Here is a 60,948-nt window from a genome sequence, read left to right as displayed (position 1 = left end):
GTGTGAGTGTGGGTCTCTGTGTGAGTCTGTGGGTCTCTGTGTGTGAGTGTGGGTCTCTCTGTGTGAGTGTGGGTCTCTGTGTGGGTTTCTGTGTGAGTCTCTGTGTGAGTCTGTGTGTCTCTGTGTGAGTCTGTGTGTCTCTGTGTGAGTGTGTGGGTCTCTCTGTGTGAGTGTGGGTCTCTCTGTGTGGGTCTCTGTGTGAGTCTGTGGATCTCTGTGTGGATCTCTGTGTGGGTCTCTGTGTGAGTCTGTGGATCTCTGTGTGTGTCTCTGTGTGTGTGTCTCTGTGTGAGTGTGTGGGTCTCTCTGTGTGGGTATCTGTGTGAGTGTGTGTGTCTCTGATGTAGAGACGCATTATTACCCGACAGGAGGCTGCTGACCCTTTTGTTTTTTTCCCCCTGCACGGTACCCGTGCCGCAGCCTGCGCCGCTGGAGTGAATGGTTTTCCATGCGAGTGGTGTTTCTGTACGCACCCCGGGGATTCACCGTATTCACCACAATAGAGCGAACAATGGAGCGGTGAGACGCACGGCGTCACACTCGTGGCAGCTGTCAATGAAGCAACACGAATCAGGTTAGGCACACAACTATTGTATGAGATAAGGCGCCCAACAAGGTTATACAAGTTTGGCCGTTCACGCGCGAATATTTGTTTAAAAAATCTAAATGCGTCTCATAGTCCAGAGATTACGGTGGAGGGCGCGTGAATGGAGTTTCCGAACGCGCACCCGGGCTCCGTCACGTGGTCGAGGCGCCGCTTCCCTCTCCTCTCGAGCGACCCAAAGAGAGAGACGGGGAGAGAGAGAGAGAGAAACAGGGTGAGTGTGGGTGAGTGGGTGAGTGAGTGAGGGTGAGTGTGGGTGAGAGAGAGAGACAGGGTGAGTGTGGGTGGGTGAGTGAGGGTGAGAGACAGGGTGAGTGTGGGTGAGTGGGTGAGTGAGTGAGGGTGAGTTTGGGTGAGAGAGAGACATGGTGAGTGTGGGTGAGGGTGAGTGGTGAGTGTGGGTGAGTGAGAGGGTGAGTGGGTGAGCGGGTTAGTGAGAGGGTGAGTGAGAGGGTGAGAGGGTGAGTGAGAGGGTGAGTGAGTGGGTGAGTGAGAGGGTGAGTGGGTGAGTGAGAGGGTGAGTGGGTGAGTGAGGGTGAGTGAGAAGGTGAGTGAGAGGGTGGGTGAGAGGGTGAGTGTGAGTGAGAGGGTGAGTGAGTGGGTGAGTGTGAGTCAGGGTGAGTGACAGGGTGAGTGGGAAGGTGAGTGACAGGGTGAGTGAGTGAGAGGGTGAGTGGGTGAGTGAGAGGGTGAGTGTGAGTCAGGGTGAGTGTGAGTCAGGGTGAGTGACAGGGTGAGTGAGTGAGGGTGAGTGTGGGTGAGAGAGAGAGACAGGGTGAGTGTGGGTGAGTGGGTGAGTGAGTGAGGGTGAGTGTGGGTGAGAGAGAGAGACAGGGTGAGTGTGGGTGGGTGAGTGAGGGTGAGAGACAGGGTGAGTGTGGGTGAGTGGGTGAGTGAGTGAGGGTGAGTTTGGGTGAGAGAGAGACATGGTGAGTGTGGGTGAGGGTGAGGGTGAGTGGTGAGTGTGGGTGAGTGAGAGGGTGAGTGGGTGAGCGGGTTAGTGAGAGGGTGAGTGAGAGGGTGAGTGAGAGGGTGAGAGGGTGAGTGAGAGGGTGAGTGAGTGGGTGAGTGAGAGGGTGAGTGGGTGAGTGAGAGGGTGAGTGGGTGAGTGAGGGTGAGTGAGAAGGTGAGTGAGAGGGTGGGTGAGAGGGTGAGTGTGAGTGAGAGGGTGAGTGAGTGGGTGAGTGTGAGTCAGGGTGAGTGACAGGGTGAGTGGGAAGGTGAGTGACAGGGTGAGTGAGTGAGAGGGTGAGTGGGTGAGTGAGAGGGTGAGTGTGAGTCAGGGTGAGTGTGAGTCAGGGTGAGTGACAGGGTGAGTGAGTGAGGGTGAGTGTGAGTGGGTGAGTGAGGGTGAGTGAGAGGGTGAGTGTGAGTCAGGGTGAGTGACAGGGTGAGTGAGTGAGGGTGAGTGTGAGTGAGTGAGAGGGTGAGAGAGGGTGAGTGAGAGGGTGAGGGTGAGTGAGAGTGTGAGTGACAGGGTGAGTGTGAGTGAGTTGGTGAGTGACAGGGTGAGTGAGTGAGAGGGTGAGTGGGTGAGGGTGAGTGTGAGTGAGTGAGAGGGCGAGTGGGTGTGATGAGTGAGGGTGATGAGTGAGGGTGTTTGAGGGTGGGTGAGTGAGGGGGTGAGGGTGAGTGAGGATGAGTGAGAGGGTGAGTGAGTGAGAGAGAGGGTAAGTGACAGGGTGAGTGAGAGTGAGGGTGAGAGTGAGAGGGTGTGTGATAGGGTGAGTGAGAAGGTGAGTGGGTGAGGGTGAGTGACAGGGTGAGTGGGTGAGTGAGAGGGGGTGAGGGTGAGGGTGAGTGAGTGAGAGGGTGAGGGTGAGTGGGAGGGTTAGAGGGTAAGTGAGGGTGAGGGGGGTGAGTGAGGTTGAGAGAGGGGGGTGAGTGAGAGGGGGTGAGGGTGAGTGAGGTTGAGTGAGAAAGGGGGTGAGAGAGGGTGATTGAGGGTGAGAGAGGGTGAGTGAGAGGGTGAGTGAGGGTGAGGGGGTGAGGATGTGAGGCTGAGGGCAGGGGTGTGAAAGGCGGAGAGCGTGAGAGGGACTGTGCTTGAATGACAGCGAAAGGGTGACGGCGTGAGTTAGAGAGGGTGAGGTGGGGTGAGTGAGCGTGGGTGAGGGACTGAGGGTGGGTGAGTGAGGGTGAGGTGGGGTGAGTGCTGCTGTGAGTGAGGGTGAGTGACCGGGTGAGTGACCGGGTGAGTGACCGGGTGAGTGACAGGGTGAGGGTGAGTGAGAGGGTGAGTGAGAGAGGGTGAGTGACAGGGTGAGTGAGAGGGTGAGGGACTGAGGGTGGGTGAGTGAGGGGGTGAGGTGGGTGAGTGCTGCTGTGAGTGAGTGTGAGGGTGAGTGACCGGGTGAGTGACAGGGTGAGGGTGAGTGAGAGAGGGTGAGTGACAGGGTGAGTGAGAGGGTGAGGGACTGAGGGTGGGTGGGTGAGGGGGTGAGGTGGGTGAGTGAGAGGGTGAGTGACCGGGTGAGTGACCGGGTGAGTGACCGGGTGAGTGACCGGGTGAGAGAGGGTGAGTGACAGGGTGAATGAGAGGGTGAGGTGGGTGAGTGAGGGGGTGAGGTGCTGTGAGTGCTGCTGTGAGTGAGGGTGAGGAGGGGACACGTCTTCTGTTCGTCCAGGAGAGATGCGCTGGCTCGCAGAGACTCCTGCGTTGGGTTTTTATGTTGAGATATTTTCAGGCAATTGCCGTATTGACGAGTTATGTTTATCATACACGCGCGTGAGGGGGGCAACGCTTTGAGAAGGCGATTAGTCCACTTGCCGTACCGCCATCTCATGGCGAGCCAGGGTATGGAACCTCGACGCCTATTGGAAGGGATATTCACAGAATTTGTGCCATCCACCAACCCTCGCCTCCACAGTGCTCGATTACAGGCGTGTGCCACCACCGCCCGTGTCACCCATTAACCCACCCACCCAGCCACCAACCCACCCAGCCACCAATTTCCTCAAGGATTGAGGCATTGGTGCCCATCTTGTTAAAAGTGATGATCCAGTGGTCGAAATTCCACATTCCACAAGCCTATGCATTTTATAGCCACTGCTGACTTCACCCCACATAAAGTGATATTTTTTATCGACCCCGGAGAGATGATGGTCGTAGCTTTGAAATGAGGTGGAATTAGGTTTTCCCTGAAGTACATCCCTCCCTAAATGTCAAGGCACTATGTTTCTTGTGGAATTGATTTCCATCAGACAGGTTTACAGTGTATTTGTGGATTGCCCATGTGTTTCTCAGAGCTGTGGAGCTGAGTGTGGGCGATGGCGGTGGCCGTGGACATCAAACTGAAGCGTGCAAACAAGGTCTACTACGATGGGGTGAGGCGCTCTCACTTCTTCACCTCTTCACATCGTCATCTCATTTCATCGTAAACATCATCATGGTTGCCATCTGATCATCTTTTTATAATCGGCAATGATATATTCACTGCTGGATGAAGACCTCTGAAAGCTGTCCTTCACGATCCCGTGGTGTAGTAATCCACGCAGCACCTGCACGCGAACTCATTCCATCGCTCCATCTCCACGGTAGACGTCCTCTAAGAGCCGCGTCACAGCAGTGTGATAGCTAGTCAAACGGAGAGTGTGCGCGTGCACGCGGAGCAGGAGATGGTGTCGGGGCTCGTGGTAATCCAGGGCAGAGACACCGTCCAGCACCAGGGCATCTCCCTCGCGCTCGAGGGCACGGTCACGCTGCAGCTCAGCTCCAAGAGCGTGGGCGTCTTCGAGGCGTTCTACAACTCCGCCAAGGTGCACGTTGCCACCACCGCTGTCACCGGTGCCACCACTACCGTCACCACTATCACCACGACCACTACCGCCACCTCTGCTGCCAACTTCGACGCCGCCACCACCACCACTGCCACCACCACCAGCGCCAACGACAACGCCACCACCAACATCGCCACCACCAGGGCCACCACCGCTGTCGCTGCCTCCGCCACCACTACCACCGCCGCGCTCCCAACCCACGGCTCTGCCTTCAAATCCATTATTCATCATCATCATCATCGTCCTCACTGTCGTCACCATCATCGTCATCATTGTCAAGTCATCATCATCATCATCATCGGCCATGGTCAATCCACTATGAGGTGAAGGCCTCCCAAGCTGCCACCATCTCTCACGATCCCGCAGTGTCACAAAAGACAACGCCTTCACAGACTGTAGGGGCAAGTGCTGTTAGCGAGCACCTATGAAGGCCGGCACGGTACACGAGGAGGTGGGTGGCTGAGTTGACCTAGGGGAGGCCCAGGACTGGTTCAGATAATTGTCACTGGTTATGGCCGTGAGCAGGAATTAAACTCGGGTCGCTGGGTTCATAGCGCAGCACGCTCACCACTACACCACCGCTCCCTCTCAAGATTCCGCGATGCAATAATCCATCCGGCACCCGCACACCGACTAATTCCATCTCTCGCTCCACCTCCACGGTCAGCCTCGTTCCCTCGCTTGGCTGCCACGGGTTCCAGCAGCGGCCCATCTAACACGCTGCTGCCTTCCTAGGGGCACTGTGGTGGCGAGATGTTATCTCCCTCGCCTGGTATGCAGGAGGTCCTGGGTTCGATCCCGACCCTACACCTGCATATTTGGAGCTTGCATGTGCTCCCCATGGTTGCGTCGATTTTTGTCCGGGTCCTTTGGTTATTCCCTCCACATTTAGAATCAACATCACGTGTTTAGAGTATTTGGCTGCTATAAATTTGCGCGTGATAAGCCACTTCATTGAGCTTTCATTTGTGGCCAGGTCACTTCTGAATAAGAATCATATAGCTCAGTGGGCCTTGCCTGGTAAAGTTTAAAGTTTAGTTTAGAGTTGATAGCGTCACATCACAGCGCTCCGCTCAAACCGGTCAGGCTGCGCCGTCGCACGTCCGACACCGCCCCCGCGTCTGTTCACGGGATTCGTTGCCGTCGATGTTTCTTCACAGCCCGTGCAGCTCGTCAGCAGTTCCATGGAGGTAGTGAAGCCAGGGAAACTGCCATCGGGGCGCACGGAGATCCCCTTCCAGTTCCCTCTGAAAGCCAGCGGCAGCAGCAAGGTCCTGTTCGAGACCTACCACGGAGTCTACGTCAACATCCAGGTACGCAGCGCTCGTACGTGTGTAATGGGTTCCGGAGACACTTGTAGAGGTAACTTCTTTATTACAATCCAACACTCCAACAGTCCTGATACTCTGTTACAGCCTAGGTACACAGCCTAGGTACACAGCCTAGATACACTACTCTGGCTACGCTCTGGAACTCGCCCTCACAAGGACGTAGAGCCGGGAGTTCCAGAGTCCCACCACTGGCCCTCACATCGTCCCAGGGTCCTGAGATGGCTGGTCTTGGGTCTTGGGTCTTGAGCTACAACTGGCCTCGATCGTCCAGGGAGCTGCCCTTTTATGCCTCGTCCCCAACGAGGGGTGGGGTTGTGTGTGCCCCCAGATATCCCATAGAGCACACACAGCCCCCCCCGTTGGTGGCGCCAAGGGGCTTAAGCGTCTGGGTTGCCTGGGAACCTAGCGCCTGGCGCCAAGGGGCTTAAGCGTCTGGGTTGCCTGGGAACCTAGCGCCTGGCGCCAAGGGGCTTAAGCGTCTGGGTTGCCTAGGGTCCCAGAGCCCCCAGCAGCCCCTCCCCTCTTATGTCACTACACGTGCACGCACACCCGCTGTAGGGGTTTGCTGCTTGCGTGCGTCCGTACGTCCGTGATGCCGGGCCCACACCTGAGCGATCGCTCACACAGCTCGGTTGCATTGCAACAGAACATGCTTGTTTGGTGACGTGTCTGCAACTGGTTGCTTTGGAGATGAGATGGACTTCGACTTCCAAGCGTCGATCCAGCCGGCGATTTGTCGTTGACATATTTAATCACAGGACACGTTCGCGAGTTACGATCGGTCGTTACGATCCCGATGACGTGGGTGGAGGGTGGAGCTAACCCAGGGGTCAGCAACCAAAATAACAAGAAGAGCCATTTTTTGTGAATTCGGTAAAAAAAACCTCAACATTTCAAGGGCCGCAATGCATGTGAATACAAGATGGTCCTTAATAAATATTGTCACGAAACAATCCTAAATGAGCTTCAGGTTGCCTACCATTGCCCATGGTAAACTGATCTCCGAAGGTCAACCAAAATAACAAGCAGAGCCTTTATTTCTAATTTGGTAATAAAACAAGTATAACCCGTAAAAACAAAGTTTTTCACTATAAATCCTTTATATGCGTGGCGGCTAGAGTCCTCTCGTCCTCTGGCTTGAGATGGCTGCCACCTATGGGTCAGATGATTGCATGGCAGCATTAAGCAATTGGTAATTAAATATAATATTTTTTCCTAAAAAGTGTAAAATTTTGGAAACATTTTTTCACGAAAATAAATTGTCACGCACAATGAGTCTGTGCAAAATGTCAGCTCGATTGGATCACGGGAAGTGGGTTAAAAAACGACCGAAAGATTTGCACGGTCGTAAGCGCGCAAGCAAGCAAGCAAGTGAACTTAATATAAAGGATTTAAAAACGACCGAAAGATTTGCATGGTCGTAAGCGCGCAAGCAAGTGAACTTAATATAAAGGATTAAAAAAAAAAATCGCGACGAAGGTGGGATTCGAACCCACGCGTGCAGAGCACAATGGATTAGCAGTCCATCGCCTTAACCACTCGGCCACCTCGTCTCACACACTCACACACGCAAGCACATACAACCAGAACCAGGATGAAGACTTGCACGCACATACATACAAACAGACCCCCCCCCCACACACAGTCATACCATTATTTTTTCCTAAAAAGTGTAAAATTTTGGAATAAAATTTTCACGAACATTCATTGTCACGCACAACGAGTGTGTGTGGAAAATGTCAGCTCGATTGGATCACGGGAAGTGGGTTAAAAAACGACCGAAAGGTTTGCACGGTCCTAAGCAAGCAAGTGAACTTAATATAAAGGATTTAAAAACCTCAATATTTCAAGAGCAGCACTGCAGTCCTTAAAGAACCGCATGCAGCTCCGGAGCCACAGGTTGCCAACCCCCCCTGGACTAACCGGACAAGGGACGTGGGCCAGGCACATCTTTGTTGTGCAACTGCTCGGCTCGGACACGGACAAAGCCGTCGCGGGCAATGGTTACGTAATGCCACTGACCGCTCGGGAACACGGCACACCCGTTTCCGGCGGTGTGCGTGTCTCTGTGCCTTTCTCTGCGTGTGTCTATGCGTATCTATGGGGAGCGGTAGTGCAGCGGTTAGCGCATTACGCGACAAACCTGGCCACCCGAGTTCTATTTCCGCTCACAGCCAACATCAGTGACAATTATCTGAACCGGTCATGGGCCTTCCCTGAGTCGACTCAGCCTAAAATGATTACCTGGTGTGGTGTGTAAACCTTTCCATTAGGGAGACATTGGCGGTACAGCTTTGTGTTGGCTACCCACCCCGGGTGTATTGTTCCAGTATTCATAGGTGCTCGCTAACAGCAATTTCCCCAGCAGTCTGTTAATGCGATATGGGGGATCTTTGTCTCTGTGCTTGTCTTTGTGCATCTCTCTGCAGTACACTTTGCGCTGTGAGATGAAGCGATCGCTGCTCAACAAGGACGTTCACAAAACCTGCGAGTTCATCGTTCACACTCCGGTCAGAAGCGATTGGATATTTATTTATGCTTATCTTACTCTGGAAAGCCTCACTGAGTCTTAAGACTCTTTTTTAGGACCGTCCTACCAATTTTTCGCAGGAGCGCCTGATGCTGCTGCGTCTTATCCCAAACGAGTCATTTGCAGGTATATTTTCAGCATTGGGATGTTTGGCCAATACCAGGTACATTGCAGGATTTTTTTAGCTGGATGTATGTTGAACTTCTTTCGCCCTGTACATCGCCAGCAGTGCTAATCGGCGGCAGCTATGGGATGAATCTGTGGAACGTGGAGGAAACCCATGCAGAGCAGGGGGAGAGAACATGCTCCACATAGAACCGTGCCCGAGTTGGGAATTTAACCCAGGCACTTGTTGCTTTGAGGCACAGGCGTTCCTACTGCTGTATGCTTCCGGCCCTTGTATTTCTGTTGTGCATCGTAGGCTCAGCCGGAGCCCACGCTGGACACGATCGTCAAGTTCGCCATCACCCCCGCATCCCTGCAGAAGCTCAAAGTGGTGAGAGCGACGCTCTAATGGCGGCGATGAAGTTCCTCCTCCATCTTGATTTGAAGCTTTCGTGACTGCGGGAATTCATATTCTCTGGCTCTTTCGGTAAAGTCACGTAGGTAGAAAAAATAATAAAAGAAAGCACGATGTTTCGGTCGCAACACACGCGTCCGTCTTCAGGTGAGAAGAAATGATCTGCTGTTGTGGCTTTATAAAGCTTGATATAAAGCCACAACAGCAGATATTTTTTTTTCACCTGAAGACGGACGCTTGTGTTGCGATCGAAACGTCGCGTTTTCTTTCATTATTTTTTCTATCTACGTGACTTTACCGAAAGAACCAGATAGTGTGGATTCCTCCTCCATCTTGCAGCTCCATTTAACCACCCACCCACCCTCCTCACACTCCATCGAGAGCAACCTGCGGCTCCGGAGCCACCTGTGGCTTATTAAGGACCACCGTCTCGTATTGACATGCATTGGCGGCTCTTGAAATATTGGATTTTTTTACCGAATTCGAAAAAAATGGTTCCTATTGTTATTTTGGTTGCCGACCCCTGATCTAGAGTCACCCTCATGACTGCAGTTGATTGCATGACGGACGCTTTCCAGCGCTCCTCGTGAAGAGTCCAGTCCCACTGCTCACGCTGTCCCACCACCTCCATTTAGACTGCTGGGTGGGTGGACAGAGGCGTGCGAATTTCAGAAACTCACCTGGAGACAAAATCGAACCGTTGGAGTGCAGCGCGCTGCTAACCGTTTCACCGCATCAGCGGCATCTGTACCGCAGCGTAAAGTTGTTATCGTCCCCAATGAGGTGCAACATATCGCCTCGCAGAAGAGTTCCCTGCCCAACTTCCTGATCAAGGGCTGCCTGAACACCACCAACTGCGAGGTGACGCGGCCGCTGTGTGGGGAACTGCTGGTGGAGCACTGCGACCTCCCCCTCAAGAGCATCGATGTGCAGCTGGTGCGCGTGGAGACCTGCGGTGAGGCTGCCCGTTCTGACGGCCGCGCGTCTCCCGCGATCACACCTCACCCTGTCTTGTGTTTTTTGCGTCGCGTGCCGCGCGACGTGCGAGCGCGTGAGGGAGTTGAGAGAGGGGCGTGCTGTTGCGTCGTGCTGTCGCGGCGCCCCCGCTCCCCCCACAGGCTGTGCCGAGGGCTACGCGCGCGACGCCACCGAGATCCAGAACCTGCAGATCGCCGAGGGAGACGTGTGCCGGGGAGTCGCCATCCCCATCCACATGGTCTTCCCACGCCTCTTCACCTGCCCCACGCTGCAGACCACCAACTTTAAAATCGGTGAGAGCTACTACGACTACTACTATTATCACTACTACACCACTTCTTTACCCAGGAAAGCCTCAACGAGTCTCAAGACTCTCAGGAGGTTCCTGACAAGTTTTTCTCAGTAGGGGCCGTTGTTGCTGTAATTCTGATGTAATTTTTCAGCTTTGGGATGTTTGACCAATACCAGTTACATCGTAGGCTTTTTATTTTAGTTGTATATACGTTGAATTTTTTTCGCACCGTAAATAGCCAACCATGTTAATCAGAGGTAGCTACGGTGGAATTAATCTGTGGAAGCCGGAGGAAACCCGTGCAGAACAGGGGGAGAGAATATACAAACTCCACGCAGAGAGACAACCCACCCCAATCAAACCCAGGAACTTGTTACTGCGAAGCAAGCATGTCACCACCAGGCCGCCTCCTGCGCTGGTCAGCGACCCAACTCCCATGTGCCTTGTCCACTGTGGTGGAATGTCATGAGTGGTTGGTTATTTCAGCCACGGTGACACAATGCCTCAAATCTGGCGCATGCAGTCCTCCTCTCCGTTGGACGTCCTCCTGTATGCAGTGTGGCCACCTAGTGGTGGACGCCGTGACTGCTACGGCAGAAAGACGGTTAATTTGAGTCCACACTATCACATACAGTCATACCTCGGTATACGACCGCTTTGGAATACGTCGAATTTGGTATACGTCGTGTTTTGAGGAGAGAAAAAATGTCTTGGGATACGACGTCTTGCTTGGGATACGACGCGCTTGCTAGAACTTGTATGGGTCGGGATGAGTCACCGCATACCCGCGTATACCCCGTTCACGACTGAAACAAAGCGCCGCTCCTCAGTCTGCCTGTAGATCTCGTTCAGTGCACAACCCTTGCTATAACTCTCTGTGAATTTTCACGTGTTTTTTGTTATTTGAACGTACATTTTTTGCGAATTCATTCAACTCCTCTCGGCAAGGTAAAGTGATGTTAAATTTTATTTTTATTTCAATTTATTTTTATTTATGGATTTATTGTAATTAATGTATGCATTTTAGTAATAAGTAGTGTCTAAATTATTTTATACAACCCCATTAATGTATAATATGCCATATAAAATATCATTTCTTATACTCTGGAACGGATTATTTCCTTTCCCTTTATTTCTTATGGGAAAAAATTAGTTTGGTATACGTCATTTTCGGTATAAGTCCTACCTTCTGGAACGAATTAACGACGTATACCAAGGTACCACTGTACCGACTATAATCACCCAGGAATGTCTGTCCTTAATCCTCGTGACGTCATTCCACATCGACCAGCCCCCCTCATTAATATTCATGAGTAGGTGACATCCTCCAAATGGACACCCCCACCATTATTATCTACTATAATGAGCCAAGAATGTCTGTGTGCAGTGATGTCACTCCACGTCGACCAGCCCCCCTCATTAATAATCATGAACAGTTTCGATTTAAAGCTTTCGTGACTGCAGGGATTCATCTTCTTGGTTCTTTCGGTAAAGTCACGTAGAATTGAAATAATAAAATAAAATATTATTTCAATTCCACGTGACTTTACCGAAAGAATCAAGAAGATGAATCATGAACAGGTTACGTCCTACACATGGACCTCCCCCTCATTAATAATCATGAGTAGGTGACGTTACTCCACATGGAGCACCCTCCCCCCTCATTAATATTCATGAATATCACGTCGCGGTCTGCTTTTCGCTTGCAAGTTTCAGATTTACTGCAATACACCCGTCCTTGGACGGGCAAAAGGCGAGTAAACTAAATAGTTTTTATTTTACCAGGTAAGGACCACTGAGCTATATACAGCTCTTTTTCAGAAACGACCTGGCCACAAATGATAGCTCAACGAAATGGCCTATAATGTACTCTTTGGTTCTTTTAGTAAAGTCACGTAGGTAGAAAAACAAAATTAAAAATAATGTATCACGTCGTTTCGATCACAACACAAGCGGTTGCCCTCAGGCGGGATAAATAATTAAATAATCCTGCAGTGGAACTGCTGAACCAGGAAGAACACAGCGAGAGAGCTGTTACAACAAGACATTATATATGTTGGCCAAGGGCAAGCAGGCGGGGTCCGAGCTGGAAAGGAATTCCATCCCCGCACACAAGCATGTCAGTTGTGTTAATGGGGGAGATTAGGGAGAGAGATTAGCGAGAGAGATTAACATGAAATTAGCTTCCGTCGCCGCATAAGAGTATCGTCCCCGCATATGCGCACAGCAGCAGTGTTAATGGGAGATTAGCACTATGTTGATGGGAGAGATTAGGCAGGGAGATTAGCAAGTTAATGTCATGTCTATGTGTAACACAAGCTGCGGCGCTGCCAACTGCGCTGTGAGAGACAAGCGCGAGAGAACCACCGCAACGGTGGTCACGCCAGTGAGACACAAACCACATCACACAGCCAGAACCATCGATACATCGAGGCTAAGGGAACAGAGGTGACCATGTTGGTGAGACCCCAGCCCGTTAATGCAGAGGCACCTAACAGGGCAATGCAACTCAGAGGGTTGGAGATAACAGCAAAACGGCAGGAAGGATGGAAGCACCACAGCAAGTTACGACTTGGCTTGTTTAATAACGTCCTTCCAATGATTGCTCAGCTTATACCATCTTCTCGGTTAAAGGTTTGCAGAGTACATTGGTCTCGGAAAAAACAATATCGTGCGAGCCTATTGCGTTATAACAATGATCAGCCACGGCAGAGGTATTGGTTCTGCCGTGTTTCAAATCTGCCTTGTGTTCGTGAACACGGTCCGAGACATGTCGTTTCGTTTCCCCAATGTTTGTAGACACCAGGGTATTGTATGTCAGGAATGACATCCTTCACAGATGGGATCAAATCACGGATTTTGTGTACTGTATTGAATCGGACCTGGATCTTATGTTTGTTTAAGATTTTAGAAATCCCTTTGGTAACACCTGCTATGTATGGCAAGGTGATGGTTTTGATTGGGTCCTCAGATGGTTGTTGGGGTTGCAGCTTTGCGGATTGTGCAGTCTGAGTATCCATTCATCTTGAAGGCTTGCTGTACATGTTCCAGTTCACTGGCTAGGTGGCGCGGGAATTCTTCTGGGCCGGATGGTGGTGGGAATCGGGCTTTAGATAAGAATCCGTGTGGGTGGCTTTTCTGTAGACGGAATGTCCCAACGAGCCATCAGGCCTCTTCTCGAGCAAAACATCCAGGAATGGTAGCTTGCCATCATGTTCCACTTTCATGGTGAATTTGATGGATGGGTGTATGGAATTGATGTGGTTGAAAAATTGGTTCAGTGCTGGCTGGCCATGTGGCCAGATGACGAAAGTGTCATCTACATATCTCTTCCACAGGGAAGGACGTAGGGTGGATGTCAGGATGGCATCTGTTTCAAATTTCTCCATGAAAACATTCGCTACCACTGGTGATTAGGGAGAACCCATACGGGTACCTTCATTTTGTTTGTGGAATGTAACATTCCAGATTAAGCAAGTATAGGTATGGCCAAAGTTGGTACATCAGGATTCAGTCCCTGTTGAACCAAGTCTTCTATGATTGCTATGATGTCAGGTACAGGTACCTTGGTGAACAGAGAGACTACATCGAAACTGACAAGCAAATCATCTGTCGACAGTGAAATGTGTTACACATAGACATGACATTAACTTGCTAATCTCCCTAATCTCTCTGCCTAATCTCTCCCATCAACATAGTGCTAATCTCCCATTAACACTGCTGCTATGCGCATATGCGGGGACGATACTCTTATGCGGCGACGGAAGCTAATTTCATGTTAATCTCTCGCTAATCTCTCTCTACCTAATCTCCCCCATTAACACAACTTACGTGCTTGCGGGCGGGGATGGAATTCCTTTTCAGATCGCACCCGGCTGCTTGCCCTTGGTCAACATATATAACCTCTTGTTGTAACAGCTCTCTCGCTGTGTTCTTCCTGGTTCAGCAGTTCCACTGCTGGATTATTATAAAAAAAATTCCGCCCGAGGACGACCGCTTGTGTTGCGATCGAAATGTCGTGATATATATATATATATTTTCATTTTTCTACCAAAGAGTATAGATTCCTGCAGACACAAAAGCTTCAAATCAAGATTGGCCTATAATGTGTAAATTTATAGCAGCCAAATACGTAATGTTGATTCTAAATGTGGAGGGAAAAACCGGAGGACCTGGAGAAAAATCAACACGACCAAGGGGAGAACATGCAAACTCCAAATATACAGGCGTCAAGGTGAGGATCTAACCCATGACCTCCTGTATACCAGGCGAGGTAGTTAACATCTCGCCACCGTGGCACACCATGTTCCACCACCGCCACACTGCAGGTCACCATGCTTCTCTTACTGCTTATTCCCTCGCACTGCTCCATGTTGGAATTCCCTATCGTCTCTCTTTCCCAAGGTCTTATAATAACCTTGCTCAATTTAATATACACATCAACTGTTATATCTTGATTTAAAGCTTTTATGACTGCAGGAATTCATATTCTTTGGGTCTTTCGGTAAAGCCACGTACAGTAAAACCATGGATTGCGAGCATAATTCGTTACGGAAACGTGTTCATAATCCAAAGCACTCGTATATCAAAGCGAATTTCCCCATAAGAAATAATGGAAACCCAGATGATTCGTTCCACAACCCAAAAATACTGTATTCATATAAAATGATTAATACAAAATACCTTTTTTTATTTTTATTATTTAAATTTAATATAAAGTAATCAAATGTATTAATTACATTTAATCGTGGCTGGTGTGAGGGAGATGAGAGAGGAGAGGATGGTTATTGTGTAGGAGGACTTTCACTTGCAGTACAGTTACTAAAGAACAGTCACTACACTTGGACACAAAATAAAAAAATGCTTTACGCACACACACGTGGTCACAACACTATAGTAAACAGTATACGCTCGCACGAATGTTGACTATACGAGTGAGGCACGCCGACTGAGACCAAGCATGGGAGACGATTACCCACAATCCCGCAGCGAGGGAAAGAGAAGAACCATCAGCTCAGTGGTGATCACGTGACACTCGGCAGACAAAGCATATACTGTACGTACTACAGTACTCGTATTGCAAGACCTCGCTCGTTTATCGAATTAATATGTAAGTACAAATTTTGCTCGTCTTGCAAAACACTCACAGACCAAGTTACTTGCAATCCAATGTTTTACTGTACGTAGAAAAAATAATCAAAATAATAACAATATCACGACATTTTGATCGCAACACATGCAATCATCTTGAGGTGAAAAGAGAAGGGGAACATTTCTGTCTGAGACCTTGCAACCATTCACTGGTAAGACCACCTCAGCTTTACTCAGCTCACTTGATATCTTCCATTAAGGACATTTCACTATCTACAGGTGATTTGCTTGCCAGTTTCGATGTGGTATCTTTGTTTACCAAAGTTCCTATGCCTGACACCATTGCAATCATTAAAGATTTGGTCCAACAAGGATTGAATGCTGATGTACCAGCCCTGGTTAGACACTGCCTCGCCAACACTTACTTCACCTGGAATGGAACATTCTACAAACAAGTTGAAGGTACCCCAATGGGTTCGCCCTTATCTCCAGTTGTAGCCAATGTTTTCATGGAGAAATTTGAGACAGATGCTATCCAGGCATCCACCCTATGTCCTTCCTTGTGGAAGAGATACGTAGATGACACGTTCGTCATCTGGCCATGTGGCCTACCAGCTCTGGACCAATTCTTCAACCGCATCAATTCCATGCACCCAGCTATCAAATTCACCATGGAGGTGTAAAAGGATGGCAAGTTACCATTCTTGGATGTTTTAATCGAAAAGAGACCTGATGGCTCAATGGGACGCTGTCTACAGGAAAGCCACCCATACGGATGCCTACCTAAAACCTGACTCCCACCACCATCCATCCAAGAATAATTCCCTCATCAAAACTCTACACCACAGAGCTCATTGTATTTCTGACCATCATCACCTAGCCAGTGAACTGGAGCACGTACACCAAGCCCTCAAGAATAATGTATATTCGGACTACACAATCCGTAAAGCTATCAACCCAACCGTGGGGAGAGAACCATCTGAGGACCCAATCAAAACCATCACCTTGCCATACATAACAGGGGTCACCAAAAATATTTCCAAAATCATGAGCAAACAAGATCCAGGTATGATTCAACACAGTGCATGAAATTCGTGATTTGAACCCTTTTGTGAAGGATGCGATCCCCAACATGCAATACCCCGGTGTCTACAAACAAAGCTGTTTCTGCGGCAGCAGTTACATTGGGGACCGGGTCCGTGAACATAAGGTAGATCTGAAACACGGTAGGACCAATACCTCAGCTGATCATTATTTTAAGATGAAGGTACTCTGCAAACCCACTGGCTATCAAAGATTCGTTCATGAAGCCATCCAGATATATAAACACAGACACAATTTCAACCGAGAAGATGGGTACAAACTGAGCAATCGTTGGAAGGACGTGATTAACCAGTTTAGGTCATAACTGGCTGTGATGTTCCTATCCTACCTAGCAGTTATTTTCGACTCTCTGAGTTACATTTGAAGAGGGGTCAGAGACTGGTTTACGCACTGGTTTATTCTTCAACCCACAGCCACACTCGTTCCAAAACCAACCCCGAACACGCGTCTCACAGCCCCTTTTAAACCCTCCATTTCCACCCTCGTTCCCAATACACATCCTCGCCTCGCACGCCTGGTCCGGGTGACGTCAGTGCCCTCTAACCCTTGACCCCCGTCTAGTGTATTTCTCTGCGTGTGATTGGTGCGTGTTATACTGAGTGCGGAGATTTCATGTCTGCGTGGTACGTGTGCGTGAGGGGTGCTCGCAGATCCCTTACACATTCACTAACACAGCCACCGTTAGCTGTGTTAGTAAATGGCGGCTTGCCATTCTTTTCCACCTCCATGTGGCCACTGCGCTGTCCAAGCTCTCGCCGAACTTCAAATTTCTTACATTGACATGCTAATCTCTCAATACAATGGCCACCCCCCACAGCTCTGTAGTACCTCCCCCACATTGGCATTAGCTGCCCCGCCCATCTCTAAACCATTTGTAAACATTCTTTGGTTCTTTTCGGTTAAGTCACGTCTAAAAATAAAATAATAAATCAAAATAAAACAACACATTACGACGTTTCGATTGCAACACAAGCAATCATCATCAGGCATAAAAGAAATAGCAACAAAAATCTAACTAGAAAACTATAGACCGACATACAAGCAGACAGACATCACAACGGCACACATAGAGAGGAGTATACAGGCACACGAAAATTAAATAACCTAGTAAAATATTGAAATGTGATGTAATACAACACAGAGAGTCGGTTAACACACAATTAACGCATGGCCTGGTTGACTACGTGTTTCAAAAATTTGCTAAGTTAGAATTTTAAGTGTGAGCAACAAATATCTAACTAGAAAACTATAGACAGACATACAAGCAGACAGACATCACAACGGCACACAGAGAGAGGACACAAATCGGCTGTGTGAGCAACAAAAATCTAACTAGAAAACTATAGACAGACATACAAGCAGACAGACATAACAACGGCACACAGAGAGAGGACACAAATCGGCACAAAGAGATGGTCGTTTCTGTGACGGTCCCTTAAATATAGAGAGGAGGGGGAGGGGACGGGGGGAGGGAGAGGGCGGGGAGATCAATGGGTGCACGCCATCGTACTCCTATTGTAAGTGAGATGATAGACGCGGCACGGGAGGCAAACCTGAAAATTAGGACAAACGCGGCACGGGAGGCAAGCCTGAAAATTAGGAGACAAGCACACGAAAATTAAATAACCTAGTAAATTATCGAAATGTGATGTAATACAACACAGAAAGTCGGTTAACACACAATTAACGCATAGCCTGGTTTATTACGTGTTTCAAAATTTGCTAAGTTAGAATTTTAAGTGTGAAATTTCAAGGAGAGGACACAGGCAGAGAGAACAAATAGCCATTTGTAAACAGCTCTTTGATTGGTGTAGACCTACTGCAGGTTACGGAGACCTCTCTCCTACATCAACATTAGCTACCCCGCCATCTCTAAACCTTTATTAACAGCCTGCCTCGGCAGATTTCCCCCTTTTTTCACCTGAAGACGATTGCTTGTGTTGCGATCAAAACGTCGTGGTATTGTTATTATTTTGATAATTTTTTCTATCTACGTGGCTTTACCGAAAGACCCAAAGAATATTAACTGTTATCTATTACAACTCTGAAAGTGCTCTTTATTGCTGGCTGCTTAACGCTTTGAACCTGTGCTCAGCTGGTGGAAGCCCATTTGGCCACTGTGATCAAAATCTTCTGAATAAATTGCATGAACAAAATGTAAAAATTTGCGGGGGGGGGGGGAGTACTTTTGACTAAAATCGCATGAAACAAAAAAACGTTGGTTTTACTTTCTATACTTTATGCATCATCACTAGCCATGGTTAATCCACTGCTGGATGAAGGCCTCAAGCCCTCGCCGTCTCTCATGGTCCTGCGATGCAATAACCCACTCGTGGGTAATTTGATGCTTCAGATAGCTACGTGTGTGTGCGTCTGTACGCCTATGGGGAGCGCTAGTGTAGCGAACCCGGCGACCCGAGTTCGATTCCTGCTCACGGCCAACACCAGTGACGATTATCTGAACCAGTCCTAGGCCTCCCCTAGGTCGACTCAGCCTCAAATAAGTACCTTCTGCGGTGTGTAAACATCGCTACTTGGAAGACAAAGGCGGCCAGGCGTGGTGTTGGCCACTCCCCCTCGTGTGGCTTGCTGGCTTTCATAGGCGCTCGCTAACAGCACTTGCTCCTACAGTCTTCTAAGGCTATGTGGGGCATCTTTGTCTTTGTCTGTACGTCTGTTCACAGAGTTTGAAGTGAACATCGTCATCATCCTGCAAGATGACCACCTCATCACAGAGAACTTCCCGCTCAAGCTGTCTCGGCACTTGGTGTGATGAGCCCCACTCCTCCGCCTCCTGCTCCTCAACAGATTGCTCACTCTCACCCCTCCACGCTGGACATCAGCCGCCACTCCCTTGCAATCACTCATATTAGCGCCGCTTCATTCTCACGCGGAGTCATCGGCGCAGCGTAGCCCTCAAACTCTGCCGCCACGATCGTAGCCCAAGCTTGCCAAGAGAACGGCGCTCCCAGTAAAGCAGGCGTCCTGTTAGGCCAGGGCTTCGCTCAACACCGAGGGAGCCGCCACTCATCGACAAGTCAGGATGCTTGTGAGACCGAATCACATTCCACTCGTGTGCATTCGCAACGTGATGACGAATGCGACTGCCCTTGCTACGTACACCGGCCTTAACACATGCGTGCGGGCGCTTTCTAGTGAACTCGTGGACACTCGGCCATCTCTCCCGCTCTCTTCTTCCGCTTCTCCATTCTCTCCATCTCCATTCGTTTCTCTCATCACTCGTCAGTTGTCTCATGATGTGTCCTGCCCAATTCCACTGTTATTCCCTTTGCTCTCACAGCAGTATCGGCGACCCTTGCTCTTTTCCATATTTCTTAAATTCCTTAACCTGTCACCTTCAACTTTGTGCAGAGACGAGTCTTTAACAGCCTCATGTGGCTCGGCTTAGGCTTGAGCCACTCAGTTGCTTCCAAATTTGCAATGAGCGGCTCGGCCCATGGAAATCCTGATCTATGATCTTGCTCAGAGCCGGCTGAGCTGAGACAGAGAATATGGGCCTCAAGTCTTTTTGTGTGAACATTCACATTATGATGGTGTTCTGTCGACAGCCACATTCTAATTCACTTGTCACACAACTACAAATGTTTCAACTACAGATGTTTCAACAGAACACGCTCAGTGCAGACGGCTCCCGTCTGTATGAGGAAGGTTCTCACAAAGGTCTCAATCTGATGTCGCCTGCACATTTCACAACGCGATCCCAGGCGCTCAGGGACCTAAGTGCGAGCAGCAGAGCTCAGGTCATGAACATGCTCAAGTCGACCCCGAGTTTCTTGTCCTGTTAACATTGCGGGCAGACCAAGAGAGTATTCTTTCGTATGGCTGATGTAGATGCAGAGCAACAACTACAATTACACATTCAGGTGGTCAAGCCAAGTAACCGCATCAGGAGTAGCGGAGTGTATCGCTGTGATGTCATGGAGAGTCATCCCTTCTCACTCCCTCGACGTGTTCAGTTTGATGAGTCATCGTCGGTGTAACCCGAATGCTTGTTCATCCCACAATCATTGAAATCTGTCCAAACCAATGCTGAGCCATCGCATCATTTATTGGATAAAACCAAACTTACCGGTATTGCTGTGGGAAATGCCATCACGGATATATACTGAAATTCACACAAAATCCTGTGACCTGCAAGTACTGACCTCGCAGATCTAGTGATGATTCCTGTGACCACTTATACGTCACTGAGAATGAAATGAGAAATTATTATAAATTGTGTTCTATTGCATTCACATAAACCCACAGTTGAGTCAATGCGAACGCCTTCTCGTGGTGATTTTAGACCCTTGGACATCGGTCATCAGGCCTGGACGTCTTGCAGCGACGGCTCTCAGCATCAACCCTGCAATGTTTCCAAGCCTCCGCAAACCCCACGCGTTCTACAATAATGGGGAAATGGATTTCATATTTACACTGGCAGTGCCACTCTCCACCCTCGTGATGTCTGAAGGTCTTGCCTTGACTCGGCAGTTTTGTGTTCACCCCCCATGCGTGCCCACCCTCATGCGGCTATTGATTTGTTGCGGTACCATGGCACCACGGCACCATCTGTACCATCAACAGCGGTGGCTGCGGTCGGTATACAGCGGGACGATGAGCCACCTGGACGTTTTAAAAGCACAGTATTTAGTAACTTGATTATAAATTAAAATTTAGGAAACTGTTCAAAAGTTAAAAAACCTGAAGTGGATAATTTAAGTCACTCGTGCCCTAAGCCTAATAGACTCAGAATGGAACAAAGGAGACTGGGGTGGGGGAAGGGGTGTTGGGAGGGGTGAGGGACCGGTACTGCTTTGATCAACGCATCGCCCCTCTCCGGCTCAACCTCACAGCTGTGGCCCTTGGGTCGTGCAATCCTCATGCCTTTTCACTCCCACGTACCCCACATCCCTACGTGTAAGAATATAACACGTTTAAAAATGTGTAATCATGTTAAAATACCCACTTGAGGAAGTGTGTAATGCAAGTAAGTTACTTTTAGATTATCTAAGAGTAGACCTGGGTTGAACATTTTGAACATTCAGGCGTGGAAGTGTAGGCGACCAAAAGTAAACTGAAAAGGGCGCAAAGAAGCGTGGAGAGATGCACGCTTGAAATTATATAGAGACAAGAACACACGGATTCGAGAACATACATAGGTTAGTGGCACCATCGAAACTGCTAAGAAAAGTAAGAGGGCTTAGGCTGGAAATATTGCTTGAAGGGACGATGGACATTAGTAAAGAACACCAGAGTAGCAGTCAAGGAATGGAATGCGTCCGAGATGGATTTGTAGATTTCAGGATTGTAAGAAGTGGTGGTGGCTTTTGTTGAATTTGCTTGCTTATCCACTAGAGCCTTGCTGAGTCTTGGACTCTTTCAGAAGGGTCTGACCAACATTTTTGCAGCAGAGGGCAATATAACTGCTGTGTAATCCCAACTGAGTAATTTATAGGCATTTATTTGCATTGGGATATTGTTTTAGCTCTGGGAAGTAACCCATGCACAACGTTCAAAACAATAAAACTCCACGCAGACAGGCGCCAGAGTCAGAAATTGAATTCAAGCCCATTTTTGCTGAGGCACGAGTGTCACGGTGCCACCACCCTGCCGCCCCGAGATGACGGATGTATAGCAATAAATGGAGAACACCACACACATTGATCTCGGTCGGCTTTGTCGTTTGGCAGCTCCCAGGCCAGGGGTCGGCAACCTGTGGCTCTGGAGCCACGTGCGACTCTTTAAGGACTGCTTTGTCACGCTATTTATTAAGGACCGTCTCGTATTCACATGCATTGCGGCTCTTGAAATATTCGAACCCTTGTTGCTGTGAGGCACGAGTGTCGCCACCACCACGAATTACGACGATTTAGACCACATGGCAGTGCGTGAGTTGGGGCGCCCATCCAGGCATCAGGGCGTCGTCAGGGCGCGTGCAGTCTGAAGGCCGCAACGGCTTGCTTGTCCTGCTCGTGGCGTTGTCTCAGGTCATCCAACAGCGCCTGCATGGGGTCGAGTGCCGTCGAACTGGTGGGGGAGTCGCGCCGCTCCCCGTGGGGAGCAGACGCTTCCCCGCGTGCCTCTCTGTAGCGGGGCCGGGGCACGTTGCGCGCGTACTCCAGCGCCTGCGACACAACGCACGGGGAATCGGGTGTCACCACGTGCATCGCACTGTGCAGCGTGGCTCATTAAAACATGCCTTTTTTATCTGCCCAGGTAAGGCCCACTGAGCTACGTAGCTCTTTTTCAGAAGTGACCTGGCGATCACAAATGATAGCTCAACGAAGTGGCTTATCACGTGGACATTTATAGCAGCAAAGACTCTAAACGCATGTTGATTCTAAATGTGGAAGGAAAACCGGAGGACCCAGAGAAAAATCCACTCGACCGCAGAGAGAACATACAAACTCAAAATATTCAGGTGTGAGGGTTGGAATCGAACCCACGACCTGCATACCAGGTGAGGTAGTTAACATCTCGCCACCGCGGCGCCCCTAGGGGCGTGTGCCGCGAGAGTGGAGGACGTGGTGTCACCTGCTCTCTGCGGGACTTGCTGTCGCCCTCCGGCGCCGAGGTGGGGTGCACTGGGGCCCTTGTTCCTCGCCTCCCGAGCAGCGAGCGGTTCTGCTCCTGTACAAGTTTTGCATAATTCTGTTGTTTCCTGATTTTCTCCAACTGCAACAAAATACACAATAAATGCATTGGTTGTGTGTGTAGTGCACGCGAGGCTTGTTGATGGATTTGTACGCACATACCTAAAGTCGCTGCTTTTTCAAATCTCGCGACCAAATTGAGCGATTGTAGAGTAGCACGTAGAGGTGGTTTCACAGCCGATATTCCGATTCCAAAAAAATGTCAGGGTTAGGCCGTGCAATGATCCAGTCAAATTTCTGTCGCAAAACCCTCCATCTGACACAGCCAAATAAATAGTGACGCGCACGAGCGTCTAACCACACGCCGATTCATCTTCTTGGTTCTTTCGGTAAAGTCACGTAGAAGGAAAATAATTAAATAATAAAAATAAAACAATCAAATACAATTCTCACGACGTTTCGGTCACAACGCAAGCAGCCGTCAGGTGAAGAACAGGTCTATCGGAAAGACAGCGTCTAAATGAACACCACCAAGCTTGGCAGCGTATATTTAAGCTGGGTTAGGGGAGGAAGAGCGCCTTGACAAAGGAATTTGCATATCAACAGAGGAATTTAGCATATTTATGGAAAATGCAGATATGGGATTAGTCACTACTTGTGGAATGCGTAGGAGGTGGGGGGGGGTCTCAAAGTCATTATGCCCCTGCATTATGTAGGATTAGCAGCAAAAAAGGGAGGAGGTAGGGTTAGCAGTAATAAAGGGAAGGAATTTTAATAGTAAGGGGCTGCAGCAGCAAACCACCACATAAAAAACTAAAATATAAACTACATCCATATCAATATACTAAATATACTCTCCAATAAGGTGAGCTACTAACAGTAAGTCATACATTACAATTCTATGTCCCAAAAATATATGCCTCCAGCTAAACTTTTTCCTTGCATCACACGGATCTACCCCGTACTATATACTGCCATAGACAAACCCAACATTAAATTATATACTGCATTACTATATACCACCCTATACCTTAGACTATACATTGTAATATTACACTATGTATTATTCTACCCACCCTACTGTATACCACACTGCTGTATATTCACTATACAATTACGATGTATAATTACCTTATACATTATATTAAACATTACACTTTTATACTATTTATTATTATACAATCTGCTAAACACTATACCATTGACCGTCGCGTGAAAGGTACTAAGAGGAAGCAACGAAATATGTCAATGGGAGAGTGGTGGTAGGGGACTTGCAGCGGAGCAAAGACTCTATTCCCTGCGGAGAATACAAAAGATATATAGTCAATGCCAGTGAGTGGACTGCAGTCTGAAAGTCACCGTAAACGTGAACACAATCAGTTAAGATCCGAAATGGTTTATTACGTCCTTCCAATGATTGCTGAGCCAGAATCCATCTTCTCGGTTGAAATTGTCTCTGTGTTTGTATATTTGGATCGCCTCATGAACGAATCTCTCATGGTAGCCAGATGGCTTGCAGAGAACCTCTGTCTTGGAGAAGTCAATGGCATGTGAGCCCACTGAATTGTAACAGTGATCTGCCACGGCTGAGGTGTTTGTCCTAGCGTGTTTCACGTCTGCTTTATGTTCACGGATGCGGTCTGAGACATGTCGTTTGGTTTCTCCAATGTAACTGCTACCACAGAGGGAACTTAGTTTGTAGATGCCAGGGTACTGTATGTCTGGAACCACATCTTTTACAGATGGGACCAGATCACGGATTTTATGTACTGTGTTGAATCGGACCTGGATCTTGTGTTTATTCAGGATTTTGGAGATCTTTTTTGTGACCCCCGCAATGTAGGGTAAGGTGATGGTTTTGAATGGCTCCTCAACCGGATCCTTCTTGATGGTTGGAGTGATGGCTTTGTGGATTGTGTAGTTGGAGTAACCATTAGCCTTAAGAGCTTGGCGTACGTGCTTGAGTTCACTGGCAATGTGTTCCTGGTCGGAGATGCATTGGGCTTCATGGTGTAGAGTCTTGATGAGGGAATTCTTCTGGGATGGATGGTGGTGGGAATCCGGTTTTAGGTAAGCATCCGTATGGGTAGCTTTCCTGTAGACAGAGTGGCTCATTGAGCCATCAGGTCTCCTTTTAATTAGGACATCCAAAAAAGGTAGCTTGCCACCTTTTTCGACTTCCATGGTGAATCTGATGGCTGGGTGTATGGAATTGATGTGGTCGAGGAATTGGTCTAGAGCAGGCCGGCCATGTGGCCAGATGTGAGGACGGCTGCTTGCGTTGTGGCCGAAATGTCGTGAGAATTGTATTTTATTATGTTTTATTTTTATTATTTTATTATTTCCCTTCTACGTGACTTTACCGAAAGAACCAAGAAGATGAATCCCTGCAGTCACGAAAGCTTTAAATGGAAATTCACACGCCGATTATTACCGAGCTGAGTTCACAGCCAAGCCAGAGCCGAGACGTGGCTGGGCATGTGGCCCCTGAAGGCTTTCCTGGATAAAAATGTACATTGTGATATATTTTTTAACTATCAAGCCTTGTATTTGTAATAATGCCGGCCCTAGAGAGGCATGGCGTGCGGTGTATTCACATCGCGGACACCACTAGGATGTGGGTGCAGTACTGGCCCTAGAGGGGCTCGGTGAGCGCTGATCGATAGCGCTGGATGTCACCACACTTGGCTTGCAGTGCCGGCCCCTACAGGATAGGGTGTGGGAGTGCCGGCCATGGAAATGGGATTACTAAAGGCCGTGACACTCTAGTTGACCCCAGAGGACACGTGACCGGTTAAGTCTACAAAGGGGCCCCAAGTGGGGCTCGGGGTAGGTCACGTGTTGGGGTCCAGATCCTGCTCGAGGATTCTGGAAGATGGTCGTGGCCAAGGGCGGAGCCGGCCACGCTGCAGAGAATATAAGCCGGGTCCCCCAGAGGGACAGGCTCTGTTGTTCATCCTGAAGAAACCTTCGTCTATGTCCTACGTTCTACAAGTCTCACACACATGGACCTGGAGCCGAGCTGTTGGACCTGGTCTGTTGTAGCAGTTACGTTGTAATTAGTGTAGTTATCCTGTTAAGGGGCAGTTACCCCGTGTGTTGGTGGTAAATAAATGTGTTGCCTCCAAGAGTAAGTCTGCGTCTCAGTTTAACTCACTACATATTTATCGGAGCATATATTAACTTTTTTTCTTATTTTACCAGGTAAGGCCCACTAAGCTGTATAGCTATTTTTTAGAAGCGACCTACCCACAAATGATAGCTCAACGGAGTGGATTATCACGTGCAAATTGATAGCCAATTACTCTAAACGCATGTTGATTCTAAATGTGGAGGAAAAAAACCAGAGGACCCGGAGAAAAATCAACGTGACCACGGGGAGAACACGCAAACTCCAAATTTACAGCAGGCATCATGGTTGGGATCGAACCCACAATCTCCTGTATACCAGGCGAGGTAGTTAACATCGTGCCACCATGGCAACTGTGTCGGACCCCCCGACAGCCCCCAGACAGCCCACCTTAATCTGATAAAATATAATTGTAAGGACATTAAACCGTTGGATTGAACATAAAAGCATAACAATCAGCGGAGAAAATATCAATCATCTCAGTGATTAGAACAGTCAGTGGAAATTATCAGAACTTAATACAAATCCCTTTTACATCTCCAAAATAGTGTGTACACAGTGATATTCATTTCGCATTCACTGTAAAGTTACATGCAATTAATATGTTTAATTATATATAGTGGCGTCAATCATGGACATTGTAATGCGCACAGAACCGGAGCTATCAACTATTGCCCAAGCTCTGTGGTTCTACATTAGGCTGTTTGGCCGCTTGGTCAGCTTGCTGGATGTGGGTCTAGAGACTCTATACTAATGTTAGATGGACGGTGATGATATGGAAGTGCAAAATAAATTATTTGATAAACAAACCTTTTTTTTAACAGAGGTGCAATCTGGCCCAAGGCCTCCCAGTTTAATGTCTTGCTTGAGGTTTTTATAATCCTGAAGTGTATATTCCTGAAAGCAAACATCAGATGTGTGAGTCATGGACATAGCATTTTATTCCATTCCTGTCACGAACATTTTGATATAATACAAGCTGATAGTCTTTATACCCCATTACATTGCTATATTAGGCACTGTTGGACGACCTGAGACAGTCTCAATAAACAGCTCATTTATCTCCCAGTGACGTTGAGAATCTATTGCAGTGGGAACTCCACATTAGAGATTGCGTCTGGTGGCTTGACCGGCACGTTGGAAGTGTATGATGGCTGGACCGCAGAGACAATTAGCTCCTAGCCCGATGCCCTCCTCACGCAGCTTATCCCCTAGCCATACTCAACCACCCCCACCCCCCATACTCAACACCCCCCCATACCTAACCACCCCCCATACCTAACTGCCGCGGTGGTGATATGTTAACTACCTCGCTTGGTATGCAGGAGGTCTGGGTTCGATCCCGCCCCTGACACCTGTAAATTTGGAGTTTGCATGTCTCTCCCTCCACATTTAGAAACATGCGTTTAAGAGTATTTAGCTGCTATTCATTTTCACATGATAAACCACTTAGTTGAGCTATCATTTGTGGCCAGGTCGTTTCTGAAAAAGAGCATTACAGCTCAGTACGTATTACCTGGTAACAAAGTTTATACTTTAACCACCCCCCCTACCTAACCACCCCCACCCCTTTTTAACCTTCCTGCCTCAGTACTGGTTATAAAAATACACGAATTGAGCAGCAACCTATGGAATATATTGAACACTGACTATAGATGGATTTAGTGAGACGTATATTTCATGGGACCTCCTTTGCCAGTACCAAAATATGATAATAGGGTTTTCCCCTTTTTTTGGCAACAAAACAGGTGTTAAGATGTTAAAACACGTCCTCTGGTCTAACACCGTTTGAGATGAGGCTCAAAAGAAAGCTGTCTCTGGTGTGGATCAATCAGTTTCAAGGACAATGCATATATTAACAGAGCATGTTTTTTGTTTGCATTCTGACCACAAGCATTGTGGTTAATGCAGATATGATTCCTTGTAAAAGGTTTCAGTTTGGTGTTTTAACATCTTAACACCTGTTTTGTTGCCGAGATGTATATTGTTTTTGATAATGCAAGTGTTGTAGAAAAACAAAACTTTTATGAAAAACACAAGTCCAGTCAGGTCACACGGTTATTCTGCTTGACACAGTTTTGAGCAAGACATCGTATCTATTTGCAAAATTTGGTTGTGAGCTGAAACAATAATAGGGGCACTAAACGCTTGTGTACGTGACAATTTTATATATTTGGCAGCGGAGGGTCTCACGACAAAATTTTGCCGGATACATTACGTGGCCTAAGCCAAAAATCAACCAAATTGTAACTTCCATACAATCGTAACACGGCGCACTTACCTTATAGTTTTTCAGCTGCGTCTGCAGTCTGTCCAAACATCCGTCCGAGTTGCAGCGCGTTACGAGCGGCGACGACCGCGCGTGGAGAGCCAGATCCTCATGCTGCTGCTGCTCAGCTAGGCAGGGCACGTCCCAGTCGGGGAGGGCATCGTACAGCACAGGATGCAAGATCCTTGCTCTACCTGGCCACGCGCCCCCTGTGGGGCCGTGCGTCCACAGTTCCCCTCCGGCGTCTAATGCTGTTCCCCGAGGCTGAACGTCCCTCGACGGGTTCGACGGCCACGTCTCGTCGTGCGCTCCGAACGGGAACATGGGTTGCCCAGGTACGTAGCCAGGAACTTGCGAGTAGGTATAAGCATGACCGGCATTGTCCAGAAACACCCCTTGCATGAGCCCGTAGAGAGCACGGTGCTGCAAACCGATGGGGATTTGCCCAAGTTCGGCGCTCGCGTCGCCCCACTGGTGATACTGCAGCGTGGGGTTCATACCGGCATGGATTTTGTCGGCCGGCGAGGAACGCGTGGCCACTGCGCGGTGGCTCTGAGCAGGAAGCTGTCCTGGAAACTGGTGTCTTCCATCGGCGTTGCTCGGGTGGCCGTGCGAGAAGATACTCGCTTGGGAGAAGTTGTAATGTTGGTTCGTACTCTCCGGCTTCCTGTTTGTAAGAACAACATCGCAAGGCAAAGTTATCTCCCACATACAACAACCACAGGTGCTCCTAGAAGAGATGATAATTTGAGTCAAATGCCAACCGGGATTTGAACTCATAACCTTCCATTGGACGACAAGTACAGCTGAGATCCTCTCTCCTGCAGCCATCCTAGCCACATCCCATATTATCTCCATTCCTCAAGCAATTCATCAACAGTACTGTTATTCACAGCCAAATTCATCCGATGTTTCACCGATAACAAGAGGTGATCGGCAAATTCATCCTCTCATTGGTGTTTTTAGCGAAAATAACACGCGGATAAGAGGAAATGGAATTTGCAGATAATATGATAAAAATGCACTTAATACAAAATTTACTGATCTGGATTTGAGGAATTCCCCACAACGTTTATAACAGAACACGATATGTACAATATTATTGTATTCAAATAACAGCATTTCAAATACAGATATGTGGTGCTTTGATAATTTAAAAGTAACGCAACACTTGTTAAGCGGGGGTTAACTTTTAAAATACCCGCAGTAGGACGCGGACGTTGCTTGAATGTCACCCAAGAAATCTCGATTGAAAACTAATTTCTTTAGAACTGCTTCTTGTGTTTAGTTTGTTGTCCTTTCCCTGCACCTCTGATTAGCACGGTTGGCTACGTACGGTGTGAAATAAGTTCAACAAACTGTATAGACAAGGCACGACTTTAGCCACCTTGAGAATAATTTTCCCCTTTTTCCTGGCAACAAAACAGGTGTTAAGACGTTAAAACACCAAAATGAAACCTTTTACAAGGAATCATGTCTGCATTAACCAAAATACTTGTGGTCAGAATGCAAACAAAAAACATACTCTGATAATTTATGCATTGTCTTTGAAAGTCATTGGTCCACGCCTTGTTTTTCATTTCTCCTGCCTTGTCACTCAGGGCGGGGGGCATCAGTGGTGGCGATGCTGCTGCACATGGCTGCTGTAATCCAGCGCTGTGCGGAAGCAGCAGTGAGGGTTGGTGGATCACCACACACATAGACGTTGTGAAACTCCCTTCCCGTGCGCGTCGAGGAGGTGCCATGCCATGGCTCGCCAGGAGAAGGCGGTACAGCATCCGGATTAATCGTCATCTGTTTACATCTGTGCTAGGATAGAGTGTTGCCCCCTCGCACAAGGCGTGCGTTTTTTCCGGGTGCTCCGGTTTCCTCACCACATGTATAATAAACACAACTCATCATTAATTGGTGGCTGATAATATCTTACAAGAAAAACCCAATGCAGGATCGTTCTGAAAAATTGTTCTCGGACTCGGCGTGGCTATCAGAATCATAATATTTATTTATACTGGAGCAATCCGAAGAGCTATAAAGCTATTTTTCACAGATGTCCAGTAGGGGCAAGTCGGAACGTTCCAACAACAAACAATACAAAAACACGATAGGAGCGCAGGGTATAGGAAAGGTAAACAAATCACTCAAAAATTTAAGTAAACTATTTTTTTATTTACCAGGTCACGCCCACTGAGCTATTAGCTTCTTTTTCAGAAGCGACCTGGCCACAAATGATAGCTCAACGAAATTGCTTATCATGTGGAAATTTACAATAATGAAAAATTTATAAACAAACAAGCGCAGCCGTAGGAGCCGCACGGCGTTCACACTCTGTGCCCTCACGGAGACTGCCCCCTCACCTGTGCACGGGGAAGGCGCCGGGAGATGGGAACTCGGCCTCCTCCTGGGTATCGCTGTGGATGCTACGAAGCGCCGTGGTGGTGGTGGTGGCGGCGCTTTGCTCCTCCTGCCTTTTCCACAGAAGTTTCTGTTTGGTCCAATTTCAAAGAAAAATTAGAACGTGAAAACGAAACTACTTAAAACTATCTTCTTGGTTCTTTCGGTAAAGTCACGTAGAAGGGAAGTAATAAAATAATAAAAATAAAACATAATAAAATAAAATCATTCTCACTTTTTTATGTTTTATTTTTATGTTTTTATTACTTCCCTTCTACGTGACTTTACCGAAAGAACCAAGATGAATCCCTGCAGTCACGAAAGCTTTAAATCGATACTTAAAACTACTTTTATTTTACCAGGTAAGGCCCACAAACGATATCCAAACGAAGTGGCTTATCACATGAAAATGTATAGTGTTCAAATTCTCTAAACGCATGTTGATTAAAAATGTAGAGGGAAAAACCAGGGGACCCGGATAAAAATCCATGCGACCACGGGGAGAGACACACAAACTACAAATATACAGGCGTCAGGGTCGGGATTGAACCCACGCCCTCCTGTATACCAGGCGAGGGAGTTAACATCTCGAAGGACAAGCATTCACCGGAATGACTGACCCACTCAGATTAAATTAAATAATACATACGCTGCAACGATGAATATCACTACTGTGATATAGAAGCAGTTCTTAAAAGTCAGAGTGGTTTCCTGCTGCTCAAATGAGCATTGTGGCATTGGTGCTCATCTTCTGTAAACAACTCTGAGCCATTCCTATGGCAGGGGCAAGACTGTCCATAGGACAATTACTGTGAACTTTCCCACAGAGTGGTTGGGGGTTGACATCGTCCCCCCAGGATTTTTACTTACAGGGATTCATATACTGTACCTTCCGAGTGCGAACCACACACTCTGCCGTTCAGCCACCTGGTACGATTAATAAAATATATATCTAAGTCCATAATAAAGGTTTTTGGGTTAGAACGCGTAAATATAAATGTCGTAAACCCACCACCACAATCTGCAAAAGGTTGTGGTGGTGGGTTAACGACAAATGTGTATTTAAAGAACCAAAGAGTATTTAAAGGTACTCCTCTTCCCACCACCACTCAACACGGCCAATTAGTAAGGTTTGTCACATAAAAAAAATGTGCCAATAAGTTACTTCAGCACACCGGTGTGTTTGAGATTAAACCCACAACATGTATATTTACGTGGTCTAACCCAAAAAACCTTTATTATGGATATTTGTCGCAAAAGCCTACGTGTTATATATGTAAGTACTTATACTCTATATCTTAGCACTGGAAGTTACAGTACTCGGCATATGACGGTTTTGGTTTCTACGCTGAGGCCATCCATTCACCGAACTAAAAAAAAACTCGACTTCCATTGCGGGCGGATGCCTGGATTCCAACAAGAGAACAACATTCTAGATTTGAAGCTTTCGTGACTGCAAGGATTCATACTCCTAAGAGTATGAGTAAGAGAACAAAAACCGTAAATGCAACGAGCTCGCGGCTCAGAGGCTTACGCGCTTTGCGGGGTCTCCGCACTGTCTCCGGTGCATCTGCAGGTACGAGGACTGCTTCTGAGGCCTCCTCCCAAGATTCTGTTTGTTCGCCTCCAAGATGTCCTTCCTTTGTTCCGAAAAATGAGGTGGTGCTGGGTTCACCGTCTTATCTCTAATTGTAACCTGGTCACGATCGTCTGTCTGCTCTTTGTCGTGCACTGCTGATTGTGCAGTTGCCTCATTGTTTCTGTGTAAGGAATGGATTTGCTTAGGATGCTCTGCAAAACCATCACCTGGTGGCTTCTGCGCTGCTGCACGTAGCAGCATATTGTTGTACTCTTCTTGCATTGCAGAATGAAGGGATTCATATTCTTCTCCTTCACTGTGATCCCGATGTTCAGGCATCAGTACGGGTATTTTTGAACGATGCTTAAGTGTGACCCGTCTAGAGCTCTCTACATCCCTTGCTACGATGCCTGTCCTGGACTGGAATTCCACTGACTTGTCATGCCTCCCTTGATCTGTCACGGCCATACGCTCCGGCGGTTTGGATCGATTCCTTTTCCGTCTCGGAGCACCGGGCAAGGGATCTTGCTTCACTCCGTTGAGATAATATTCATCGCTCTCCTCTGCCGTGTGTTCTTCCACAAGCAAATGCTCCTTCTCCCTGCGGGGTTCCCCGTCACGTACGATCTCAGGCAGCTTATTCCTCGAGTTCCTTGCGACCTCTCTCTTGTGATGTCGACGATCTCTCGGATCTTCTGGTCCTTCGTGACGCTCGATTACCCGTGCCTCCTGCTTGTGCTCTGCGTGGTATGGGGTGCCCAGCCTCTGAGCCACCTGCTGCTGCTGGTTCTCGTCCACGGATAAACTATATTTTAACTCGGACTCCGCAAACTTAACTTTACTAAAACTGGCCACTTTCTCAGTTGGTCCCAAATGTGCACCGCGCATTTTTCTTGCGTGTTCGTTTTGCCCATCGGGATTCACGCTGCGCGGCATAATCTCATCACTGGAGCCGAACTCCGACGTGTCTCCTTGGGACTCGCTCAGGTGCACAGAATCGTGATTTCTCTGCAAGGGCGTCGAGGCGTCTCTGATGAAGTCGTTTTCAAATCCCAAGCCGTCTTCGGAAATGTCATCAGCGCCGCCGTCCACGAATCCCACCACGGCTTGCTCCTCTGCGTCGGTGTCCGTGGTGGATTCCTCCTCGTCAGACGCGTAATCCAAGCTATCCTTCTGGAGCAGCGCGTTTACGTCTACACGAGCTCCGTGCCCCCCACCATGAGCTCCATGCCCCCCACGAACTCCGTGCCCTCCACACGCTGCGCGCTCGCTCCCCGGGTCGTTGCCGTGCATGTGTTCCACGTGCGGTAGCGGAGGGAGGGCAATGCTGCCCGAGTCAGTGCTGCTCGCCGACTCGCGAGACTGGCTCGAGCCCGCGATGCGTTTGTGGTTGAGCTGCCGCTGGTTGAAGTTAATTCTCTTGAGGAGCTCCTCTTGGTATTCCCTTTCTTGAAGGTTCTCCACGTCCGACTCATAAGACCGCGACAGGCTAATGTGCAAATCTTCGTCGAATGCCGCGCTCAACAACAGCTCTTCCTCAGTCGTCAGCCTCAACTCTTCATTATCCTGCACAGTCACCACACACACACACAAGGCAAGTGCTGTCACTTCTCCACAATGTTTATACCAACAGTTCCTAATTAGGAACTGTTGGTATCCTAATTAGGAACTGTTGGTATAAATCGGCTCACCAACTCAGTAAAGGGTGCGAAAGGGAGAACAGATGAGAATGTCGATGACAATGTGAACATGGAGAAGACATGGAGACGTTTGAAACTGAGTTCTCATGGACAAACCCAGATCGAGAGAAACGTCTCTGTCCTCATAAGATTTAACACAGGCTGGGACAATGCAGAATAACTACCTATTTACATTTTACCAGGTAAGGCCCACTGAGCTGTATAGCTATTTTTCAGAAGTGACCTGGCCACAAATACACTAAAAGCATGATGTTCATTCTAAATGTGGAGGTAAAAAAACCGCAGGATCTGGAGAAAAATCCACACGACCACGGGGAGAAAGACACGCAAACACCAAATATACAGCAGGCGTCAGGGTCGGGATCGAACCCACGACCCCCTGCATACCAGGCGAGGGAGTTAACATCTCGCCACCACGGTAACCACGGGAGCGCTGAACGCCGATTTCGTCATACTGCAGACGGCGTGGCCACTCGGCTCTTCATACGAGGGCCCTCCCCGGGGAGGCGTCGAGACAGTGCTCACCATGGCTCCCATGACTCCCGGCTCGAGGGCGCCTCACTGATCTCCTCCAGGTGGATCCGATAGATAATCCTGGAAGATCTCCTGACAGATGATACGGCGGTGGAGATAAATATCCTGTTCACAATAAAGGTTTTTGGGTTAGATCACGTAAGTATAAATGTGTCGTAACCCTCCACCACCCGACACAGCCAGTGAGGTTTGTCACGAAAACAACGCGCCAGTTAGTTACTACTTCAGCCCACCGGTGTGTTGGAGAGTAAATGATAAATGTTGTGGAGGGTTACGACACATTTATACTTACGCGATCTAACCCAAAAACCCTTATGAATAATATTGGTCGCAAAAGCCGACATGTTTAACTGATAAATATCCTGGTCGAATACGTTGATGATAGACTGGAGGGAGCGTCTCACTCCACCCCACACCTCCTCCTCACCGCTCTACTCACACTCACCTGCCACTCCTCACCCTCGCCCGTCACTCGCTCACTCACTCCACTTACTCTCTCCTCTCTCCCAATCACTCACTCACTCCTCTCACTCACTCTCTCCTCTCTCCCATTCACTCACTCCACTCACTCACTCTCTCCTCTCTCCCAATCACTCACTCACTCCACTCACTCTCTCTCTCCTCTCTCCCATTCACTCACTCTCTTCTCTCTCCCATTCACTCACTCTCTCCTCTCTCCCATTCACTCACTCACTCCACTCTCTCCTCTCTCCCATTCACTCACCGACTCCGCTCGCACTCCCTCTCACACCACTCTCACGTCTCCTCACGTCTCCTCACGTCCCCCACGTCTCCCACGTCTCTCACGTCTCCTCACGTCCCCCACGTCTCCCACGTCTCCCACGTCTCCTCACGTCTCCCACGTCCCCCACGTCCCCCACGTCTCCTCACGTCCCCCACGTCTCCTCACGTCTCCTCACGTCCCCCACGTCTCCTCACGTCTCCTCACGTCCCCCACGTCTCCTCACGTCCCCCACGTCTCCTCACGTCCCCCACGTCCCCCACGTCTCCTCACGTCCCCCACGTCCCCTCACATCCCCCACGTCTCCCACGTCTCCCACGTCCCCCACGTCTCATCACGTCCCCAACGTCTCCTCACGTCCCCCACATCTCCCACGTCCCCCACGTCCCCTCACGTCCCCCACGTCTCCTCACGTCTCCTCACGTCCCCCACGTCTTCCACGTCCCCCACGTCTCCTCACGTCTCCTCACGTCCCCCACGTCTCCCACGTCCCCCACGTCTCCTCACGTCCCCCACGTCTCCCACGTCCCCCACGTCCCCTCACATCCCCCACGTCTCCCACGTCCCCCACGTCTCCTCACGTCCCCCACGTCTCCCACGTCCCCCACGTCTCCTCACGTCCCCCACGTCTCCTCACGACCCCCACGTCTCCTCACGTCTCCCACGTCTCCTCACGTCCCCCACGTCTCCTCACGTCCCCCACGTCCCCCACGTCTCGTCACGTCCCCCACGTCCCCCACGTCTCCTCACGTCCCCCACGTCTCCTCACGTCCCCCACGTCTCCTCACGTCCCCCACGTCTCCCACGTCCCCCACGTCCCCTCACATCCCCCACGTCTCCCACGTCCCCCACGTCTCCTCACGTCCCCCACGTCTCCCACGTCCCCCACGTCTCCCACGTCTCCTCACGTCCCCCACGTCTCCTCACGACCCCCACGTCTCCTCACGTCCCCCACGTCTCCTCACGTCCCCCACGTCTCCTCACGTCCCCCACCTCTCCCACGTCCCCCACGTCCCCCACGTCTCGTCACCTCCCCCACGTCTCCCACGTCTCCTCACGTCCCCCACGTCTCCTCACGTCCCCCACGTCTCCTCACGTCCCCCACGTCCCCGACGTCTCCTCACGTCCCCCACGTCCCCCACGTCTCCTCACGTCTCATCACGTCCCCCACTTCTCCCACGTCCCCCACGTCTCCTCACGTCTCCTCACGTCTCCCACGTCCCCCACGTCTCCTCACGTCTCCTCACGTCTCCTCACGTCTCCCACGTCCCCCACGTCTCCCACGTCTCCTCACGTCTCCTCACGTCCCCCACGTCTCCCACGTCCCTCACGTCTCCCACGTCCCCCACGTCTCCCACGTCTCACGTCCCCCACGTCTCCTCACGTCCTCTCACATCCCCCACGTCTCCCACGTCCCCCACGTCTCCCACTTCTCCTCACGTCTCCTCACGTCTCCCACGTCTCCTTACGTCTCCCACGTCTCCTCATGTCTCCTCACGTCTCCTCACGTCCCTCACGTCTCCTCACGTCTCCCACGTCTCCTCACGTCTCCCACGTCTCCTCACGTCTCCTCACGTCCCTCACGTCTCCCACGTCTCTCACTTCTCCTCACGTCTCCTCACGTCCCTCACGTCTCCCACGTCCCTCACGTCTCCCACGTCTCCTCACGTCTCCTCACGTCCCTCACGTCTCCCACGTCTCCTCACGTCTCCCACGTCTCTCACTTCTCCTCACGTCTCCCACGTCTCCTCACGTCCCTCACGTCTCCCACGTCCCTCACGTCTCCCACGTCTCCTCACGTCTCCTCACGTCCCTCACGTCTCCCACGTCTCCCACGTCCCTCAAGTCTCCTCACGTCTCCTCACGTCCCTCACGTCTCCCACGTCTCCTCACGTCCCCCATGTCCCCCACGTCTCCTCACGTCCCCCACGTCTCCCACGTCCCCAACGTCCCCCACGTCTCCTCACGTCCCCCACGTCCCCTCACATCCCCCACGTCTCCCACGTCCCCCACGTCCCCCACGTCTCCTCACGTCCCCCACGTCTCCTCACGTCCCCCACGTCTCCTCACGTCCCCCACGTCCCCCACGTCTCCTCACGTCCCCCACGTCCCCTCACACCCCCCACGTCTCCCACGTCTCCCACGTCCCCCACGTCTCATCACGTCCCCAACGTCTCCTCACGTCCCCCACATCTCCCACGTCCCCCACGTTCCCTAACGTCCCCCACGTCTCCCACGTCCCCCACGTCTCCTCACGTCTCCTCACGTCTCCCACGTCTTCCACGTCCCCCACGTCTCCTCACGTCTCCTCACGTCCCCCACGTCTCCCACGTCCCCCACGTCCCCCACGTCTCCCACGTCCCCCACGTCCCCTCACATCCCCCACGTCCCCCACGTCTCCTCACGTCCCCCACGTCTCCCACGTCCCCCACGTCTCCCACGTCTCCTCACGTCCCCCACGTCTCCTCACGACCCCCACGTCTCCTCACGTCCCCCACGTCTCCTCACGTCCCCCACGTCTCCTCACGTCCCCCACGTCTCCCACGTCCCCCACGTCCCCCACGTCTCGTCACGTCCCCCACGTCTCCCACGTCCCCCACGTCTCCTCACGTCCCCCACGTCTCCTCACGTCCCCCACGTCTCCTCACGTCCCCCACGTCCCCCACGTCTCCTCACGTCTCCTCACGTCTCCTCACGTCCCCCACCTCTCCCACGTCCCCCACGTCCCCCACGTCTCGTCACCTCCCCCACGTCTCCCACGTCTCCTCACGTCCCCCACGTCTCCTCACGTCCCCCACGTCTCCTCACGTCCCCCACGTCCCCGACGTCTCCTCACGTCCCCCACGTCCCCCACGTCTCCTCACGTCTCATCACGTCCCCCACTTCTCCCACGTCCCCCACGTCTCCTCACGTCTCCTCACGTCTCCCACGTCCCCCACGTCTCCTCACGTCTCCTCACGTCTCCTCACGTCTCCCACGTCCCCCACGTCTCCCACGTCTCCTCACGTCTCCTCACGTCCCCCACGTCTCCCACGTCCCTCACGTCTCCCACGTCCCCCACGTCTCCCACGTCTCACGTCCCCCACGTCTCCTCACGTCCTCTCACATCCCCCACGTCTCCCACGTCCCCCACGTCTCCCACTTCTCCTCACGTCTCCTCACGTCTCCCACGTCTCCTTACGTCTCCCACGTCTCCTCATGTCTCCTCACGTCTCCTCACGTCCCTCACGTCTCCTCACGTCTCCCACGTCTCCTCACGTCTCCCACGTCTCCTCACGTCTCCTCACGTCCCTCACGTCTCCCACGTCTCTCACTTCTCCTCACGTCTCCTCACGTCCCTCACGTCTCCCACGTCCCTCACGTCTCCCACGTCTCCTCACGTCTCCTCACGTCCCTCACGTCTCCCACGTCTCCTCACGTCTCCCACGTCTCTCACTTCTCCTCACGTCTCCCACGTCTCCTCACGTCCCTCACGTCTCCCACGTCCCTCACGTCTCCCACGTCTCCTCACGTCTCCTCACGTCCCTCACGTCTCCCACGTCTCCCACGTCCCTCAAGTCTCCTCACGTCTCCTCACGTCCCTCACGTCTCCCACGTCTCCTCACGTCCCCCATGTCCCCCACGTCTCCTCACGTCCCCCACGTCTCCCACGTCCCCAACGTCCCCCACGTCTCCTCACGTCCCCCACGTCCCCTCACATCCCCCACGTCTCCCACGTCCCCCACGTCCCCCACGTCTCCTCACGTCCCCCACGTCTCCTCACGTCCCCCACGTCTCCTCACGTCCCCCACGTCCCCCACGTCTCCTCACGTCCCCCACGTCCCCTCACACCCCCCACGTCTCCCACGTCTCCCACGTCCCCCACGTCTCATCACGTCCCCAACGTCTCCTCACGTCCCCCACATCTCCCACGTCCCCCACGTTCCCTAACGTCCCCCACGTCTCCCACGTCCCCCACGTCTCCTCACGTCTCCTCACGTCTCCCACGTCTTCCACGTCCCCCACGTCTCCTCACGTCTCCTCACGTCCCCCACGTCTCCCACGTCCCCCACGTCCCCCACGTCTCCCACGTCCCCCACGTCCCCTCACATCCCCCACGTCCCCCACGTCTCCTCACGTCCCCCACGTCTCCCACGTCCCCCACGTCTCCCACGTCTCCTCACGTCCCCCACGTCTCCTCACGACCCCCACGTCTCCTCACGTCCCCCACGTCTCCTCACGTCCCCCACGTCTCCTCACGTCCCCCACGTCTCCCACGTCCCCCACGTCCCCCACGTCTCGTCACGTCCCCCACGTCTCCCACGTCCCCCACGTCTCCTCACGTCCCCCACGTCTCCTCACGTCCCCCACGTCTCCTCACGTCCCCCACGTCCCCCACGTCTCCTCACGTCTCCTCACGTCTCCTCACGTCCCCCACGTCCCCCACGTCTCCTCACGTCTCATCACGTCCCCCACGTCTCCCACGTCCCCCACGTCTCCTCACGTCTCCTCACGTCTCCCACGTCCCCCACGTCTCCTCACGTCTCCTCACGTCTCCTCACGTCTCCCACGTCCCCCACGTCTCCCACTTCTCCTCACGTCTCCTCACGTCCCCCACGTCCCTCACGTCTCCCACGTCCCCCACGTCTCCCACGTCTCACGTCCCCCACGTCTCCTCACGTCCCCTCACATCCCCCACGTCTCCCACGTCCCCCACGTCTCCCACTTCTCCTCACGTCTCCTCACGTCTCCCACGTCTCCTTACGTCTCCTCATGTCTCCTCACGTCTCCTCACGTCTCCTCACGTCCCTCACGTCTCCTCACGTCTCCCACGTCTCCTCACGTCTCCCACGTCTCCTCACGTCTCCTCACGTCCCTCACGTCTCCCACGTCTCCTCACGTCTCCCACGTCTCTCACTTCTCCTCACGTCTCCTCACGTCCCTCACGTCTCCCACGTCCCTCACGTCTCCCACGTCTCCTCACGTCCCTCACGTCTCCCACGTCTCCTCACGTCTCCCACGTCTCTCACTTCTCCTCACGTCTCCCACGTCTCCTCACGTCCCTCACGTCTCCCACGTCCCTCACGTCTCCCACGTCTCCTCACGTCTCCTCACGTCCCTCACGTCTCCCACGTCCCTCACGTCTCCCACGTCTCCTCACGTCTCCTCACGTCCCTCACGTCTCCCACGTCTCCTCACGTCTCCCACGTCCCTCACGTCTCCTCATGTCTCCCACGTCTCCTCACGTCTCCTCACGTCTCCCACGTCTCCGACGTCTTCTCGGTCGCCGCTCCTTAACGCTGGGCGGACGCGACCGGGGGACGCGGAGTCGTCATGGTAACCGAGCGCGTGACGTCATACCTCGCACCCGGTACTATGACGTTGCTGTTCATTGGCGTGGTGACATCACTCACAGCTGGGAGTATGACGTCACGTTTGCATCTAGTGCGGCGACGTCCTCACTCGCAACTGGTCGCCTGACGTCACTCTTACAGCTGGCGCGGTGACGTCACCGCTAACAGCCGGGTACGTGACGTCCCCGCTCGCTGATGGATACATAACGCCACGCACCACGAACATCACGTGTCAATGAAATAGGGCCATTGCACGAAACGTCGCCTATTATATGTATTGTACATATACAATACACCCGCTTTGAGTTGGAATGTCATGACTCTGCGTGTGTTCTATAATCATTAATCAAGGAGCTCATCTTCCTCCAAGTGCAATGGGTCGCTGCCGTGGCGAGATGTTCAATCCCTTGCCTGGTATACAAGAGGTCGTGGGTTCGACCCCGACCCTGACGTCTTCGGTATATTTGGAGTTTGCAGCGTCGCTCCCCCAGTGGCCGTGTGGATTTTCCTCCGGGTCTTCTGGTTTTTTCCTCCGCATTGAGATTATGTTGGTGCTATAAATGTCCACATGACGAGCCACATCGTTGAGCTATCATTTGTAAATTGTGGCCAGGTCGCTTCTGAAGAAGAGCTATATCGCTCAGTGGGCCTTACTGGTTAGAATAAATCTAGTTGCGAGTTTAGAGATGGTTGTAGCTGAACGCGTCCTCTCCGAGCGCCTCCCCCCACCACGACCGCCGCTCACCGCGCTTTGCTGCCAATGCGACATTCCGCGTCTCTGTCGAGGTCCATATCACGTTTTTATTTTACCAGGTGAGGCCCACTGAGCTCTGTGTAGCTCTTTTTCCGAAGCTGCCTGGCTCAACGGAGTGGCTTATCATGCGGATTTTTTTTAGAGCAGCCAAATACTCTAGACGCGTGATGTTGATTCTAAATGTGGAGGGTAAACCTGGAGAAAATTCACGCGACCACGGGGAGAACAAACAGGCTCCAAATATACAGCAGTCAGGGTCGGGATATATCCCACGACCTCCTGTGTACCAGGGGAGGTAGTTAACATCTCGTCACCGTGATGTGGCCCACGTTGGCAGCAGCAATACGTTCACGAGCTAGACTACAATGCCCAGGGTCTGCTGGTCACGACGACAGGGCTTAAGGAGTTAAAGTTCGTCTTGCTGTTTCTCCTCCGTTAAAGGAGCACAGACTACAGTGGTTTACTATGTGGTCAGTAATTTTGGTGGCATGGCCACAATCGCACTCCTATGGTTTGGGGTTTCTTTAATTTACGATTCATTACGGAGATGGGATTTGCGCATCGGCCCGTTGTTGATGTTCTGATGCGGTGGATGGTTCCACCGGTGTGCTGGTGCCAGCGGTGTCAAGATCGGCCTTTGGAGGAGGCTCGTGAAGGACGCTGCTGCTACTGGGCAGTTGGAGGCAGTCGCCTTCCAGCGACAACGGAGGGTAGAGGAGCGACGCTCACATCAACAAGCGGAGCACGGGCGGATAAAACACAGCGAGTCGGCACAGTAGAGGGCACTGCTGGTGCATCAGCCAGTCACCTCAGTCAACCCGTGGCACCTGGGTCTATCCCGTGACCTCTTGTCAGCGAGCCTTCGACACTTCACGCGGCCTAAAAGTGTACCTGGCCTGGCACAAGCGCCGTGGTGACGTCACCGCCACTTAGTTGCGAACGGCGGCTGTTGTTGTTGTTGTGGGAGGAGACGGGTGAGGGATGTCGGAGTCATGAAGACGCAGAATTGGCTGTTGTTGTTGTTGTGGGAGGAGACGGGTGAGGGATGTCGGAGCCATGAAGACGCAGAATTGGGTCGCGTCTTGGCCCCTTCCCATGCGCATCTCAACGCCCCGGCCTCGCAGCGAGCCTCGGGTCCCGAAGCCGTGGAGGTTCACTGCGTTTGGCAGTTGGCCCGAGCGAGACATTGAGAGCGAACGCTGGATGCGGCGGCTCACATAAAACCATCTTTTCTGTAACTCGTGGTAACAGGGCCGTTGCCCGAAGCGTCGCCTATTACACAAACCCTTCTCTCCAGGGCAGGGCTATTGACGAATGTGTTGCGTTTGACGCCATTCGAGATTGGTGCCAGAAAAATGTAGCACTGCTTGAGCATATTGGCACAAGACAGAAGAAAGTGGAAACAACTTACACGATGTGCAGTGGATACCTACGTGCTGTCTGCCCCACGGATCGTGATGATGACGATGAGTTTGTGTTCATTAACCCGGCCAGGGAGCTCAGCGGTCGAGCGAGCAAATCGCAATCGGAAAGTTGCGAGTTCAACTCCTTGTTGAGTGGGTTGGCTCAGCCCGTGATCTGTTTATATATGTTGAACCTTGTTCGCACCGTACGTAGCCAACTGCGCTAATCGGGGAGGTCAGCGGTGGTTGTCCTACGGATAGACTCATGCCTGTCATAGCAATGTAGATTTTCCGTCACTGGCGCAGAGCACTAGACAGAAGTTGAGCGCCGGGTGTCTCGTTGCTCACTGTGTGAGCCGCAAGCAGTCTGGCCCGAGACCTTTTGCTGGGACGACCACGCGGAGGCGGCGATGCGGCCGCTCTCCCCGCCAGGTGGCGCCGGACGCTCTCCGGCCCCGCGCCTCCCGCCGTGCAACCACTCGGGGGGGCCGCATTCCCACGGCGGGGCTCGGCTCAGGCTGGAGCCACACCTCGGCCGCTTCTTCCAAAGACGCGCGAGTGAGCGGCTCGGCCATGGCTCGGCTCATGGAAATCCTGAGCGCGGCTGCTCAGAGTCGGCTCAAGATAAGCGCGTGGCTTTCATCCGGCTAGATTGAGCCAGAACTCCAGAGCTCCGAGAGCCGAGTCGTGCCCAAGATTGATTACAGTCTGCCAGTCATGAGTTATAGAGGTTTGCGTACAACTAGTACCCATATCTAATAGAAAGGGGCCTCGCCTATAATCAACGTCTGGAAGTTTACCTGCAGCATTGATCCAAGCGAGCCTGACTGCTGATGGAACCCGTCCAGAGTTTTCTTGCGTTGATGGCCGCGTGGCTGATGGGATGTGCAAAAATAATGTTCAATTTTCGATGTGAAGGGCCAGATATATGTAGAGTAGATGACTTATTTTAAACTCATTTTGAAGTCTGCGCATCTCCTGGCTGCTGACTCGGTACGGAGCCTGCTGTGATTATGCTGCTGTGTAATGAATGGCTCCAGCATCGACGTCGCCTTTGTTATGTTGGGATTCACGCGGACTCGCGAATACCGGGAGTTCTCTCCATGCACAGTTGTTGTGGGCGTCCCTGGGCCGTGGCGAGTCGGGGGCGGTCCGGATAGCCATGACTCCCGCGCTGCTCTCGGCAAGCCCGTGCTCCGCTTGACTCTTCTGTTCTTGCGCACGATGACAGCAGCAGCAGCAATATGTTAATGAGCTGAATGCTGAAGACAAGAGGTCTTCAGCAGAGAGAGAGAGAGAGAGTTCGTGTCGTTTTGATTTTCCTCCGTTGAAGGAGCGTTAACCACAGTGGGTTTACTGTGCGGTCCATAGTGTGGCTTGCATGGCCACAATCGCACTGCTGGACCTTGTCTTGATCTTTACATTCATGAAGGAGATGGCTGCGCATCGGCCTGGTGATGTTCTGATGCGGCTGATGGTCTACGAGGAGGAATGCCAAAGCCAGGAGGTGGTGCGATAATGTTTGGATCTCGAATGAGGTGTTTATTCTAAGTGTCCGCGTTCTTCCGGATCAGGGTGAGATTATCGGATGACGGTGAAGAGCAGCATCGCGATCGCAGAAGCGACGGGCTCGCGAAATCGATGTTCTTAACACGTTCGAGTTGTTGACGCGGAGAGAAACACGCGAGGGAGTCCGCGTGGGCCGAGTGGCGAGCCGGGTGGAGGTATTCGCGCTGCCTCGGCACGGTGGATGGCGGCGGCCTCTTCTTCACGCGCCGAGTCAATAATCGCGCAGCCAATTAGGGCGTGCTGATGAGCACCGATATTAAAACCCCGATCTCGTCCTTTGTATTGCACAATTGCCAATCGGATGTATTGACGGAAGGGTTTTCGGCGAGAAATCGCTTCTTGTCGACTCAGACTCGCGGTGGCCGCGTGCCGTGCTTTTGCCCGACACAGGCTCGAAAAGTCACCCACGCGTGGAGGGGGCGCGGAGACACGGGGAGAGTGCGGAGACACGGGGGGACACGGAGAGAACGCGAAGGCACGCAGATAGTACGGAGACACTGAAAGACACGGGAAGAACACTGAGAAACGGGCAGACACGGGGAGAGCTCGGAGACATGGGGAGGGAGAGAAACAAAAACAATCTGCACTGCCCTCTGCTGACAACGTAGCCTCACCGGCACCACACCAGCAGCAGCCCACAACACATGTCTCATGCACGGTTGTCACACATCCAAGCGCCATCCAAGCGCTATCCAGGTGCAACCCAGCTTAGCATCTGAGATTTGAGAGCTCTGATTAGGCCACAGGCTCCATTCCAGTGTACAACAGCCGCACGTATTCACGGTGTGCGAGTGCTTACACGAACGTGCGTGTTTGCGGCTGATATTGAAGACGACCATGCACTCCGTCTTTCTCTCCTCTCGATGATAATTCCATGGAAAAGGGCCATCGCCTGAACCGTCAATGAGCGCACGTGCGCGGAACGGCCGCTACGTGGAGAACCGCTCAAGGAGAACACTAACCCCGACGGACGACCTCGGCGGCGCAACGGGGAATGGTGTTTGTCTGGGGCGCGGTGGTTAAGCGCTCTGTGCTATGAACACGACAACCTGAGTTATATACTCGGCCACGGCCACCATCAGTGAGTGGCGAGTGATTTGTGATTAAACGCACGGCGTTATTGAGACCTTCATCCGGCAGCGGATTGACAAAGTTCAGGGAGAATTTTTTTTTGTAAAAAAAAAAGGTTCGCGTTAACTAATCGATGATGCCTCGTTCCGTGGTGGCGCCATGCGTCGCGGATGAACTCGGTTGAGTCGACGCTGCAGGGAGGCGCCTGGGGTCGCGCCGCGTGTTGCACCCCTGGCGGGAGGGGTGCGGACTGCCCGCAGCGGCGCGCCCCGCGATCACGTCCGGCACGTGCGCGCCGCACTCGACACAGTCCGCACTCCACCCGAATTGTAAATGCCCTGACTATTTATCCCTTCGCCGCTTCCTGCAATTTCTTGAATAAATGACAACAAGTGTGCAAATTAAAACGTTAGGCGACGGTCAGCGAGAGTATAGCGGCGTGAAGCAGGGCGGATGGTGATGATGCTGATGGTGGTGATGATGATGAAATAAAAAGCGGCTTTCTGAGCCCACCCGCCCCCGCCCAGGTCGCAGGATCGCATTAGGCATATTTATGTTTTTTTTGTGAATTAAAACAATTGAACAAAGATACATCTTATTAGCCTCGCCTGAATTGTGTCCATGTCAAACGTACGTGCACAAGCCTCCGTGGGCAGGTCCTCACCATTAAGGCAGCAACGACGACGACGAGTGTTTGTATCTCTGTCCGCATTGTCGCATACACTGCTGACATAGAAAAAAGACGGGAGAGAGAGAACCCCCCCCATCAAAGCAACAGGGCCTTTATGCATTTCATCTCTCGTTGGAGCACACGGGCATAATGTCTATAATGTGTATAATCAGCCGCATTCAATGATGTCGCCAGTGAAAGGGTGAGCTTCAAAGCGCCGCTGCAGTGTTTTTCTCATATAAACATAATTTCCCTTCGCTTTGTTTCTGCCGGCGCTTTGTGCGAAAGGGGAAGCAATTGAGCCCCATCAGAGGAGGCGGCGCGGTTTTGTGGCCATCTGCGACACGAGCGGCCAGCCCCGCTCGCTATTGATGCCCGGGCAGACACGGCCATTCACTCAATCACCCGCGCGCGCGCGTGCGTGCGTGTGTCTGTGTGTGTGCCGCCAAACACCCCGTCCGTCATTACTCTGCGTGAACAGCATTAACGCAATAACTGCACTGTAATTCGCCAATTACGCCATGTTTATCAGGTTTTTTTTGCGCCGTGGAAATTGCCCGTAAATGACGACATTAACGAGACGCGTTTAATTGCCGGGAGAGAGATTGGCTGGGTGCGTGGACGCTGCTTTTGCCCTGGGACTGCGATACGACACACAGGCGGGCGGCCCTCGCGTCTCCTATGGCACCGCCGCGTCGCCAGATTAAATTTCACTGCGAAATAACCTCGACTCTCCGAGCATTTTACGACTGTGCATCTTTTTGTAAAGTCGGGGGGAACGGTGGCGCTGCAGTTAGCGCGCTGCGCTAGGAATGCGGAGGACTGACTAACGAGTCCAACCCGCACTGACCGGCGGGGTGAAGCATGGTCAGACAACACCACAGCGCTGGGAGGCCATGCAGCAGTGGATTGACAAAGGATTACACGTTATTATTTGGTTATATTACAGAGCAGGGTTCAATTTGCCTTTGGGTTCTTCCACTTGGTAGTTTTATGCCTGTCGTGAACCCTCTACCACCCAACGAGATTGCCGCGTTTAAAAAAGATATCGTTTACACGTGGCAATTGTACCGATCAGATTCTGACCGATACAGCTCCCCTTCCCTCCTCCCCCACCCCTCCTTTCCTTCTCCTCCTCCTCCCCCACCTCCTCCTCCTCCTCCCCCTCCTCGTCTTCCTCCGCCTCCGCGCCGATGCCTTGAGACTTTTCCCGCCTGAATTCAACATCGGGTGGTGGCTTCTTTGAAACGTCCTTCGGGGACATCCCACGTTTGACGTCCAGGGCCCTGTGTTGCACTGGGCGGTGAACACAATCTCGGGGTCATTTCCCAAAATCTCCACGCAAACAACAGAGCTCATCTCCTCCCGCCCCCCATCCTTTTCTCCCCCACCCGCCCCCCCGGATCCAGGACGCGCTCCCAATCGCCCCTCGCGTTTCCCTTCGAGCGCTTTCGCGGTCGTCCCAGCGACGGTCCAAACACTCCCAGTTACGTCGAGCGCCCGGTGGAGACAGCCGTCGATAGTTGCCGCTGTGGAGATTCGCATCGCGATGCGCCTCCAGATGCAGTGCATCGGAGCCGCGGTGTCCATTTCTCTATTGTATGTACAGTATGTTCAACTTCATTCGCACCGTACGTAGCCAACCGCGCGAATCGGAGGGGCGGGGGAAGGACAACAAATGAAAGACAAAAGAGCAGCTCTAAGGAAATGAGTGTTCAATCTGGGTTTAAAAGGAGAGGTAATCGTCTTTCTCGCCTGGTATTCACCTAAGGGATTCGATCCCGACCCTGTATATTTGGAGTTTGCACGTCTCTCTCCGGGTCCTCCGGTTTATTCCTCCACATTTATGCATTTAGGTTACGTAGATAAATTTGCTATTAATTTTCACGTGATAAGTCACTTTGTTGAGCTATCATTTGTGGCCATGTCGCTTCTGAAAAATAGGCTAATAGCTCAGTGGACCTTAGTTTTATTTGTATATTTTAAGTGATTTGTTTACCTTTCCTATACTTTGCACTCCTATCGTGTTTTATTTTTTATTTTTTGTTGTTGGAACGTTCCGACCTGCTCCTTACTGGACATCTGTAAAAAAAATAGCTTTATAACTCTTCGGATTGCTCCAGTATAAATCAATATTATGATTTTGATAGCCACGTCGAGTCCGAGAACAATTTTTGACAGCTCATGAAATTCCTCCTCCAGTCTAAATAAAGATTCTGAATCTGAAGGCGATGTTGGTGATGAGTCACGTGGGGCTACTGCGGTCGCGCGTGACGCGTCGCTGTCTGTGTCGAGTCATGTGGCCCAGCGGCAGCGCGTTCCCTCTGCTCGATGCAGAGATGCGTGGTTCGAACTCGGAGAGGCCGCCCTGGTTAATCATCGCGGGTGTAAGAACCACAAACAGGGGCCGTTCGCTGCACAGTAAGGTTGAATACCCCGGCGCCATGGTCCAATTTTGCCAAATTGGCAAAACCACCTACTCATCAATCCATTGGGATCACACACACACAGACACACAGAGACACACACAGAGACACACACAGACACACACAGACACACATAGAGACAGACACAGAGACACACAGACAAAGATTGGGGAGACAAAGGCGGCCGGGCGTGGTGCTGGCCACCCACCCCCTCGTGTGCCGTGCCGGCCTTCATATGTGCTCGCTAACAGCACTTGCCTCAACAGTCTGTTAAGGCTACACGGAGGATCTTTGTCTTTGTTTAAATGAATGCCACGAGCTCCATCCGTAACCCAGGGCAAGCCCGCCCTACGGGCAGGGCGAGTGCTCTCGTTAAACGCTGAGGCTCATCTGGCACTCACCGCCACTCGTGACCCTTGAAATACACAGACATCGCCAGAGACATCGTCAGAGGCGTCGTTGACTCGCAGCCAGCTCGCGGATTTATTGAGTCGTCCTCCTCGCGTGGAGACATCGTGGCGGCCGGCGTCTTGGCGCTCATGAGAAGGCATGGCGAGTGCCGGACACGGCCGTGTGTCGAGCGTGCATGGGGGACATTGCGTCGTCAGTAGCGGAGAACGTCAAGAACGCGATCATATGGGAAGTCAGCCAGAGCGCGAGATCACCGACAGCACTTTAAAAAAATTGTTCTCCGCCGTGTTTTCGCATCGCACCGCGTGCTGTTCGTCGATGGTGTCCACGACGTTTCGTTCTACGAGCCAGGAGCTTCTTCTGGGTTTGAGTCCTGCGTGGAGCGGAACGTCGAACAATAACAACACGCGGTGAGACCCGAAAGTGCAGCGGAGAGCGGTGGAGCGACGCGGTTGTGTTCGTACCATTGCATAAACACGGACACGCGGACTGTGACGTCAGCAGCCCGTCACCACGCACGACGACCACGTGGGTGGATAGAGAGCAGCACCACTGGGAACTTTGCACTTTTAATAATCTCGATTGAAAACTCATTTCTTTAGAACTGCTTTTAGTGTTTAGTTTGTTGTCCTCCCGCACCTCTGATTAGCACGGTTGGCTACGTAAGGTGCGAAAGAAGTTGAACAAACATACGCCAGGCGGAGCCTCACCAAGCGGAGCCACGCCAGGCGGAGCCACGCCACGCGGGTAGAACGCGGTTCACTCGGCAGTGGCAGAGATTTTTGTTTTGTTTTCAACGGTCAACGTAATTATATCCCGGCGGCCGCCCTGGTCACTACCGCGGGGGTATTGACGGTAGAATACGCGCCGTAGGCTGCACGATGGACGGTAAAGATCCAGTGACGTCATTAGAATGGTGCAGGCCTTTGCTGCGTCCGTGCCGCAACTCGACACGTACCGCGCGAATGACTCAATCGGGGATGAACACGGAGCAGCAGCCCCACGTCCCCCTCCTAGCAGACTCAGGCCTGGTTTTGACGCTCACGGGGGACAGCTGCCCACTGTGGGGGTGGTCACTGTGGGGGTGGTCACTGTGGGGGGGGGGGTCACTGTGGGGGGGGGGTCACTGTGGGGGGGGGGTGGTCACTGTGGGGGTGGTCACTGTGGGGGGGGGGGGTGGTCACTGTGGGGGTGGTCACTGTGGGGGTGGTCACTGTGGGGGTGGTCACTGTGGGGGGGGGGTCACTGTGGGGGTGGTCACTGTGGGGGGGGGGGGTCACTGTGGGGGGGGGGTGGTCACTGTGGGGGGGGGTGGTCACTGTGGGGGTGGTCACTGTGGGGGTGGTCACTGCGGGGGGGGGTCACTATGGGGGGGGGGTCACTGTGGGGGGGGGGGTGGTCACTGTGGGGGTGGTCACTGTGGGGGGGGGTGGTCACTGTGGGGGTGGTCACTGTGGGGGTGGTCACTGTGGGGGGGGGGTCACTGTGGGGGGGGAGTCACTGTGGGGGGTGGTCACTGTGGGGGTGGTCACTGTGGGGGTGGTCACTGTGGGGGTGGTCACTGTGGGGGGTGGTCACTGTGGAGGGGGGAGTCACTGTGGGGGGGGGGGTGGTCACTGTGGGGGTGGTCACTGTGGGGCTGGTCACTGTGGGGGGGGGGTCACTGTGGGGGTGGTCACTGTGGGGGTGGTCACTGTGGGGGGGGGGTCACTGTGGGGGGGGGGTGGTCACTGTGGGGGTGGTCACTGTGGGGGGGGGGTGGTCACTGTGGGGGTGGTCACTGTGGGGGTGGTCACTGTGGGGGGGGGGTCACTTTGGGGGGGGGTCACTGTGGGGGGGGGGTGGTCACTGTGGGGGTGGTCACTGTGGGGGGGGGGTGGTCACTGGGGGGGGTGGTCACTGTGGGGGTGGTCACTGTGGGGGGGGGTGGTCACTGGGGGGGGTGGTCACTGTGGGGGGGGTGGTCACTGTGGGGAGGGGTGGTCACTGTGGGGGTGGTCACTGTGGGTGGGGGGGTCACTGTCTGTGGGGGGGGGGGGTCACTGTGTGTGGGGGGGGGGGTCACTGTGGGGAGGGGTGGTCACTGTGGGGGTGGTCACTGTGGGGGGGGTGGTCACTGTGGGGGTGGTCACTGTGGGTGGGGGGGGGGTCACTGTCTGTGGGGGGGGGTCACTGTGTGTGGGGGGGGGGGGTCACTGTGTGTGTGTGGGGGGGGGGGGGGGGTCACTGTGTGTGTGTGTGGGTTAGAAAAAACTAATTTTGAAGAATCATCCTCGATAATAATTTCCCGTCACTGCCGCTTAGCCACATCCACTGCTGGATGAGGGGCCTGGCCCACACCGTGCGGTCATGGTGGTTATTCGACCATACTTCCCCGCGCCGGTCAGTGCGAGTTGGTGAAGGCGGGCAGCATATTCGAGAGCGTAAAAGTACAGAACACAGCCGTGGATTTAACTGCACGGCCCCCCCGCAGCCCCCGCACGTAGCCCGCAGGCAGCCTTTGACACCCTGGCACGCATTGTGGCGGTCGCCCATCCAATCACTATCCAGATTCAAGTCTGCTTAGTTTCCGACATCTGATAGGACGTGGTACGCTGGAATCCCCGTGGAGGTGGTGACCTCCGACTCGGCCCGGCCACGTGGCATGGCTGGGCGCAGTCCACCGTGGGTGTCCAGACGCCCACAACATCGCGTGAGTCCGCGTGAGTCCCAGTCCAACAACAAAGTCGCGCGACGTCGATCATGGGAGCCGGTCCGTTATGTGGCAGCGCAACAACAGCCGGCTCCGTGCCTGAGATGGGAGTCAGGAGGAGCGCAGAATCCGCAGTGGTGGCAGCGCAAAGGTCAAGAGGTCATCGCGGCCGAAGTTGCTGGCGCCACAGTGCAGGGGAGTGGACTCGGTCGGTTATCGCGGTTATGCCGCACAGCTCGCTCGCTTTCTCTTGCTCTCTCTCGCTCTCTTGCTCGCTCTCTCTCTTGCTCTCTCTCGCTCTCTCTCTCGATCTCTCACTCACGGGAATTCCAGGCTGTGCTGCCGTGTCTTTTTTTCCGCACGCTGTCCGACGTTGCGCTCCAAGTGTCTGCGACCTTCTTCAGGAACTGATCGAACGACACGTGGTGGTCCAACCCGAACAAGCGCACCAGGGGAGGAAGAGAGGACTCCTCTTCGCCGTGACGAGGTGGGTGGTGGTGGGGGGCAACTGGTGTGCCACGTGACCACCCACTGGCCACCCGGGCCCCCCTGCCACGTGACGGCGGGAATGGATATCTGAGCGGAGGCTCGGCCCACGGCTGCTGCGCGTTCACCGCTTGTTTGCCGAGGTTTCGTGGCTTGAATCTAGCAGGGCGCCCTGGTTAATACTGCGGGCGTGTTAAAGATACCAATACGCGGCGTCTGCTTCACAATAGACGTTTTACACCCCCCCTTCCCCCTCACGTCATTCAAAACCAGCAGGTCGTTGTGTGCCGGTCAAAAAAAAAGTACACCGCAAATTACTCAATTGGGATTACACACAGGAACTACATCGCCCCCTTTTGTCAAACTACGGCAGTCTGTGTCTGTGAGACACAGCAGGACCCATGCTGCATGATGATAGCATTGTGCCACGCAGGGACAGCTGTCACTGGGGGTGCCCTAGACAAGACCACACAGCATAAACATCGCCCCCTACTGTGGAACTGCCACAGGCTGTGTTTGTGAGACACAGCAGCGCCCTTGCTGCGTGATGATCGCCGTGCGCTAGAATAACAACAGCGGCAAAATAGCAAATACGCTTAATTATCATAACTATTGTTACCACGATGAAACTCACAGGTTAATAATGATGACTGCTGATGACTGGTGATGATGGTGTCGTGTGGGTGGAAGGAATGCTCACAGACTCACGAAGCTCTCCCAGCCACCATTCCAAGCGCTCAAGAAACTCAGCTGCAAGTGCCACCGAGCGCCCCACACACGGAGCGGGTAGATCGATCCATGTATAAAGACAAAGGTCCTCCGTGTAGCCTTAAGAGACTGTTGGAGCAAGTGTTGTTAGCGAGCACCTATGAAGGCCGGCACGGCGCACGAGGGGGTGGGTGGTCAGTAACACGCACGGCCGCCTTTATTTTCCCAGTGCTGACTTTTACACACCGGACCAGGTACTTATTTGAGGCCGAGTCGACCTAGGGGAGACCCAGGATTCGTTCAAATAATCGCCAGTGATGCTGGCTGTGAGCGGGAATCGAACTCGAGTCGCCAGGTTCGTAGGCGCAGTGCGCTAATCGCTGTGCCACCGCTCCCTTTAACGTACAACACACACACACGCGCGCACATAGAATATAAATACTAACAATGCCTCCATATACTACAATGGTTATACAAAGCAGAACTATAACGTTAAAATATATTAGAACTGAAGCAAAACAATCTCTATAATACAGTTTTTTTTGGGTTAGGTCACGTAAATATATAAATGTGTCGTTAAACCCGCCACCACCCGACACAGCCAATTAGTAAGGTTTGTCAAGAAAAGAGAACGTGCCAATTCGTTATTAGTACAGCACACCGGTGTGTTGGAGAGCCAAGCAACAACTTTTACAACCTTAGATTGTAAACCTCTATTATGGATGATATTGGTCGCGAAAGCCGAAGTGTCAAGACAATCTCTGCTACAACGAACCGCTTGCCCGTGGCTGTGTGGAACGGGGCAGATACACGCGGCTGCGGGGCTCCCCTGCACGGGGCAGTCAAGCGGTCAGCAGCGCTAGTGACTGCCCTGGACGGGCGGATGATGCTGTAGCGAATAGAACTCTCCATCTTCGACGATCTCGATCTCCTCATCCTCCTCCTCGTCATCATCATCCTCCGCCCCCTGTTCTTTCCGAGGTCCCCTCTCGCTCTGCGCGGCTCCCGACGCGAGCCGCGAGCCGTCGTCCTCGGCCCTGCCTGGGGCAGCGCCGTCTCTGCCGCTCGGCTCGGGGCTGCTGCCTTCGGCCGCCGCCTCCTCCTCCTTGCTGCCCTTCTCGTCGGAGCCTTTCCTCATCTGCTTCTTGTGCTTCATGCGCCGATTTTGGAACCAGGTCTTCACCTGCCGGAGAACGACGGTTACAGCATTCCACCCAGTCTCGCCTGGCATACACGAAGTCGTGGGTTACAGCCCGACGCTGACGCCTGTTAATAATTTTGAGTGTGAATGTCTCACTCCCCGTGGCGAGATGTTAACTACCTCGCCTGGTATGCAGGAGGTTGTCAGTTCAATCCCGACCCTGACGCCTGCTGTATTTTGGGAATTTTCGTGTTCTCTCTTTCTCTCTCCCAGTGGTGTCGTGGATTTTTCTCCGGGTCTTCCTCCAGTTTTTCCCTCCACATTTAGAATCAAAATCACGCATTTAGTATTTGGCTGCTTTACATTTCAACGTAATGATAAGCCACTTCGTTGATATTTTGCCAATGGTTTTTTTTTGCTATGGGAGGAAACTGGAGAACCCAGAGGAAACCCATGCAGAACAGGGGGAGACAATACATCAATGCAGAGAGGCACCCGAATCGGGAATGGAACTCAGGTCCTTCCTGCTGTGGGGCCGACCTACACACAGATGAATTGTGCAACACGCGTTGTATAATCGCAGCTCCGCGGCACGCCTGCTGTTTGGGTCGTGTGGATGTCGTCGGGCAGAGGAGACGGAGCGATACAATCCAGCTCGTGCGCAGGTGGATTGTTCCATCCTGGATCGCTGGAAGTGGCTCATTAACGAACAAATAAATTTGAACAAAAACCAAAGTGTGAGACAAATCGCTATGGGCAGGGGTAGGCAATCACAAAAGCAAGAAGAGTAACTTCTTTTCGAATGTATTTCAATATTCCAAGAGCCGCAATGCACGTGAATAACGTCACGAGTCAGTCCTTAAAGAGCCATATGCGGCTCCGGAGCCGCAGGGTGGCGACCCCCTGGCTGTGGGAGAGGGAGACGCTTTGCTGGGTACAGCGACGTGCGGTGAGGTCAATGGCTGGGGAGGCACTGGCTCGTGTCAGAGCCAGATTCCCACACGGAGTGGGGCGTGGCCTCACGGGGGGCGTGGCCTCACGGAGCGGGCGTGTTAGACACACCCCCTCGGTGAAGCAGATGTGATAGCTGCCTCCCCTGGTGCTTTTTCATTGCAGTTTCATGACGGGACCAGCGAGCCTAAATATCTGTATACACATACGTGAAATAGGTTACCTGGAGTATGGAAGGCGAGGACATGAAATGAAGGGGTCTAAAAACACTACATTGGTGACATACTGAGATAATAACAGGCACGCGCTTATTGCCCGCGCTCCATCCAGTTACTGAGGGGTTGCGCAATCAGAGGGGAGGCTGAGCTCGTCGCTGCCTCACCTCTCGTATTTTCCTGTATCTGCAGCGGAGCTCCGCAAATTTGGCGATTTTTACTATAAAAATTATTGGAATCGTACATAAATGACATTTATAACACAGATCAGTGTAAAAATGATATTTGTAAAACTTTTTTTTTACTTTTCGTAACAGCTATTTTCATTGGAGTTTGCCAGGTGAGGCTCTGCCTCCCCTGGCTGGGTATCGCTTGGAATCGCATTACACGCGGATCGGAGCACGGACAAAAATGTATTACACAGCATTGCACCCCGCGGTGTGAGAGACGTCTCCGGCTTGGGGGGACGCCTTCATCCAGCAGTGGATTGACCACGGCTGCTGCTGATGGTGATGACGGTGATGATAATGATGATGACGGTAATAATGACGGTGATGATGAAGGTGATGATGATGATGATGGTGGTGATGATGACGTTGATAACGATGACGCTAATTATGACGGTGATAATGATGATGGTGACGATGATGATGATGATGACGGTAGCGATGACGGTGGCGATGAAGATTATAACGGCGATGATGATGGTGACGTTGATGGTGATGACGGTGATGATGAAGATGATGGTGACGATTATCTTGACGGTGATGATGATGACGGTGACGATGATGATGACGGTGGCGATGATGACGACGGTGATGAATCGCGATGGTGAGCGGGGAGCGGCGGCGGCGGCGCCCACCTGGGTCTCGGAGAGGCTGAGGGCGGCCGCGAGCTCGACGCGCTCGGGCGTGGAGAGGTAGCGCTGCACCTCGAATCGCTTCTCCAGGCCCGAGAGCTGCGAGTCGGAGAAGACGGTGCGGGCTTTCCGGCGCCGGCACTGCCGCCCTGGCAGCTCCCCCGGGTGCGCGAACAGCCCCGGCAGCGGGAGCCCTGCGCCAGGGTCAAAGCACGCGGCGTCAGCGGCGTCGGCGGCTGCGGCGGCATCGTCCGCGGCGCCAAGCTACGCACTCGTAGCTTGGCGCCGCCCGGCTCAAGCGAGCAGTGAGTCGGCGCACATCGCTCGTTTACAGCCCGGAGCCAGTGATGGAACTTCCACATTCTTACGACGGGGGCGAGCATATTCGTTAGATTTATCGACAAAGCGGCACTTCTTTTTTTTGTATCGACTCCGGAGAGATGATGTGCTTAGTGAAGCCCCATCTCGGGTTGGAACTCGCAACCCTTCCGTCTGCGAGCCGCTCGCTCCACCCGACCGAGTCACGGACTCTTGGTCGAGGCGACGCGGAAAGGAGAATCACTGCCTTCTAAATGAGATCCTTCCGCAGAAGAAGAGTCCGCCACACTTAGGTGACTCGTGCAGTGGCTCAGTGGCTGCACTATCAGCTCAGGGGATGCGGAGATTGGTTAGGTGCGGCCCCAATATTTGATTTGTCTCGCACGGTCACACATTGAGGTCTCGAACATGTAACGCTGTAGGGGCGCTCCGACTTCGCAAAATGCAGCCACTCCAGTTCCGTCGTTACCTCTTTTGCAATATAATTGACGCGTATCTAATGGAATAACTATCCCAGAAACAGAGTTCTATGTGAAAGCATTCGTAAAAACAATATAATTTAGACGGCGTCTTAAATAAGTTGTTGCTTTTCTGCCACAGCAGTTTGAAAACAAATCTCATGGTGGTGGTCATGGGGGCCCAAATTCGTAGCTTTGGCCACGGGGGGGGGATGGGGAAGGCACCCCCTGCCTTCCCTGCCCCCACGCTCGCTACGCCACTGGGACTCGTGTGCCAGGATTGTTCGTGTTGAACAATCTGCAGCCGTACGAGTTTGAAGCAACTTCTCTATTTGCACGTGAAGTCCAACTACAGGAAGAAGATGATACGCACATGGATGATTAGATGTCCCCGTGTAAATATCGCGCTGTGAGAAAACACAAAGACCCCCCTTGTAGCCTTAGAAGACTGTTGGGGCACGTTTTGTTAGCAAGCACCGATGAAGGCCGGCATGGCACACCGAGGGGGTGGGTGGCCAGCACCACGCCCGGCCGCATTTGTCTTCCCAGTGGCGATGTTTACACACTGCACCAGGTACTCATTTGAGGCTGCGCCGACCTAGGGGGAGGCACAGAACCGGTTCAGATCATCGCCTCTGGTGTTGGCCTTTAAGCGGGAATCGAACTCGGGTCGCCGGGTTAGCAGTGCGGCGTCGTGTGAACCGCTCCGACGCTCCCCGCTCACGACGGCTGCGCAACGAGTCGCAGCCGGCGGTGACAGACGCACGAACGGGGGAGGGGGCCGAGCGCGACTCGAGTCCAGTGCCCAGGCTGCATTTTGTTTTATTTGACCAGGTAAGTCCCGCTGTATACTTGGAGTTTACGGTATCTTTTTTTCTCTCTCTCTCCGTGGTCGCGTGGATTTTTCTCCGGGTCCTCCTGTTTTCCCCCTCCACATTTAGAATGAACGTCACGCGTTTGGAGTGTTTGGCTGCTGCTATAAATCTCCACGTGATATGCCATCATTTGTGATAACCAGGTCGCTTCTGGCAAAGAGCTACGCAGCGTCGTAGGGCTTAGCTCTTAAAATAAAAACATGTGTTTAGTTTTTGTTTAGAGCTGTATCGCTCTTTTTCAGAAACGACATGGTCACAAATAATGGCTCAACGAAGTGGCTTATCATCTTTTGTAAAATTCTGGCAGCCAAATACCCGAAACGCGTGAAGTTGATTCTCAATGTGGAGCGAAAAAAACCGGAGGACCCGCAGACAAAACGATCCACGCGACCACGGGGAAAGAGAGAGAGAGAGAGACATTCACACTACAAATATACAGCAGCAGGCGTCAGGGTCCGGCTCGAACCCACGACCCCGTGTATACCAGGCGAGGTAGTTAACATCTCAGGAGAAGAGAAGCGATCGGAGCGGGCTGCTTGAGCTAAGCCATGGCAATAATCTGGAGAGCGCTAGGCAGGCTCAAACTGCTTAGCTTCCCAGTTCGGACGAGATCGAGCGCATTCTTGGCCCGTGCAACGCTAATGAGGTAACACGCGCGCTGAGTGAAAGAATTCGTCTAATGGTTTGCACATATACACGCTAGAAACATTCCGCAGCGGGTGTTGTAACGGTGGCGATTGAGAGGCGCCCTCTTAAATCCCAGAGCACGGAGTGTGCCCGCGACTTAACCGACTCCTTGCCATGGCTCTACGACCAGCTAATGGAAGAGAAGGATCAGAGACGTGGCCGGTCATACGGTCCATGGTTGGAGAGTGCGCTAAGAAGCGCGGAGAGTCACGTGCTATGAATAGCTGAGCCGCTTACAAGAGGAACGCGTGGATTAGCGTGGAAACGCAAATCACAGGCGTCGTTCGGGAAAGTGCGCTCGGGCAGGAGGAGACGTCATGGCTAGATGGGACGATGGCGGCCGGGCGAGGCTGGTACCAGAGTGGCAGACAAAGGAGGTGCATGGAGGGAGCGGTAAGTGTAGCAGCTATTGCGCTACAAACCCGAGTTCAATTTCCGCTCACGGCCAACACCAGTGACGATTATCTGGCCCTCCCCTAGGTCGACTCAGCCTCAAATGAGTATCTGGTGCGGTGCGTAATCATCGCCACTAGGGAGACAAAGGGGGCCGGGCGTGGTGCGCGCCACCCACCGCTTCAAGTGCTGCGCTAACAGCTTTTGCCCTAACATCATGGCGTGGGCTACACGGGGAGGGGATTTTGTGTTTCGTGTGCGCGTGAGAGAGAGAGCCCTGGTGACACCAAGCCACCGCGTGCCGTTATAATGGGCCTGGCGCAGCGCGGGGAGGACCCGGAGGAGAGCGGCGCTAATTCCTCTGAGCAGTAGCGGATAATGGTTGACACGGTCAGCGTTGGGACTCGTTCGCACGTCCTCGCGAACAACGCGCGTTCACGAACACGCGCGTGCTTCATGGTGTGCGATTTCTGCTGCCGCTGTTACCCCGGGGAATGAACTTGAAGCTAAGAGTGCAACCAAGGAGCCCAGCGGTAACCGCGGGCAGAGCCGCGGGTATACTACAGTGTCAGCTAAACACACGCATCGTACACACAACATGAAGCATCACACACACATCACGCATGCATTGTACACACACAACGTACATGCATCACACACACATCACGCATGCAGCACACACACACAATGTACATGCATCAAACACAATATGGCACAAGTGCGCGTGAGTGTTAGAGCGTGGGGGTGTTAGAGCGCAGGGTGATAGTTGTTCCAAGCAGGTATGTACTGTATGTGTGTATGCTGAGCCTCTTTTGCACCGTACGTAGCCAACCGTGCTAATATGAGGTCCGGGGGAAGGACAACTAACTAAACACAAATATACATTCTAAAGAAGTGAGTTTTCAATCTCGACGATTATTTAAAAGTGCACAGCTCCAGTGGCTTCCCAACATCGGAAGGGGGAGCGTTCCAGACGGCCGCAGAAGCGCATCTGAAAGCGCGCGATGCGGTGACCGCCGACTCTGTTCGATGTTTCGCCAAAAGGCTGCTGCTGTGAGGATGAATGGAGTTCGCGTGATGGTGGTTTGTGCTGCGTGATGGGGGTTTGTGCTGCGTGATGGGGGTTTGTACTGCGTGATGGGGGTTTGTGCTGCGTGATGGGGGTTTGTGCTGCGTGATGGGGGTTTGTGCTGCGTGATGGGGGTTTGTGCTGCGTTATGGGGGTTTGTGCTGCGTGATGGGGGTTTGTGCTGCGTGATGGTGGTTTGTGCTGCGTGATGGGGGTTTGTGCTGCGTGATGGGGGTTTGTGCTGCGTGATGGGGGTTTGTGCTGCGTGATGGTGGTTTGTGCTGCGTGATGGAGGTTTGTGCTGCGTGATGGGGGTTCATTTGCGGCGAGCACTCCGCGCGTAATGAGAGCAGTGGAATCAGCTCCATGTACAGCTGCCGTGCGGAGTGTGGCGGTTCAGCACCGCGCTGCACCACGGACCCGGCAGCCCGGGTTCGACTCCCACTCACGGAGACCACCACCGGCGACGAATACAAGAACCGGTCCCGGGCCTTCCCTAGGTCGACTCAGCCTCAAATGGTCACCGGGTCCGGTAAACATGGCAACACGGTAAACATGGTAACACGGTAAACACGGTAACATGGTGAACATGGTAACGTGGTTAACACCGTAAAACATGGTAACGTGATAAACATGGTAACCATGGCAACGTGGTAAGACGGTAAACATGGTAACGTGGTAAATATGGTAACTAGGTAAACATGGTAATTCATGGTAACATGGTAAACAAGGTAACTTGCTAAACACGGTAATATATGGTAACATGGTAACCGTGGTAACGTGGTAAACACGGTAACTAGGTAAACATAGTAACGTGGTAACACGGTAAATACGTTAAACATGGTAACCGTGGTAACGTGGTAAACATGGTAACTAGGTAAACATGGCAAAACGGTAGCACGGTTTTCTTCTTCCGTGCGGCTGCTGGTGTCGATGCAGAGCCACGCCACCACGATCTCACGTGCAGGCAGTCGAGCCAGCAGATCACCGCATCAGGAGTCGCTGAGTTGGAGTAACATCATCGCTGTGATGTCTCCTTCGTATTTGTGCATTGCGTCGTTACACGCGGCACTGTCTGTTCTGGATGGCCACCACAGTCGCGCACTGCTGCTTCTACTGGAGAGTTTTTTTTTCCATTTTCCATTTGTGCATCAGGAATCCGCATCTACGGCCATGGTTTGTGCAGCAGTGGATGCGGTTGGGGGTGGACCGTGAGCTTCGTGGGAGGTGAAACCCCGGGATCTTCTGCGTTGAGTCACAACGAGGCGGTGGCTGCGAGTTCTGTTGA

At 52.2% G+C, this 60,948-nt stretch overlaps 3 protein-coding genes and 1 non-coding gene across 12 annotated transcripts in view; 1 reads left to right on the top strand and 3 right to left on the bottom strand.

Moving 5' to 3' along the window:
• Positions 1 to 699: 699 nt before the first annotated feature.
• Positions 700 to 20,508, top strand: VPS26C (VPS26 endosomal protein sorting factor C). 9 transcript variants are annotated; one of them, XM_078608294.1, is made up of 9 exons: positions 700 to 818; positions 3,852 to 3,931; positions 4,217 to 4,363; positions 5,545 to 5,697; positions 8,145 to 8,225; positions 8,667 to 8,741; positions 9,549 to 9,720; positions 9,884 to 10,036; positions 14,192 to 17,671. In XM_078608294.1, the coding sequence occupies exons 2-9, from the start codon at positions 3,875 to 3,877 to the stop codon at positions 14,314 to 14,316; spliced, it is 963 nt and encodes a 320-aa protein (XP_078464420.1). In that variant the 5' UTR covers positions 700 to 818; positions 3,852 to 3,874; the 3' UTR covers positions 14,317 to 17,671. The 9 variants fall into 9 exon arrangements, with proteins under 9 accessions (XP_078464420.1, XP_078464427.1, XP_078464421.1 ...); XM_078608295.1 differs by having other exon boundaries at positions 701 to 818; positions 4,220 to 4,363; XM_078608296.1 differs by having other exon boundaries at positions 701 to 818; positions 9,570 to 9,720.
• Positions 7,187 to 7,268, bottom strand: TRNAS-GCU (transfer RNA serine (anticodon GCU)). Its single transcript has one exon. It is a non-coding gene; the product is annotated as a tRNA-Ser (tRNA).
• Positions 19,776 to 35,241, bottom strand: JHY (junctional cadherin complex regulator). The gene is made up of 7 exons (XM_078608293.1): positions 34,421 to 35,241; positions 32,151 to 33,761; positions 30,580 to 30,707; positions 28,238 to 28,892; positions 26,767 to 26,853; positions 22,768 to 22,908; positions 19,776 to 22,358 (listed from the first exon to the last, which is right to left on the bottom strand). Exons 1-7 carry the CDS (start codon positions 34,430 to 34,432, stop codon positions 22,158 to 22,160), a joined length of 2,835 nt encoding a protein of 944 aa, XP_078464419.1. The 5' UTR covers positions 34,433 to 35,241; the 3' UTR covers positions 19,776 to 22,157.
• An 18,312-nt stretch (positions 35,242 to 53,553) lies between these two features.
• BSX (brain specific homeobox) overlaps positions 53,554 to 60,948 on the bottom strand; it is a 40,887-nt gene continuing 33,492 nt past the window's right edge. The window contains exons 2-3 of the mRNA XM_078608290.1: positions 55,864 to 56,054; positions 53,554 to 53,877 (exon numbers count right to left, since the gene is read on the bottom strand). Of these exons, the coding sequence (XP_078464416.1) occupies positions 53,554 to 53,877; positions 55,864 to 56,054 (515 nt within the window). The remainder of the gene's footprint in view (positions 53,878 to 55,863; positions 56,055 to 60,948) is intronic.

Source organism: Lampetra planeri, chromosome 29, assembly GCF_965212315.1.
Source record: "Lampetra planeri chromosome 29, kcLamPlan1.2.h2, whole genome shotgun sequence".
Classification (NCBI taxonomy): Eukaryota; Metazoa; Chordata; class Hyperoartia; order Petromyzontiformes; family Petromyzontidae; genus Lampetra; species Lampetra planeri.
Note: the sequence above shows the minus strand (reverse complement) of the source record. Positions and strands in the feature narration are given on the sequence as shown.

What these genes read in the sequence shown, in the direction of transcription:
- VPS26C (XM_078608294.1), top strand. Translation starts at nt 3,875, where the DNA reads ATGGCGGTGGCCGTGGACATCAAACTGAAGCGTGCAAACAAGGTCTAC. An exon ending in CCCTGCAGAAGCTCAAAGTG is followed by an intron (nt 8,742 to 9,548) that starts GTGAGAGCGACG and finishes GTCCCCAATGAG; the next exon opens with GTGCAACATATCGCCTCGCA. An exon ending in GACCACCAACTTTAAAATCG is followed by an intron (nt 10,037 to 14,191) that starts GTGAGAGCTACT and finishes CTAAATGTGGAG; the next exon opens with GGAAAAACCGGAGGACCTGG.
- JHY (XM_078608293.1), bottom strand. An exon ending in CGCAGCTGAAAAACTATAAG is followed by an intron (nt 26,854 to 28,237) that starts GTAAGTGCGCCG and finishes GTTTGCTTTCAG; the next exon opens with GAATATACACTTCAGGATTA. An exon ending in GCACCTCTGTTAAAAAAAAG is followed by an intron (nt 22,909 to 26,766) that starts GTTTGTTTATCA and finishes ATTTTGTTGCAG; the next exon opens with TTGGAGAAAATCAGGAAACA.